The sequence below is a fragment of the Homalodisca vitripennis genome, chromosome 6 (assembly GCF_021130785.1).
Source record: "Homalodisca vitripennis isolate AUS2020 chromosome 6, UT_GWSS_2.1, whole genome shotgun sequence".
NCBI lineage: Eukaryota > Metazoa > Arthropoda > Insecta > Hemiptera > Cicadellidae > Homalodisca > Homalodisca vitripennis.
Genome location: NC_060212.1, coordinates 57,186,543 through 57,258,631, shown reverse-complemented (window position 1 = coordinate 57,258,631; position 72,089 = coordinate 57,186,543). Strand labels below are relative to the sequence as shown.

Genomic DNA, 72,089 nt, shown 5'->3' with positions numbered 1-72,089 from the left:
TCTAAACCAGCATAAAAAAACCATACCCTAACTGTTATCTTAACCATCACCCCACTTATATTTTATAGTTTGATTATTGAATTGTAATAAAACTAATTTCAATTTTTACAACAGATTCTTCTTTGCGCAGGTATTATTGGAAAAAAACAGATTTTAACTACAAAATTGCAATTAAAATCTAAGTACGTGATATACATTATTATCAACCGGCTGATTAGACAATGTATATCATCCCCTCCCCCCCCATTGTGTTCTATTCCAACAAATAAATTACATAGTAGTAATCACATTACACATTTATATGTAATTTGTTTGAGAAACAAAAAAAACTATTGTTATTTGACATACCAACCAACAGTATTTTAATTCTGTTACAATACAGTAAGCAGTTACCTGAGGAGTTGTATATCTCCTGATTGTCCTGACAGAACAATTTAGTTCTGCCACTCACTTAAAGGATCAATGAAGAATTCCTTGAAATAAAATATTATCAGTGGAAATCAAATAATGAAATGTTATAAAATATTCATGTAACTCCCCTAAAGACATTTAATTTACAATAACGCCATATGAAACCAGTCGTTTAATCAGGACTATTTGAATGGTAATATTACATCCTTTTGGGAAGATTAACTTTGTTCTTTAAAAACTATATCATGCAAATGTTCAATGTGGTGGCTAAAATAACTGTTGTAAACAAATATAAAAAAAACCAAGAAACAAAGGGAAAAACCAAACTAGACGTCCTCAACAGACAATAATTTATTTATGGGTCAATCAACGCAAGCTTCCTGTAACCGATGTGCAGTCGCATGTCACAGGCAAGGCATAAAAAATAAAAAAGGTGTTTTACTAAATTTAGGTATTTTTACTTAAACGTTGGGTCTTTGAATTGCTACTTGTTAAGTGTAGCATCTGATATTAAAAGCGGCCTTCTCATATGTTTTTTGAAGACGCCAAGGTTAAAGATTGAGAAACGTCAATAGCCCTAAGCCAATCTTCTGTGTCTGTTCAAGCAGCAGGAAACAATTTGGCAGCGCAGCCTATCTCTGGTTTGATGAGAGTAAGAGCCAGGGTGTTCAGGCCACGACCCTCTAAACGGCATTCTTTGGCCTGCACTCATGGGTATCGGTCAGTGGCCGACTGTTCCTCCGAGTGGGTCTTTTGTATGTTACCAATTCTCTAGCAAAATTTTAGCTCTTGCTGCCATTTTCGTCCGAAAATAGTATTCTGGCTACAAATTACCTCTTGCGTAGTTTGTTCTTCATTACAAGTATAAACAAAATTTTTAATTAATTGGTATTATCTAAAAACAAAAAAAATAGTTTTTGCAGCTTTTGAAGGGTAGTAGAATTTTTATCAACATTTTTAAAATCTTCAATATATGTGTATCTTTTATAAAAGTGAATCTTCATCACACCACTGTCATACTAACCTAAATTTTAATAAAGTTACTAATTTAATTTAATATAAAACTACGGAGAAGGAATTGTGTTTAATTCCGCTTATTGAGTGTCTAATACATGAGGCGAAATTGATATTTCATCAATTATTTTATTTTTTCAGGAAGCTGTTTTTATTGTTTTGTTAATTTAATATTTTTCCAAACTTTGGTCAGAGGATCGTGTGTAAATACAAAACCAAGAAATAGACCTTTGAATAATAACAAGTTTGTGCAAATGTTTTTAAACTGATGGTTTTTAGCTTATTACGAACACATAACCTTTTTGTAGATTTTCAATACATGTAAAATATAGAATTAAGTATTAATTACTACAGTTTACCACTTAAGAATACAATTTTTCTCTTAAACTCCAGAGTTTTTTAATCCAATAAACTATCGCACCAGTGGTGGTTGTCTGTCAATTATCTGTGGAGATTCATCGCATATCGTGTACTCACAAAAAAACCAATTCCGCAGTTCATCTGAGGGATTTACCTAGTTGTAAACAACAAAAATTGTTTTATTCTGTCAAGCATCTTTTGAGGTTTACTGTTGTCAGTACCTGAATGTAACTGTTGTGTGAGTGTGGTTTTGGCATTGGGCCAAGAAATATCCCAACCCTCGGGTCTCACCAGGCATCAACGATTGTGATTCCACGTTTCATATCGAATATATCACTTTATGTAAAACAGGACAATTTTTCTAAAAAAAAGTAGTTTAAGAGAAAAAAATAACCGTACTGTATTTAGGCATTTATTGTATCTGTTATCAGGTAAAAGGGGCATTTAACTAAAAAAAATTCAAGTATGAAATGTAACTAAAGATGGGAGAAAATAGTAGTATATATAATACTAAAATGTTTGAAAAATGGTAAATAATATTTATATATATAATATATATATAAACCTTATATCTAGATTATTTACAATATATTATACTCATAATTTCAAAATCCAAAAAGCCGTGATTTTAGGAATATCCATATTGATTCAAAAGTTTGAATTATGAACCATAATATATTTAATAATCTAGAAATGTGTTTTCCGGTATAAAGCGCAAATTATTCTGTTATTGAGAAACTGGGAGGTACATTGTTTGTAACATTAGGAGGTTATAAATGAATTGAATTCAAACAGTGATGAGTTAAACCTTGCTTTAGAAAAGGTAATACAATGATGTCAATGCCTGGTTAGTTATAAATTGGTATACATAATATTCATTAGTAGTATGACATATGATACTCTTTTAAAAATTACCATGGTTCATATTAATGAAAATTATAAATGTACTATGTTATATTGTTTTGCAAAATGTCAGTTAGAATCATCCCCCCCCCCCCCCCCCCCCTCAGGAATGTTATATACCATTGAGGTGACAACCGACTGATGGTTTGCGCCTCTGCCTTGTCCTTACTAACAAACATAGTGACACGTCACCAGGAGGATGTGGACAACAAACCAACCCTGTCCATTACACGACGCTCAACTCGGCATGTACTGTTGTGTCTTTCGCCACACTTTTTAACTCTTTTCAAACTTACTCCTCCTAGAAAACTTTGTAATTATTTCATTTCTTGTTAATTATGTGTGTATGAGTCCTAAGCCTACACTGTAATTTTTATTTATTTATGCGTCTGGCAATGGAATAATCGTGCGTAACGTCATCACATGTGAAATTTAAATGGAATTTTGCTTCAAAGCTGCAGGTTTATAATACAGAAATCCTCACAACGAGATCCGAAATAAGACAATATACCTTGTCTTGTCCCAGCCAGAGTGAATTTATGTTTAGTTAACCAAACGGAGGTCATCATCCTGTTACAAATCTTGATGATATATCTCTGTACCATATCCTTGTTTCACTACATCCCGCCTGGTTTAAAGTATGTTAAATTTAATATTTTATCAGCAAAATCACACTACGATATAGAAATATAAATATGCCTTATCTTGAGTGGATTTATATATCCTTTTTGTGTCTAACAAACGGATGGCATACTGTAACAAATCTTGATGATATATCTCTGAACCTATATCCGATGTTTTCAATCCACTACATCCAGCCTGTGAAGATATGTAATTTAATATTTTATCAGCAATCACACTACGGATTATATGAAATATAAAATATGGCCTTATCTTGAGTGGGATTATATATCCATATTTTTTGCGTCTACAAACGGATGTCAATCACTGTAACCAAAAAAATTTTCTTGAAGATTATATGCTCTGAACCATTATCCTGTTTCACTTAACATCCAGCTGTAAGTATCGTGTAATTTTAATATTTTATCAGCAATCACACTACGATATAAGAAAATAATAAATATGCCTTATCTTGTGAGTGATTTTTATATCCACTTTTTTGCGTCCTACCTACAAACGGATGCTCATTTTAAAAACTGTAACAAATCTTGAGATATATCTCCGAACCCCCATATCCTGTTTTCCACTAACATCCAGCTGTGAAAGTATGTAATTTAATATTGTATCCAGCAATCACTACTACGATATATAGAAATATAAATATCGCCTTTATCTTGAGTGGAATTTTTATATTCCCTTTTTTGTGTCCACAAACCGGATGTCCATAACTTGTAACAAAATCATTGAGATATATCTCTGAACCATATCCTGTTTCACCTACACTCCAGCTGTAAGGTATGTAATTTAATATTTTATCAGCCAATCCACCACTACGATATAGAAATATAAATATGCCATCATATCTTGAGTGGAATTTATATCACTTTTGACGGTCTATCTACAACACGGATGTACATTTACTGTAAACAAAAATCTTTAACCATAACATATACTTTAACATTCTATATCACATTACCAGCACAGGACGTATATACCATTTCCTATCTCAATGCCGCGAGGAAGGATTATACTGGACCGTAAAGTTGATGACAATTGTTTAAAGTATACTTAGAATATTTTTTACCTGAAAATGTATTTTTATATTTTGTCTAAGCCACGTACCAAAGATACAATTTTGTTTTATTGGGTCAAGATACTTTTCTATGATATAACTTCACACGTTTAGTCTAATGTATTCTTCTATTTTACCACATTACAAATAGTTGGTTTTCTTTCGGCGTATAAAGGAACAATATTACCTTAACCTTGTAGGGGGTAACTTTCATTGGAATACAAAACAATCTCGTTACATTTTTAATTACACAGGAACTAAGATAAGAAAATATATATTATTCTTATTACAAGATGTATATTAAAAGTCCGTAGTTATATGTTTTCTTTCTCTTGTCTCTCCAAAAAAATAAACCACTGTCACAGTTTTTCGCTATCTGAAGGATAATATTCGTTAAATATAAACCCCTCCATCAAATGTACCAGAATTAATTATCAAACTTTTTATCGCTTCATTGATAAAAGTTTGTATTAATTATATTTCACAACATAACGATCTCTTTCCGAAACCAAATTTGACAGGTGGATTTGGTTAATCCCGATATTTACTAGATCCATGATCGACTGTTGCACTTATACTAGTACAATGTGGATTATTGCACCTAGTTTTAATTTAGAAAGTTATGACGTTTTGTTATTGGTTTTGAACGCCTCGCTATTTCGTTGGCGGTGGGGACGCAGACCAGATTTTCTAAAAATGCGGATATTACCCGCCCACATTGACTAACAAATATCACAAGCCCCATTTCCGCTGTTGACGTTTTTAAATGTTTTTTGTTTCTGTACTCTCGTGTCACGTTATTTAAATAATCCTCTGAGTTTGCGTATATTTAAACAAATTGTCAAAGGTTTACTTGTATAATTATATAAATGCCTTCCAATTGGGGGAGTGTGCTATATAGTAGACTCCTCATTTCATAATTTTTTGGACAACTATCACGTTAAGCAAATTTCAGTTTGTATACAAAGAATTTAATCGAAGATAAAACAAAAGTCCCTCTTCAAATTTCTGCTTTTAGTTTCTGTACAGTGACGTTTTTGAGCTCAATCTGTAAATTAAAGTTAATTTTAAGATCACAATATCACGCAACGCGACGCACAATACACACATGTGCGCACACACGTGTGGGTGTTGTTTTATTTAAAAACACTCATATGTGACCAGATACAGCCTAAATACAAAATAATTGAATCGTAAAAAAGTAAGAGGCTTTGTGGTGCAGTGGCTAGGCACACTCACCCCGAAAAGTGAGACCGGGTTTCGAAAGTCTAGCGGAGCACTTACTTTTTTTATTTTATTGGTTTTTGAAATTATGATGCGAATGTTTCTATATGCAATATATGATGTGTTACATTGTCATTTTAACAGGAGATTTTGTATTCTTTTAAGGAAAATTAGCTTAAAGATTTGCACCTGGAGTCACCTACAAGGACTTTTGGCAACTGCTTTCCGAAGAGACAGAAATTCTGTGATGAGTTTTATGGAAGAGTTATGAGGATGGTTATGGTCAGGGGTCGCTTTATTGGCCCTCCTATTGTGATCCTGAGGAAGAATTTTAGGGCAACTAATCTCGAGTTCATTATCCCCTCGAATCAGCTTTGAAACCTGCCTCTCATAGTCAAAGCAGCCCAGGGGATTGGGCACAACCTTAAGTCTATCCGGACAAGAAACTTTGACTTTTAATGGAAAGAACTCCTCCGATTTTCAACAGTCCATTTCCTGCCAAGTACACCGATACCTCCAGAATCTCGACATTTGCGGATAGTGGATGTTGCCGCTCCTGGACAAAACTATAATGATTGTCCATATTTAAGTGACACATCGATAGATGATTTTTTGCTGTGCCCAGTGTAGGTTTAACTGGGAAAATATAGACCAAGCTGTGATACCTGCTGGGTAAAGGTTAAATAAGGAAAACTTAAAAAGAAAAACTGTTGTTATAGAAAACTTTTTAGCCTACATATAATGTTTATGAACGCTACTTCTGCTACCTACGATTAATCCATATCCAGCACAAATACAATGCAACACAGTAAGACGGTCAGCTCGCGGTATCCCTAGTAAGACCAGGTAGACGAGCACCACGGATTTTTCAGCACGGAAGATCACTTCACAACGGCAAGAGCGCCTTTTAGTCCGAGGACTGAGTTTACTACGGAATGTAAGACTTGTTTTTGGACACGTAAGTTAGCACAATTTGCCAAGCCTCTTAAAGAAGCGTTTATTTAAATTATATCTACTTATACATAGGGAACATGCCTACCTTCTTCAGTTAGCTGCCTTTCGAATTTTTAGGGAGTCCCTTACAAAATCTTGAATTTTTTATGACCATTAAAATCTCTCAGCTGACTTAAGACAATGTTGAAAACCTTTCAACCTAGAAGAAGCATTTTGTAAAAATTTAGGAAAATTATATTTATTATAGAACTAGGTTTTTCTGGAGAGTAATTACAATAAATTGACAGTTCAGAATTTTATTACAAACGATTACGAATAGAATGTTAGTTTGACATGTAAATTAAGGGGTATGTATAATAAATGATACTTTTGATGTTTGTTGACACCTTTTATTAAAATCTTTAAAAACCCTTCAATGAAATAAAACCTATTAGGTTTTCAGTCATTGAGACCAGCTAAGTTGATTGCCCTTTCGTACGGTTTAATGCCCATATTAGTCTGTATATTAAAGGGTTTAAGCCGTTTTATGCAATATCTCTTTTTGATCTGAAATATAAACACATTGAACATTATTTTCATTTGCTCAATTAAGGGAAACTAAAATCTAAAAGTATATGGTTTTTTCAAATTAAGAAAAAAAATCCATGAATATGCATGGACTAAACTAAATACTATAAAGGAAATGGAAAATACGATTTTCTCTTAACTTTATTGCAAAGATTTTACTGAAAAACAGTGTAGTTATACACAGTGAGGCGGAGTTATTATTAATTGTTTAAGTAAAGTTTCAACAAAATTTGAACCATAAAATTTGTTTTACATGAAGATTACAGTTACACGAACCATATCACGCCATTATATAATTATAACTGTATATAATCTATTACTCAGCACCAGAATTCATGAACTCAAAACAACAAGAAACCCAAGGAACGAGTCTGATTGAATTAGTTCAAATATTAACTCCAAGAAACTCAAGGGAGTCGCTCCATATCGACGTACGTCATTATTTCACTGTCACTTCTTGTCAACGTCTGACACAAGTACAACGCAAAAAATGCCGCTTATACTGTGAGTTCAAATATTTAGTGAAAATATTGACACCACAGGTTATAAAATCCTTGGAACTTCAATATGTGTAGGAAATAAGTTGTGACGTGTTATTTGTTTTATTTCCTAGCTATAATGTTCAAGTCGGCAACTAACACCTTAAACTCTCTTATAACGTCATCTTGTTTGCTACTTAGTTACGTTTGCTGCAAAATCAAACTGATGATGCCTAGAATCGCAGTTCAGCAGTGTAGCTCAGTGGTTATCACTTATCAACTTATCACTGATGATACCTGGAATGGCAGCTCATCAGTTCACGTCAGGTACACGCTATCGACATTAATACTAACATGTCAGCAGTATAGCTCAGGGGCTATCACTTATCACCTTATCACTGATGATACCTGGAATTGCAGCTCATCAGTTCACGTCAGGTACACGCTATCGACATTAATACTAACATGTTGAGCAGTGTAGCTCAGTGCTATCACTTATCACCTTATCACTGATGATACCTGGAATGACAGCTCATCAGTTCACGTCAGGTACACGCTATCGACATTTAATACTAACATGTGAGCAGTATAGCTCAGGGGCTATCACTTATCACCTTATCACTGATGATACCTGGAATTGCAGCTCATCAGTTCACGTCAGGTACACGCTATCGACATTTAATACTAACATGTGAGCAGTATAGCTCAGTGGCTATCACTTATCAACTTATCACTGATGATACCTGGAATGGCAGCTCATCAGTTCACGTCAGGTACACGCTATCGACATTAATACTAACATGTCAGCAGTGTAGCTCAGGGGCTATCACTTATCACCTTATCACTGATGATACCTGGAATGACAGCTCATCAGTTCACGTCAGGTACACGCTATCGACATTTAATACTAACATGTGAGCAGTATAGCTCTGGGGCTATCACTTAACATGATGATTCCTGGACAGCTCATCAGTTCACGTCAGGTACACGCTATCGACTCAACATGTATCACCTTATCACCTTATCACTGATGATACCTGGAATGGCAGCTCATCAGTTCACGTCAGGTACACGCTATCGACATTTAATACTAACGTGTGAGCAGTATAGCTCAGTGGCTATCACTTATCAACTTATCACTGATGATACCTGGAATGGCAGCTCATCAGTTCACGTCAGGTACACTCTATTGCCACCACACTGTGAATAAGTTTTGGCGCCCTGGGAACTTGAGGGAGTGCTCGATAAATATATGCACGAACTGTTACTGTTTCTGAGAACCATAAATACTTAATATGGTATATCACCGGGCACTTTCCAAGAATTACCATAACAAACATAAATTGAATTGTATTTTATTTACTCATAACGTTTGCATATTACTGATTAATGCACGTTTTAAAATCATATCTAACATGTTTAAAAGGTTATTTAGGGTTTATTTTATACCAATTAAAAATAAATAATTATTTTAAAGAAATATGTAATTGCTCCCTAGTTTCTTCCCTTATAACGATTTCTTCAATTCCATAAAATTAATATATCAAGTAAAGCGAACAAAATGCTTGATATATTTTCTTGCTCATTAAATTTTAAAATATTTTTGGGTTGAAATATTTTTTGTCTTTTCTTATGAATAGCTATAAAGAGTTATTGTAGGTCCAAAAGTTCTGCTGTAAAACATTATGGCTTTTAAAAAGAAAGTTTATATTGTAGGTGTCCCTCTATCGAGCTAGCTTTGTAATTTACCACAATTGTATTACCATTATTTCGTACTAAAATTAGTTAACCTGCGAACTAATTTGACAAAGACTACTTACTTAACCCAAATAGCCTACGAATTCAGACATTTCTCTCCCAATTTTGGATTAAGCCTTGCCCGTGTCTGTAAGGATTGCCCGTGTCTGTAAGGATTCACTGTGTCTGTAAGGATTGCCCGTGTCTGTAAAGATTGCCCGTGTCTGTAAGGATTCACTGTGTCTGTAAGGATTGCCCATGTCTGTAAGGATTGCCCGTGTCTGTAAGGATTGACTGTGTCTGTAAGGATTGACTGTGTCTGTAAGGATATTTATAAAATGTGTTCTACTAATCAACGGTTAGGTAAATATTACACATAAATGTAAGATGAGCTTACATCAGAAATATTTACACACTGTCATCTCATGTTAACTTCGTGGATCCCGAGAAATTTACTTGTGACATATTGGTTTAAGACTGGCAAATACACTTAGCGTATATCTAACGTTTATTTTACGTTTAATATGGATAAGGAATGGCGGTGAGAAGACTGTGATATCACTAAGCGGAACGAGCTGGTAATGTGTCATTATTTGTTAACTTGTCTGATCTATAATATATCATTCATGGGCTACTCTCAAGTTCAAATGTACCGACAAAGAATAGACTGTCAATCCCTGTGCGGACGCTCAACGGGGCACATAAAGGGTAAACAAAGTTTAACAAAATAGGCAAAACAATACAGGAGAAAGGGTAACTAGAGACGGTGAGATGGGATAATGAGCAGAGAAGTGTATGAGAGAGGAGAGACATAGACACAGGAGTAGTACAGTAGAGGTAGGTCTCAGCGACCATACCGGTACGAGAAACACAATCCCACTCCTAGCCGAGGGACGCAGGCGTATGACCAGGTGTTTGAACCGTGGTAAATTTATAATTGGGATTGGAGGGACTCCAGCTCGTCGCTCATTTATTAAACTTAGTGCCTAATTAAATAAAAAAAACATTACTAAATGTAATAAGAACTGAATAGATTATTTATCAAACAAGTTTATTTAGCAAAGTTTATTTTATTTAGCAAAAACTAATAATAAGAACAGGTGAAAGTGAGAAAAATATATCGAAGACAGGTCAGCTGTAAAACAATATTCATGACCTTCACCTAGATCAATGAACAGTTAGTAGTACTTCTGTGCCATGGCAAACCCATATGTCAGTGCGGGTACAACCTAAGAGTGTTTACCTGTAAACATGAGAGTTTTATTCATTGAAAGTTTTAGTGAAAGCACGTTCGTGTGTGTGAATATGGGTTTTTTTGGTTTTACAACCATTCTTCTTAAGCTTCGTATGACTGACTGAAGATGGGCTTTAATTATCCCAAAATATATGTCAAATTTATTAGTACAAGACTTTTATAGTGCACGTTAATATTGTGTTATTAAGACATAACAATGTGCCTGGGAAGATTGAACAGCAAACGTAAAAACTTTCTTTAAAATTATGTGCATTACATCGGTAATATAAGATCAATATGGTATGATAATAGTGAGTAGGTATTAAACCTTTGCTTGTAGAAAATAACATTCTATACAGAATACCTTCAGCAAACTCTTAATATATATGTTCATATATAAATTAATATTGATATATTTTTATTTACATACATTTAAGGTTATATTTAATTTCTTCTACGCAAACGAAGGATTCGTAATATTTTAGATCTTTTATATAATATAAATTATATTTGTAAAAGTTTAAGCTTAACTTTGATAGTAAACTTAGTTACTATCCTTTACTACCAGAACTCATTCGACGTATAAAAAAACCATAACGATGCCATCGTTAGAGGTCAATTTTTTTAAAATTTGTATTTACAAATTTAGTTTTTGATTTATATCTGTCGATTGCTCATTCTGTTTGTGAACATCTCTTGAAACACGAATATTTGCAACATTTATTTGGTGCTCATTATAAAATATTGTTCATTGTTATGTTTGAGTTGATAAAATGTTTAATATGTTACATTTGTCCCTGACAAAGTTTCCGACGCTCGGATATCGTTAGTTTACTCTGCAACTCCCCGGAGCCATTACCAGTTAGGTGCCCTTACTGGGGAAATGTTAAATTGGCTTATTCGTGACCAACTTATAAGAGAAGTTTTAGAAAATAATATAAAAATCAAGCCTCGCCCTATAACTTTTTTGCTACTCTGTGTCCACATTTGTGTGCACATTTCTTCAAGAAAAGTTGTTAAAGATTTGATATTAAGTGAGTGTCAGCAAAACGTCACTCGAGGGGATGGGGCAATTTCTCTTTTGACTTTCTATCTGTGCGCACGAGATCTCGTAAACAAACTGACCTGTAAATTAGAAAACTTGCTTCATGCTTCTTTCCTTTTTTGGCAACATCGTGTTTGGTGATGGTTCCTTTTCTTCCGATAAATGTCGCTGAGCACTAGGAAAGTCTATTACTCACAATGGTAGTTCGATAATTAATTAAAACTTGAACTTCAAATGTCGTCATTTGCTTAGCTTTCTATAGAGGTTCTAAAAGTTTCGTTTCTGCATGTGTGGCTGCCTCTATGGGATTTTTAAATAATGTTTATATATAAATTTTACATGAAACATCATTTCTACATAGACGAGATAGGAGAAGTGTTGCGTAACTAGCCTTACCGATTTCGTATGCAATTCTAAAGCTTATTTAATAAGGCTACATATGATACCGCGATAATATATCGCGGTACTCATCGTACTCTTAATGCTTTCTGGAATAATGAGCACTGCAATGTGCAAGTACTGTATGGTTAAACAACGATAGCCCAACTGAAAGGTAAGAGCTGGAACAATAGGACGTCGCGATACTGAAAATCATGTGTACTCTTGATGCTTGGCAGTATGAGTACCGCTATGTGTAGTACTGTATGGATAAACAATGATAGCCCTACTGAAAGGTAAGAGCTGGAACAATAGGACGTCGCGATACTGAAAATCATGTGTACTCTTGATGCTTGGCAGTATGAGTACCGCTATGTGTAGTACTGTATGGATAAACAATGATAGCCCTACTGAAAGGTAAGAGCTGGAACAATAGGACGTCGCGATACTGAAAATCATGTGTACTCTTGATGCTTGGCAGTATGAGTACCGCTATGTGTAGTACTGTATGGATAAACAATGATAGCCCTACTGAAAGGTAAGAGCTGGAACAATAGGACGTCGCGATACTGAAAATCATGTGTACTCTTGATGCTTGGCAGTATGAGTACCGCTATGTGTAGTACTGTATGGATAAACAATGATAGCCCTACTGAAAGGTAAGAGCTGGAACAATAGGACGTCGCGATACTGAAAATCATGTGTACTCTTGATGCTTGGCAGTATGAGTACCGCTATGTGAAGTACTGTATGGATAAACAATGATAGCCCTACTAAAAGGTAAGAGCTGGAACAATAGGACGTCGCGATACTGAAAATCATGTGTACTCTTGATGCTTGGCAGTATGAGTACCGCTATGTGTAGTACTGTATGGATAAACAATGATAGCCCTACTGAAAAGGTAAGAGCTGGAACAATAGGACGTCGCGATACTGAAAATCATGTGTACTCTTGATGCTTGGCAGTATGAGTACCGCTATGTGTAGTACTGTATGGATAAACAATGATAGCCCTACTGAAAAGTAAGAGCTGGAACAATAGGACGTCGCGATACTGAAAATCATGTGTACTCTTGATGCTTGGCAGTATGAGTACCGCTATGTGTAGTACTGTATGGATAAACAATGATAGCCCTACTGAAAGGTAAGAGCTGGAACAATAGGACGTCGCGATACTGAAAATCATGTGTACTCTTGATGCTTGGCAGTATGAGTACCGCTATGTGTAGTACTGTATGGATAAACAATGATAGCCCTACTGAAAGGTAAGAGCTGGAACAATAGGACGTCGCGATACTGAAAATCATGTGTACTCTTGATGCTTGGCAGTATGAGTACCGCTATGTGTAGTACTGTATGGATAAACAATGATAGCCCTACTAAAAGGTAAGAGCTGGAACAATAGGACGTCGCGATACTGAAAATCATGTGTACTCTTGATGCTTGGCAGTATGAGTACCGCTATGTGTAGTACTGTATGGATAAACAATGATAGCCCTACTGATAAGCCCAAATCTGGGAGAGTAGGACAAGATGAGGCGATTTTTAAATTTTCGAAAGGGGCTCGTACTTATCGTTTTATCATTATTAAATATATGTCTTAGTAATATTTTGTTGTTATCTTATTTTTACTTCGCAATAAAAAATTTTAATACCTAAGAATGACAAGTAACATAATGAGTATTTTAATTGCATTAATGTACTCCTCTCTCTGCCACCAAAGTTTTTTAAAAGTCGCTGAAAACCCACACGTTTAGAAGCCAGTATAATAATATAGTTATTATAACTATAACAACACTATAACAAACAATTCATAAACCATCTTTAGGGTATAAAAATAACCTCATAAAAACACAAATACGAATATAACACACAGCACATACTATATTTATAAACAGATTTCATGAGCTTTCTTTAATCTTAAGGAAATATTGTTTAAACTGCATTGCCTTTTTTACATATTTTAATAATAATAAAATGATCAGGTGGAATTTATTCCATGGGTCTAAAATAAATAAACGTAGATCATTGGGGTTTATATGGTAACATACTTTTAAAGTCAATAGTACATAAATACGTGTTTCCTATAATTATGTAAGTAAAACACTATGTTTTAATGTAATACTTTAAATATTTAAAACAAGTTAATAATAACAGTTTAGAATTAAAAAATCTCCTAGTAGACTCAAAGTAAAATGTAACATTTATAAACGGATGTCGTTAACTGTGAACTATAAGTCTACTAATTTAACTTTATTAAAATCTCTTAAACCATATCTAACTATACAATACATGGTAAGATATATCGGACAGATTATACGTGTGATTATAGATGAGCTGTTAGACTCGACCACAGTCTACTGTACACTCAACACAATAGATATCGCTCACGATGTCGTTCACCCGTTAAGTACTTTCGACACAAGTCGACGCTTCACACTTGAGTGTTCCTCTTTGTAATTGCCTTCTTTGTTACTCTGTCACATGTGTCGGTTTGACCTCATCCGTGTTTGTACTTGTGTGACTCTTAGGATTCAAGGTCAGTTGATCTTCATCAGCTCAGGCCGACACACAACATTCAGTGCAGAATACGTTTGTGTTCACTGTTGGTAACCCCCAGGGAGTAAGAAATAATCCTGGATTTATATGTAATAATCGGGTATTTCAGATCCCTTGAGAGATCGTGCTGGCTTAAATTGCACCTGTCATCCTACAGCTATATGTCTAAAGTTTTATTGTGGCACAAATATTCGCTGTCGAAGACCATAAGTATTAAATGATCTGATATAAAATAGCAATTATCTTATTTTACTGAAATTTAAAACTAAATATTTATTATGACATATCAGTTTTAGCACAACAATAATAAGGATCACCTTCAAATCTAGAATAGTAATGCCAATAATAGTAGTGAATTGTGTATTATAATTGTACTTAATTTTGTCTGTTTACACAGGTATTTTAGATGACATTTTAAGCCTAAGTTATGTTCTAGTTTCATCGATTCTACCACTGTACAGGTATGCCTAAAAGTATGTATTCTAGGAAGCTTTAGTCTTTTTAGTCTTTAATGATATTCTTGACCTGACTTATGTTTCTCCAAGGCATGTGATATGCTTTCTTTTTTTTCTCTTCTATCAAGGCATTCAAGTTTACGTGTTACCTAAAACAACTGTATTTAAATTTAACTTAAATATCACATACGAGTGCGTTATAAAAACAAGGGGTAGGGATTTGTAACCCCATTGTAAAGGTGTTATAAAAAGAAAAAGAATAACAAACTAGAGATCTCTAATGTTACTCTATACAATTTGGTTTATTGCAATTCTAAACTAAATTATAGAAACTAAAAAAATTTTATGTAGCAACATTAGAAACCTCTAATTTGTGCAATTCTTATCGATTTTATAATACATTTAAAATGAGGTATTACTTGCTAGATGCTCTTATTTCAATTTGTAAAATTACCCAAAACTACCCCATTTTTAAAGAAAATTGAAAAATTTGCATACATGTAAAACTCTTCAGTTGCTCATTTCAACATAGGTCAAAGTAAATTACGTCCTGTTTATTCATAAGAAGGTTATTATTTTGGAAATTTTGGCATACTTTGTAAATTTTTGTTAATGTAATAATTTTCATTTACTAACAAACAAAGGTCTCCTCATTAGGTATTAAAATAATAGCAGATAATATTAGTAGTGATATTTCTATAAACTGATCGTCCACAATACTTTTCAAATATATTTCACGCATAAATACGATAAAATATAACTATTCTAAGTCCTAAATTCATCTTTATATATATATATATATATATATATATATATATATATATATATATATATATAGAGAGAGAGAGAGAGAGAGTTAAACACATTTATTTCCTTACGCCTAAAGGAAGAATTATGTGTACATCTCTAACTTCGATTTTTCTTATTCAATTACTAGAACTAAAACCTCTATCTTTATCAAATGTTCTTGTTTCAACTCGAGAGTGTTGTTGCCTTACGATAAGCCTCACGGCAGATCGCGTGAGCTGTATACATTAGGAACCTGAGTTCTCATTCTTTGTAAGAGTTTCACTTCTTTTACACTCTAACATAAAGTTTTGTTTTCTATTTTCACTAAACTAATCATTGGTGTTAACAAAAATTAACACTCGGCCCCCATAAATCATCAACTCATTAAATTACCTTAGACACCAATAAACTTTTCAGACGGACTTTGATCTAGCTGATTTTGGCTTAATTTGAATATCTAATTATAAAAAAAATTGTTGCGACATTTCTAATATAGAAGGTATTACCAAAATTCATGTAAATTTTACAAACACTCAATAGTTCAAGTAACGTTTAATAAATATTGAAAATTACTTCATGATGGTCATTACTGCTCATATTTATAAATTAAATTATGGACGATTAAAATTTTTAGTATTCTAGGGTGCCTAGAAATCACAAACAAATTATAAAAAAATGCATGGTGCAAGTACATTTATTTTATTACAAAGTGGTTTAACACTTAAGCTATAAGTTCAACCAGATATGTATATTAAAGAAAAACATACATCATTACTTAGCGCCTTCAAATAGTGTTTGGCTATTCAGTACACGAAATTGTCTAGTAATTGCAGTTTATAATGTGCAGGAACTATCTTTTATATTCAAATAAATCATTCTCGAATATTTAATGAAAATCAGTCCAGCCGTTAAGGAGGAGTTCATTTTGTGAAATACACACTCACACAAGATTTATATATATATATATATATATATATATATATATATATTATATATATATATATACATATCATTATTTATTTATTGTGTATTATTTAAATATATAAAAGAGGTGCCGATCACCGTTTAAGCTGTATTCTGTTTGTGAAGAACTTATAAAGAATAATAAGGATGATAGACGATAGGGTACAAGAACGATGGAACCGATAAAATGGGATACGATCATAAACAGGATTAGAACCTGCCCTATCTCCAACTCAGACCCAAAGTCAAAAGTCTTAGACAGTAATTTGATATATTACAAAATCTTGGTTCTATTGAAATTGTATTAAATTATTTATAACTTGTACAAAACGTGGATTTGATTCATGTTGAAAATAATAGGGAATAATGCGTTTGCATGAATATAAACTAGTGCAATCTTAAAAAAGATTTATTGGTGGGGAAAAAGTTCAAAGCCACTGAAGGTGCCGAATCTGTATTTGTTATAAAGTTACATCGACGAAATACGTATTGTGATAGCAATGAAGTAACAGATTATAGCTCGGTATCGTTAGCAGCTGATTAGATATAGATACTCGTATCACAGTTGTCCACTATCTGAGCGATGGTTCTCGGCTACGTGTTGTGGCTCATCGTGTCCGTAGCTGCCTTCAAACTTGTCCTAGCAGGAACATTGCCTGGTGCACTGTTGTAGCAACGATCACAGGTAAATACTCATTAGTGAATATGTTTATTTTGTGTCGGTAAAACTGTTAGCCCTGACTACGTGTTATTAAAGTATATCGTTTCCGTAGCTGCCATAAATCTGGTCTTTAGAGGAACGCTGCATGGTACAGTTTTCTAGCAACATTCAGAGGTAAATAATAATTAATAAACAAGCTGATTTTGTGTTACTACATCTGTTAAGTTTTTTTCATTTATCTAAAGTTAATTTTTTATATCGTCTGAATAATTCCCTCTTATTGCTGAATGTCAGTGCAGAAGAGTTGCTATATAAAATAAATAGTACATACAGTATTTGTAGACTTTTATTCCTTTATTTACCAGGTATGTACTGCAATCTTTATGCAATATTGCTTATGTTTATGTAACCTTATGATACTTCACAATATTCATGATGTGCATCACAACTTCAAATATATTTTACAAATATTTATCACAGTTCAATTTTTACTCTCTCTTATAGAATAGAAAGATTTAACGAAAGAGAAATTAAAATATACATGATTTTCATAAATATGGCATTGAAAAGTTATTTGTCATAGTATAAATATTGACGTATATTTAGTCCGTTTGCATATGATTAATCATATCACTAACTAAGACGGTACCTTGCAGCATGCAGACTCTAGCGATGGTTTTGTGGACAGCAACAATCCTTCTGGAGGTCAAGGGTCAAGAAGATGAACTGTGGGATCCTTGGACAGACAACTGCGAGTCCATGGTCCCCTGTAACCTAACTGAACCCCAGACCGACACCATGCCCTACATAGTTACTCTCAACAGACCCTACATCAACAGCGATCAGGCGGTGTACGTCTATATAAGAGCACTACCTCCATTGAGTTTCCAGGGGTTTATGATTCAGGCTCGGGACGACAAGACCGGTCAGGCTGTCGGGGAGTTCGACACAGACAACAGGAAGATCAGCGTCATTAATTGCTTCGGCAGACCAGATGTAAGTGTTATGATCAGTATATGTGTGTGTAAGATCACTTCTAGTACTCAGTTTCCAGGGATTTATTATTCAGGCTCAGGACGACAAGTCCGGTCAGACATTCGGTGAGATCGAAACAGACAACAGGAATATCAGTATCATCCGTTACTCGCCCTGCCAGATGTACGTATTATGATCAGTGTTTGAAAGAATCGCCGTAAATATTTCATTCTTAACACAATTCTGAGAGTGTTAGGTAAATTATGACGATTAGTGATGTCAAAGGTTACACTCGAGAGCACAAAAATTTCAAAATGTCCACATCACAAGGTTTGCATGTATTTTATTTTGGCGTAGCCATAGACTTATGACGTTGGTGCATGTATAATACAGATTAATAGATTTTCATACTCTTTATAGATTTAAATTTCAATCGCATTTAATCGAAACGAAATATTTATACCATTTATATATCCCGTATTGCTTAAAAACTTTTTGTAATTTTCTTAATCTAATAGAAATCTTTAATTGTAAAAGCGTTTGAGAGTGTTGATACAAATGGATGTATACATTCTCTTGATCCTAGCCACAATGACTTATTATATATTCTAAGTTAGAGTTGCTACTAGATTCTTAAGTAACACAGCATGCTATATCCTTACAAGTTGTTGCGATAGTTCAATATATGGTGTGAATATATATTTATAATACGTAAAGTTTTGCGAACAAACATAATCCGGGAACGTTACGTTTACCTCCATTTCACCTCTTGGTGTTCAAGACACGTTATGTGTAGAAATGTGTTCGTTAAATTTTTAAATAATTGTAACAACTGAGGTGTCAATATATGGGCACGGGTCGCAGTTGTTCACATTGTTTCTTAATTTTTCGTATTTCAATTCTGAAGGACACAAGCCCCTTCAGGGTTTGGTGTTTCTATTTAAGGGCATTGCGCAGGTCGATTTTATTGTTAAACACCTGCTTATTGAGTAACATATAGTGAGCGTATTCAGTGGAATTTTAAAACAGCTGCTCATTCCATTATATAATGATAAACAATAACCACATAGTTTATTAGCTAAAACATAATAATAATCATGCTGTTTTTAATTTTTACACATTTAAATGTTAAATATTTATGTAATATTTTCTGTAATTTTAATTCATAACCTAGTTTTCATAGTTAAATTGCAACGTTTAAGCATCAAAATATAATATACAATAAAATTAGATTATTTTGTATTGATTTCATGTTGTATTATCAAACTTAAAGATTCGATCAACTTTTAGATAATGTTCCTTTAATCATACAAGCTTACTGGAAGTCTGAAAGTAATGACTTTCATTTATTAAATATTAAAAATTAATGACACTTTTTTAATCTACTAAGTATTTCAGCTGTGAAGAGAAATATAATTATATATTCATAATACCAAAATTAAAACATTATGAGCACCATTTCTTACAATTGAATTTGTTAAAGTTTTAATGATTCGCTTGTTAACAAAAATCTCTCGGTTAAATATAAAAAATTATTGGTTTTATTTGCAGTGGTAAGATTCAGTGCAAACATTAAGCCGAATACAAGATGTATACCTTACACATATGTAGACAGTGGCGAATATTATAACCAAATCTTTCCACCGTGCCATAACCCAAGTAGACGTCACATGAGCAAAGGTCGTACGAGTCTCGAGACGAGACAAGAGGCGGGTCGCAGTCGCGAGTAGAGCTCACGAGGACGTGCACCGGTAGAAGACGACGACGATCCCTGGCCGAGCAGTAGCAGCAGTGTGGGGAAGTACAATTATTATAACCAGTTATATTATTTTATTATAGCCTTTTCGCGATGTATGCCGTAATTTGTATATGCCTTAATTAAGTAATCCGGTGGGTTTTCGGAGGTTAGAGTGTGCCAACATGTCTTTTCGTTAGTTTGACTCACTCAATAGGAGAGGTTTGACCAAATTATTGCATATGTTAATAATATTATTATTATATCAGTAATATATAAATTTTTATTTAAGTTGTTAACTATAACAGTCTAGAATCTGTTCATCAAAGATGACGAGGGAATTAAACTATGTTCACCGAGTAGGCATAATATTGGTTGATTCGGATATTCGATTCATGACCAACAATATTAATTAATATACAATTAATAACATTCACCATTTCCTCGCGCCCTGAATTCTTTTAAGTGGTAGCAAATCTTGGTTATTTTATTCCTGTGCCAGCTTTAAAATTATTAATTATGAACAGGATTCAACAGTTGTAACATGCAAGTACATACGTGATAAGTCCCGAATAATAGTTGTTGGTATCCTGTTTAAATGTATAATGTGTATGGATAGAAAGAAAATAATAAAATTATTAAATTAAAGCTTGCTGATATAAAAAAAGTTTCTCTTAATTTATAGTTACAGAACTTTAGAAAAAAAGAAGAGATTGAATTTTATACCTGGTCTTTCCAACAAAGGTCTAATTTTTTCATAATTGACCAAAAGCTGTATCTGCAGGTTAGATTAAAATTCTAAAATTTAAAATGAAATACGTTTATCAGATTTCCACAATAGGGAATGCGCTTTTATTATATAATTGCTTTATTGAAATTAGATACGAATAAATGCGTATATTTTACAAGTGGATAAAACTGATTGTTTAGGTTGATTGTGATATCCTCTTTCTGGTAAAAAAATCTACAATATTCATCATTTTCAAAGATTTACATGTTAATTTATTGATTATATATTTTTAATTTTTTTGTTAGGAATGGGTGGTAATTAATTTTGAATCAAAGTTCCTTTATTTGTCAAACATTCCTGCAAATAATATGGTGACCGCTTAAAGAATTCTAGTTACAATAAATATATTGATGTGTATATAAGGGCCAGTAATAAACTTATAATGAATTGCTACTTTAACTGTAAATTACACTGCATGAAGTGAGTTACATGTTTTATTTTATATGTACTGAGATAGGTAGAATTTGGAAATGAATTGGATTTGTTTCTAATAATTTTATTGAAATATTATCCTTAAATCACAGTCTTGCTCTAAAGGTGAAATTAATTGAATAATTTGTAGACAGGCTGCTTAAATTTGTTAAAACTTGTTTTATCATAGGTTTAAAGTAATACAATTATCACGAGAAAATTACAATTAAAGTACATACAAATTAAATTTCTTTGTTTAAGGTTGTTTGTGTCGTACGGAAAAATTTAGCAAATCTTATCGAATTTATAAAGTATAACGGCAATAAGGAAAGGATCTTATCTATTCCTAATATGCTCTAAAATCTTGTTACGCTATTTGTAATATTATGCTTGACCCAAATTAAACATTTTATGATTTTTAACTTCTTATCGCAACAAACAAACTGATTGACAACTTAAGCCGGATGTGTTTTATTGAATTTTAAGTTTGATAGGCACTACGATAACAAGGGCACACGCAGGAATTGAAGACATGTAAACTTATAAAACTTTCCATTGGGTTTCCTTTAAAAACACAATAGCTACGTTTATTCTTCTATATTTAAAATTTTCACAACAAAATTAATAGTTATAGATTAGAAATACTTTAACTCTGATAAAAAATGTTATTGTTTTCTCACTTAAAATAAATTGTTATATATATATTTTTTTAAGATCATCACATCACAATATACATGTCGGAACATTGGTTTTACACATGTCTAAAAGGTGCAAAGAAGTACTAACTTAACTATTAGATAAGTAGTTATGTTTAATGTTATAAAAGCCTATGGGATTACCTGCAACTGTAGAAACTATGAGGTTCATTTTTTATATGTGTAAACAAATTGAATTAAAAGCAGCTCTACAAATATACTGTAAAACATATAATTCACCATTTGTACAGGGTGGTTTTGAATATAAATTGCGCCCTGACACTCATAAGTTTAAGGTTAATAGTGTTTAGAAGTCAGAGGTTTATTTAAAACTTTAATTTCTGTAAGCTCTTTATAATTCTTTGCCATTACCACGGTAAACTTAGAAACAAGGAAAGTAAAACGTATTACTAACACTATGCTTTTACCAAATCTTCCAATTTAACTATAAATTTGGGAGAACTGTTTTTAAACAATTGTAACGCATTGAAAATGTTAATATATTCCAGACGAATTTGCGAAGTTATTACAAACATAATTAATGTAGGAGAGTATTTACAGTCAGAAAAATTTTTCACAAGTATCTGCGTTCGGCAAGAATCGACCGGATTCACCTTAATAATAAGGCACAGTGTCCTGGTCAACTTATTGAAAATTAATATAAACACTCAAGGATCCATTTCAATACCGTAGCTGCATTAATTCACTCACAAATTTGGCACAAGCTTAAACACCCGCCCCCCAACCACCCCCCACCAATATTCAAATTTGTATATAAGGTATTACGTTCGTCGCGTTAGAAAATACCAATATTTGTTGCATATATTACAAAAAAAACACATAAACTGAATCAAAACTGAACGTTACTGAGAGGCTTTATCGCACACGTTATACAACACGATACACCTAGTACAAATATAGTAACACCACACTAGAGAAAAATACTCAACTTAATTCCCGAGAGGAATATAAAATTGATATCGTGCCACAAGGTGATACTAACTTACAGACTGATATTAGCACACCAAATATTCAAATTCCAACGATAACGACACCAAATGTGAAAAAATTAATACTGACAACTACAAGCTCGGTAGGTTCTCAAGTAGCGACCGCTCAGGTACACTACAGCGCCTCAAGGGTTTGCCCTTGAATAATAACAGTTATACACTAATGCCATTATGGTATGGTCTAAGCCTTTTGTTATAAAATGTTTTACTCCTCCAGTTGCATCTAAACTAATTAATCCAACAACTGGAAGTATGTATTCGCTCGGCCCCTGTATCACAGTTAAAAAGAATTTCCTTGCCAACATTTTATGCCCAGAGGCAGTCTTGGTTTGCTTTCCTTCATTTGTTGATATTAGTATTAAGTTTCTGTTTTCGTCTTCTCATTTTATTACACACATAATACGGACTAATTGCCGAACTGCCGGGGGCATCCACTGCTTGGTCTAAGGTGCGTATTTTCTATGGACTTACCTAGAGTGGTGGACACTCCGGGTTCGGTCAATGTCCGAAACTCTTTGTTGTAGATCACCGGGATTTATATGGGTGGAAGGAGTTTTAATTTTGTTTTCATTGGAATTTTTCATCAAAAGCAGTTAGTCCCCCTCTTTTGAACTCTTACTTATTTTTTTTTTATTATTATTATTTTTATTTGCTTTCATAGAGGAGGGCACCTTCCACTCTTATGAACCTTTGGCAGCTGTCTGTTACTAGACCAGACAGAGGAGTGTCCAACAACAAATCACACTACAATACCTAATTCTTACCAGTACTACTACTATCACTCTTTATCTGTCTAACAATATGTTGTTATTGGTATATTAAGAAGTTTATATTACCTTTATTTAGTAGAAAATTTGTAGTAGTATTATGTTTAAGGGTTTATAATATTGTTATTTATTTATTGTCATTGCTTTTAAGATTGTTCAGTAAATATCTAAAAATAGACCTAAAAGCGAAACCCGTTAAATAGTCTCGTCCTTCACCAATAAATATAGGCGCGCGTCTTAAAAAATTACTTGCAAACGGGTATTAAACTACGTTTTTTATTAGTAAATTAGTTTATTAGTACATAAACGAGTGATTGACCTTCCCCAACTCTCCTTCTTCTGTGCCAAATACTTGTTTTCATAGTTAGGTTAATGTTGTTGTTTGGTTTTGCATGTGCTTTCATTTGTTCGGTTGGCTTTAATTCCCATATATTAAAATGTAGCATGACAGATGCCGAAGGTGAGTAGGCTTTGAGATTGTGAAGAAAGTTAGAATTCTATTTAACGGATTACCAGCGTGCACCCGAAATAATTAAAACAAGTCTAATGCACTCAATTAAATTTAAAATTACAATTGGAGCAGATGTGAGTGCACCTTCGGTAAGCCCCATCCTTACCCAGTACCAATTCTCACAAATATAAAATACAGATTGATAATAAATTAATTAAATTTAATTCGACTGCAATGGGTAATTGGGTTACTTTCCCAAAACAATTACTTGCAGTTTAAGGTGAGTCCCAATAGTTTATTTGACATTGAAGACCGTAAATCATACATAATGTTTGGACTGTCTGGACTGGACTGTTATAACTGTCTGGAAAATTTTTAAACCTTATGAATTAATGGCAACTTGCCATTTGTGGCGCCTTGACTCACCTTTTGGTACCACCCAAATAAAACATCCCCTGCAATCGTGGGCCCAAAAATCTATTGTTGACTAATAGTATTACTTATCTAAGACTAACATCCTATTAAAACCTATACCAAAACACCCTGCCTTGGTTCACTACTCTCTGCTCTAAGAGGCCTCTTCCTTAATGAGTTTTCTGATTACATTTCGCCCCAGGGGGAGGTGGGAGTCCACGCTGGTAATCAGAATGTGTTAAATGTTATATAAAACTCGAGTCTGCTCTGTCCACGGCATCTGGTACTATGCTCCCCCAGTATTAGCAGGTACGTTTACCTACCAACTACTGATAACCTCACGACTGGTTGAGTCGGTCGCGTTGGTCGCCGGGAGTCTCCCCGAGGAGGTCCTGGAGCCTCGTCATGGCACGTCTTCTGTTATGTCAATATCGCGTCACCCCGTCGTAAATCCAACCAGAGGTTATCTGCTCCTCACTAGGAGAGGGGCCACCAAAATTCCGAATTGTCTGCTGCATAGGCATTTTATTTAGTTACTATGATGATCAAACTGACAAATACTGGTTTCTTAATCAAACCTTACCCTTAACCCCTTAAAGGTCAATCTACTCTCGTGTTTCGTCCCCGTAGAGAGGGAGGTTGTGGCGCTAGTCGCGATGTTTTCTTTTCACCCCGCCATAACCCAAGTAGACGTCACATGAGCAAAGGTCGTACGTGTCTCGAGACGAGACAAGAGGCGGGTCGTGAATAGTTATTCAGTATGGGGTTTGTTAAGATTATTGCATATTTAAATACTATTATTATTATATCAGTAATATATAAATTATTATTTAAGTTGTAATTTGTAACGGTACAGAATCAGTTCATCAAACCTGACGAGGGAAGTAAACTAAGTTCACCCTCTGGGCATAATACCGTTTGATTCGGATATTCCCTTCATGACCGACAATATCATATAAAATTAATAACTTGCATTATTTCGTCAAGTCCTGAACGCTTCATATGTAATAATTTATACACAAGTCACGAATAAAGTGATTAATTAATTGTGGAAAATATCAAAACTAAAATAATTATAACAAATTACAATTCTTAAAAATGAGTTTCATTCAGCAGAATAGTCGTATTGAATCGACTGTTATATAGAAAAATACAAATATAAAGTTCATGATCAATTAATTGATTACAAATTTAGATGTGCAATTTGCTATTAAGTAAATTGCGACTAACGACTGAAGCCCTCGCCATGTGTCAGATATTGAAGATTGACAATAACTCGAAATATGTTCTTTGTAAACGAACTTTTGATTAACAATCAAATTTCCTCCCACCACAACGCAATATAGTACTGTTTAGGTTCCAATATATACAAAACCTAGGGTCTGCCTTCAATACTTATACTCCCATCACAGGTGAGCACGCTTCATTTATATGTATAAACACTTAAAGAAACAGATATAATAATCATGAACAGAATAAATAAATAGACATGTATAACTAAAAAAATACATGCAGTAATACCTTTTATATTGTGGTTCTTATATATTCCAGCTGATTAAGTTTTATCAATCTTATTGAATGAGTAAAGTCTTTCAGATTATTATAAGAATGAGAATATTACATCTCCTCTATGTGATTAGTTAATTAGTTCCGTAGTAAAAAAAAGTTTTTTTCCGTAACGCAAACATTAAGAAATGGCTGAGATTTTCCATAAAGATCCAAGTTTATATTTATAATGTTTGTATTATATGCATTTTTATTTTTATTTTGTATTTCTTATTTTCCTAGATAAGAGAATAGTGAATAAGCTGCACACAATGTTCTATTCAAATATTTTACATAGAAACAAACTTAAAGAAATCTTGAGGTGTCTCGTAAGATAGGTATTATGAAATATGACAAATATGAGTATATTAAGTATGTTCTATGGTTAGAGCACGGCCATGCACGCTGACAATTCCCCCAAGACGGAGGTGACGGCCAGATGGGCGCCCGAGGATGACAATGACGCTACCGTCACATTTTAGTGAGTACATCACATGTGTGTATCCGCATGATAGGAGAAGATTCTAACATCGCTTTGTGACGTTAATGTCTTTTATATACCAAATTACAAGGATATAGTCTACTTTTGGTTCCATACTGATCGCTGGAATAAAACTTCCTAAACCTTGGAAATACCGTCGATACGTATATTATAGCTTTTATATCTTAATTTTCCTGTATATTAGTTCCATTTATTAGTTTTTTTTGTATGTTAAGAGTTATTTTGTTCACATGTGTCCTATTATAATTAGAACCATTTTATAAACACATTATAAGCAATTTGCGGGAAATCAAAAACACACACACACTTATCACCTCTAAAAACCTTGAGTGGTGGGGATTAAAGAAAAGAAATATAGTGTATACTCTAATACCAGGTTTGATAGAAACTGCACCTGAATATTGTAGAAGATTGGATAGATTTTCAAATATATCTTGTCTAATATCCATTTTTTTGCTGATTGTCATTGAACGATATACCACGTTCATGAAAAAGTAACTATTATAACTATGGTGACTGTTATATTTGTATGTATATATATATATATAAATTATTAAATAATAAATTACTATGATTATTTATTGAAATGTAATATTTTTCGTTTTGCAGTGTCACAATTGCTGAAACGGTTAACCCTCTAGGGAGGTTCTGGGCTTGCCAGCGTACGAAAACACTTCAAATTATCAAGTGACTTCTTGTAGCCCTTTCGTCCTTTCACATTTCAAGTACTTAGGAGAGTTCTGTACACTATGCCAACAATTGTTTATTTAACAGTAACCCTTCCACACTTTCCAAAAATATACAGTCTGCTTTATATACAATAAAACACATTTCTCATAAATAGCCACAAAATTGTATTTACAAACACCAAAATAATTAAGCAAGAGTGATTGAACCTAAAGGTAAAATTGTATATTTTTTAAATTTAATTATACATATACCAGTAAAGGTAATGCAATATAGATTAAGACATATTTTTCGAAAAATTGCGACAAATGGAATATTGCAGTTATTATTTTGAGAAAAATATCAATCCAGTTATATTTATTAAAATGTACATTTCATTAATTATATAATAATAAACAAATGAATCTCCTTCAAAAATTAAAAGTCAGCTACTATTACTTTTCAGGGATATTTTTGAAGGTGTATTGAAAAATAATCTTAACAGTAGTTTATAGCTAAATTGTAATTAATTAGCAAAGAAATAAGATGGGATTCTGAAGGATGATATTATTATTATTGTTAGTGATATTTAGAATGCTATGATTGTAACAAGAGGGGAAACAAATTAATATTGTAAATTTAATAACAAACAGAAAACAATCCATTCAATTATACAAATGCGAATAGCCAGTTGTAGACTTAATATTTCATGTACTTTTTACAGTGCGTCAATTATTATTAATATTAAACGCGATAAATTTTAAATCACCAGTGTATTTTCGTAGCAAAATCTCGATAGAGAAAGAGTTTGGCAGGTTTTTGGGAAAAAGAACTTTTATAAGTCAATTTACGGGAAGCGTCCCTTCCATTTTTATAATGCTACGCCTTTGCGGAAAGTACAAAAATAAAGTACGATACAGCATGTTAAGGAAACCTTTTCTTCGGTAACTTGCTTTCTATATGGCGTATTTCACCATATACTTGGGGTTTCTTTGGTACAAATAAACTTGCAATGAAAAATAGCACGTAGTTTTAACACAAAAAGTAGAAGATAAGATAAACAACCATTTTTGAAATATCCCATTGCAAGGTTTATTAAAATAAAAGTCAGACTTTTAAAATTTAAAATAAAAAAGTAAAGCTCAAAACGAACTTAAATCTTATTGCTGGATACCCTTTTTATTCCCTTTGGGCCAGCACCCAAAGTTTCAGGAAAGGCCCTCTCACTCATGGTTATTGACGACGAACCATAAATATAATAAAAGGTTGAGAGGAAAGGTTCAGCCAAATTCGATTGTCGTGGAGGCCGGTTCTGTCTAAGTCAACAGCCTTTGTTTTAATATCGCTCCCGGCCTGAACTCCGATCTTTGGTGTAGGAATCACACAACATGTTATAACCTGCCTATACAGTTATAATTTACGACCATAGAACCTTCTTCTAGATTCTAATATTTACTACGTTTTACCCATTTTTTCTTTTAATTTAGAAGACTAGTTAATTTTAAATAAACAGTGTAGCAGAATGCTGCGCCGCAGTACATACTGTGGGTTAAATTTACGCTGTCGTTCAAATTAACCTCATATTTTCATTAAAAATATAACTGTTCAGTATATATGTTCAGAATACTTTTTAATACACGGAAATTAAAGAATACTACGATCTAAGCTGGTGTACACACCCTTGCTTTTGTATCGAGTCTAAAACGTCTTAGTCCTCTCAATAAATTGTGCAATAAAAATGCCTTTTCTCCTACATTACACTATATTATGTTGAATAGGTGCCCGTCTTTGATGTCCAATCAATGCAAAGAGTTTGTTCTGATGGTTTTAAGTTTCAAAGCAGTACTTAAATGATAAAAGTTCTCATCACCGAATTTTCACTTTCACTTTAAACTCTATTATTTTCGTTTATTCAACGAATAAAAATATCACATATTAAAATATCAATGCACTTAGTGTGTATACTGTTTTTTTCATTCTGTTATATTCTCATGGTTAATAATAAAATCAGTGTAAAAATATTCACTAACGCTCATTGAAAACCACGGAGCGGCATGCTCAATCATCGATCTTATTGCTTCCTATTAAAATGAAGCTTTATAAAAATTTTCAAGTACTATAAATAGGTTAGTTTATTTTTGACATGTCATGTGCACATACAGACAGAAAAGAAATTGTTCCAGATCCATGAGGGTTCTAAATTTTATATAGGGTTATTGTTTTCTTACACATGTTGATAATTTGGCAGAACAGAGCCGGATTATGAGGAGATGCTGAAGCTATAAACACATTAGCGTAAATACATAACATTTATCATAATCTATCGAGGCGGGTTCTTTCAATGGAATCAATTCACTGATGTAAACCATTCTTCGTGCAATCAACTAAGAGGCGGGCCATTGTTTATTGAATGTTTTACTTAAGTAATAACGTTGATCGAGTGTAATATTAATTGATAATATTAATTCAAGTCAATTATCGAAAGAAATAAAAATTCTCATTATATTTGGACTGCTTTTTTTAGATGTTTAACAAATCAACATAAAATATCTTTGTTCAAATTGGAAGTTTATAAATGTATTATTCTCAACACAAAGAAGGAGAATTCAAATTTTTCCGATTTCATTTCTCTTAACTTACTGTCATAAAATATTTTTACTATCTTATTTTTATGTATAGTGAAAAATCCCATTAATGCATTGCTATACCCACTAAGAATCTGTAAAATATAAAATATATCTTAGGTGCATATAATTTTTAAATCACTCCATATCTAAATCGACTTTTGCGTTTATAATATTATTAATTAAAATTTTTAATATCAGCCATCATCGAGCCATATTGTAAATAATACAGTGGTATAGCAGTTTTATAGTATGACAATTGCAATGTATGACAGTTGTAAGACGTGACAGTTTTGTCAGTATGTCAGTTGTACCCAAACGGGTGTATTTCACTGTGAGTATTTAGCATCGTTTTGCAGGGTGTAATATTTGTGATTTACATAAATATAACTCTAAACAATAAAGTACTTACAACTCGCTTTGAGATATAAAATCTTTTAGACAATTTCTTGACAGCTATGGACGTATTTACAATGTGGTTATTGGTCAATGTGGCTACAAGTACTGAAAATTTAAATTAGTACTTCAAAAATATGAATATCTATAATCCTGATTTCGTACATATACTGTACGCCCTTGCTTATTAATCACGGGTTACTATATCATCATATTTTCTTAATTATATTCATATTTTCAAAGGAATGATTATATCAATTTTAGAATACTTCTTCCTATCCATATATTTTGTATCTTGTGTCTCTCCACGGTAAAAGGAACGAACGATCCTCTCAATAATTTTACCGCCATTAAAATTGACTTTGTTACGGGCTAACAGCTCTCTGATTGTAATTGCATTGACAGTATGGTTTGTTGAGTTTCGTATATGTATCTGGTCACTACTGGTTATACGCCATCGCACAGATCAAATAAAATTAATTTAAAGTATCCAATTATAATAACTATCCAAATAAAAACTAAATTATTTGAGTTCATCTCTGCTGCCATATATTTGAAAGTTATAAAAAAACTATTACCACAATTATTTGTAGCACACGACGACAGTTGGTATTTCTGCACTATAATATAAATTCAGAATTAAGTGTTTTAAATTAATTAAAATTTAATTTTAATATAAAAGTGTCTATACATTATTCCTATATTATCTAAGCTATATGAATGTAAACTTTTGTCTAAATCTATCTAATAGATTTTCTTTCATTGAGTATCAACTCTATAAACACCCAAAATCCAAGTGTCCTAACTTTTAAAGATCATTCTTTGCTAACGCTTGCATATTATTAATAAGATGTATCATTATAATCAACTTTTAAGCTAGTAATTTTCCGATATTGCTTGATTTTATTAAGATTTTAAGATAGCCGTTTTATGTTTGGATTATAAATCATTATTCTCTGTTATTATACATCGTAGATTAAAAGAAATCTTTTTTCTACAATTATTCGGTCATTTGTAGTCTTTATTCTTACACGTATTTTTATGCGTCGTGAAATTTTCAGAGAGAGGCAGTATACAGTTGTGAGCAGTATACAACAATATTATGAAATGTGAACATTATAATTATCTTAATTATTTCATGAACCATATTGTTGTTTATTAATAATGTTGAAAAATTGCATTACCATGGAAATAAATAATTGCAGACTTGTATTAGATAGAATAGAAACTTGTTTTATTAAACTACTTGCATGTTTCACAAAAATATACAGAAATGAACACTAGCCATGAACTAAGATCGTTGGTTGGTGTCTACATTAAATTGAAATTATAGTCTAACTTTATTTCCTACATTACAATAAATATAACAAATATAACATTCATAAAAATATTGCATTAACTAACAAAATTTATAACATATATACATATAACGTTGAATTGATAAAATATATTTAGCCCTATTTAAAATATACTTAACCTTCGTTAAGTAAGGATTGTATAATGTATTTGTCTAGTATTGCAATTGCAGTATATAATTTAACCTTTTTCATGATTGATAACAATAATTGTGCAGGCATTAGGCTCCTTTATTACTCCAAGTTTGGTTCAAGGGGACGACTACAGTTTTCTTTAAAGAAAAGTGGTTTGTGGTATTTTGTTAGATTTAGTGCAGGCCAACACGTAGGCAAGCCGTGGATAAGGCTTATGGCAAACACTAAAGATAAATATTTGCCCAGATAAGATTTGATAAAGAAAATATTTTGTTTATAGTCTCTATCCTGTAAGGTCTTGTTTTCCGGTTCGAAGTCTTATAACAGAGTTAAAAAATTTAATTAATTTATAAAATTAAAGATTGGAATCTAACAGGTTTGACGTAAGACCACGATATATTATGAGATATTACAGGAATTTAAATAGTTTGTGGATTAATATATACAGTGTTTCAAGTAAAATGTTGGAACACACGTTTATGGTTAATATAGTGGAAAGTGTTATAGTTAATTGTTTTTAGTTTTTTGGGCTCCTTACAACTGTTATCTCAAATATTTTCAAAGTTTTTATCACAAATACCCACAAAGTAAAAGACCGTCTGATATTCATTCCGGTTAGACAAAGAACAAAACGTGACTTTTATCAGGAAACCAAGGTTTGTAATTCTAATCAACCAAGCCTGCCCGTGCCTTAGTTGCTCAGGACGTAATATTCACGTTATAACAATCTTTCAGGAATGTTTTATCTTCAATTCCAAGTTGGATTGTTAAATAATGTGGATGATAGACAGACGTACACGCACGGTCTGTACGATCCACTCACCAGCCTGTTCAAGTCGGCTCGACCACTCTAGTCTACTGGCCCACAAACTTAACGCTGTTATCAATAGTAAAGTATACCTCGTTTCCACATTAATTCGTAAGCTCTTCCACACCCTGAACCAGAATATGTTTTTAATTGAAGATTTTATTGAAGGGTAAAGTAATACAACTTTTTCCGAGCCAGATTCAATGAAAAGTGCGTAATTTAGTGTGTTAGAGGGCAGCATAAAAAGTGTTTTCAAAATCATTCTTTAAACCTCTTTGCATTCTCTTATTTTGTGGACTTGCGTAGAATTTTATGAATTCTTATACTTGCAATAAAATAACAAGCACAAAATTTAATAGTAGTTGGAATCTCACTTATGAGCAGAGGGTTATAAAGTTATGATTATAAACACATATAATCATAGAAAAATCGTTTCCACCTATCGCAAAAACACAAGTTATCTTAAGTATAGAATTATGTGAAAACACAAGCACACATACGCGCGCACACACACACGCGCGCGCATAAACTTCTATCAATTTGTTCATAATTTTTGTTATTGCATATGAGTGGGTCAATACTGTAGCTGGATCTGGTCGCTACTTTTTCTTCACTAAACCCAGCTGCAGCAGCCCCTGACTCGCCACACTGTGGATGTGACGAAAGCGGTCTGGGCCAATGTTTACTCCTCCACGCCAGCGAGACACAACCACCGTTACGTTAGTGGCTCCCGTAGCCTGCTACAAACAACAAAACATTATAACGTAATATAAGAGTGGATTCTTGATTATTAGGCATGCACAGAAGTTTTCTGATTCACGCCCTCCCACACTTTGCTATGAAAATTGTAATCTCAAGATACTCTAGTCTAGCTGTGGACATGTACTTTTGTTTATGTTTAACGTTACGACCGAAGAGTTTCTGAAACTAAGAAAATTTTAATCCACAACATTGTATTATGTTTTATCGTAACAACACTCATGTATAAAATGTTTGGGTCTGCCTACCTGCAGTAAATGTAATGACCGCCCCCCTACAAACGTTCTCCCGGTCATTACAGCAGTGCTGGGCCGTGCGGACGGTACATCATGCTGGAGCACTCAGTATGCATAGATATTGTGTGGCGCTTTGCCAATCTATTGTCTGATATAAAATGTTTCAGTATGCCTACTTGCAGTAAATGTAACAACCGCCCCCCAGCAGTGACTCCCCGACATCTTCACAGTGCTGAGCAGTGCGGCCCGCCACGCCGTCCTTAAGCAAACGGTATGAGTAGAGATAGTATCTTGCTTTGTCAATCTACTGCCTAATATAAAATTTTTGAGTATGTCTAATTGCAGTAAATGTAACAACCGCCCCCCCCCCCCCAGTACTGGAGTAGTGACTCCCCGACATCTTTTCAGTGTGTGCCGAGCAGCCTGGCACACCGTCGTTAAGCACTCGGTATGCATATATATTGTGTGTTTTTGCCAATCTACTGTCTGATATAAATGTTTGGGTCTGCCTACCTGCAGTAAATATAACAACCCCCCCCCCCTTCAGCAGCGATCTCCCCGTCATCATCACAGTGTTGTTTGAGGTCCGGCACACCTTCCTACAGCATTCCGTATGCGTAGATATTGTGTGTTGCTTTGCTAATCTACTGTCTGATATAAAATGTTTGTGTCTGCCTACCTTTAGTAAATGAAAAACGGGCTCCCAGCAGCGTTCTGCCCGTCATATTTTGCTGAGCCTGAAACACCGTTTCTTGGTCTACTGGACGAAAGTTTAGCCTGATCAACTAAAGAAGGTTATATTTGCGTAGTGACGCGCCAACGCAAAATTCGTCAGTCACCAATGAAACGGTGTGTGTCAGCCCCGACCTTGAAAAGATAGATAACTTGGTAGTTGTTATATGTTACAATGAAGTAGGATACCAGATGACGAAAGCTGAAGTACAAGGTTCGTCCACCTAGCGCTGGGAGTGACGAGTCATGAACGGAACGTTGAGCTTAGGAGTTCCTGGTCTGTTTAGCTGAGTGCAGAGTTTAAGACAGATGACCGACCCTCTTCAGCTTCGTGGGAGGTTGTCCGTGATTTTTACATATTTTTAAGAGGTAAGGCAGACTGTACTTTTTAAGTATCTTCGTAATTTTGTTTCAAGGAAATTTAACTTTTTTTATTCAACTACACAGTTTGAACACAAAAATTCATTTAAACTTGGATCGAGCGGCAAATCCATTCCTGCATGAAAATGAAACATGTAACGGCCATTTGGCACATGTATAATGTTCATGTTAAGTAAGATATGATTTCATTTCTTTTAAAAATGTATGCTACGGCTTTTTTACTTTAAAGTGTAAATTAAACATGTAACGGCCTTTCGGCAAATATATAATGTTAACGTTAATTGAAACATAAATTCATTTTATTTAAAAGTGTATGCTACGGTTGTTTTACTTTACAGTGTAAAGTGAACCTGTAACGGCCTTTTGGAAAATGTATAATACTCACGTTAAGTAAAATATAAATTCATGTTATTTCAAATTTTGTGTTTTATTTTAAAGTTTATTTTGAACATGTAACGGCTTTTTGACAAATGTATAATGTTCACGTTAACTGAAATACAAATTCATTTTATTTCAAATTGTATAGTATGGCTTTTTTTACTTTAGAGTGTAAAAAAACTTTGAATTCAGGACAATTTTTATTTTTCTTAACGATTTGAACGTTATACTGTAATGCTTTGCGCTAAAACCCATTGTATGGTTTTAATTTATTTATTGGTGAAATATTGTACTTATTAAATTTGGAAGAGAGTAACGTAGTAGTTATGGAATACAAATGTCTAGGTAATTGTCAAACAACCAAATCATTATTGTTTTAATTGTTCATTTGTAATCATAAACTTAGATCACCCTAGTTACCAAGTTGTCTGATAGCGGTAATAAGTAAATAATACATTCAGACTTAAATCAATTTTGTTGTTATTGTTAAATTGTAAAACTCAGTCTATGTATTTATTTTATATCTGCTTAAAACCTAAACCTTATAATTACCATTTAATTTATGTTTATCAAACGAAGCGTTAGACTATATGTCAATAAATGTGAAAGTAGAGTAATAACATACAATTCAAACCAAATCAGAATAACAATCTTGTACAGTAATATCAAGTAGTTGTGGGCCTATTTAGTTAAAGTACAAAGTATTAAATTTCTGTCAGGTCAAATGTATGATTCTAAACTTTTGTAAGTCAGTTTTAACCTTGTGTTTTATTGTTCAATTTAATACTTTTAATGATAGTAAATATAATTGGTAATGTGTACGGTTAATAGTGTTTACTAAATGTATTGTAATACTAAGACCAAAATTAATTGGCGATCAGTTCATATAATATAAACTCTAAAGTCTTAATTGAGTGATAAAGATTAACACTCAAGATAAAAATAACTTGCTGGTTATAAACTTTGAACATTTTGGAGCATAAAATGATAAGGTATCTTGATAACTAATTTATTCTGCATTCTTAAATACTTAAATGCTTATCTTATTTTATCGACTTGTAGATTGGTCAGCATGATATTTTTGATTATTTTATTGGCACAATATAATTATAATTATGAAAACTGTATTGTATGACTGTATGTAAGCACTGTTATGCTGTTTTACTGTTTATAAGGAACTGTATAAGGTTCTGGATTTCATTCCGGACTGTACGTCAGGCAAACTGCACGCGCCAGGACATTGAGCGGCACAGACTGTACGCGGGGTCTACTGGGAGCTTCGCTGACTGTGAGGAGTATTCGCACCTAACTCCTTGCGTCACGACTTGACTGGTTGTGGAGTCACGGGCCTGAGAAGTGACTGCGACACGATAAGTCAAACTTTTTTAATTCTTGTATGGCCATACTCAAATATTGAACTTGTCTACACGTTAATTAAAAGCGGGCTATGGACTTTGTGGACAGTTGCAGGACTCGCTCGTCAGTGAGTGTCTTCACACCAGATAGAGATTTTTGCCTTCGTACCTTAGTTTAGTTTTGCCTTAAAATTTATGTGTAAAATTTGTACCTATATTTATTTGTGTATTGTCTATGTTTAATGGTAAGTCTAGCATGGTGGCCACCTACGTCTTAATTTTCATGCCTCTTATTTATAAAATATTTTACCAAGAATTGGATGGTTTAACTGAAACTTTAGTATTTACACAATTGTTCTGTGTTTATTGGTATAACAACTAAGTGAAGTTTGGCACTTCCAGAACATATCTGTTAAATATATTACTTGCGGCATTTCAGGTGAAATTTTGAACCTCAGATTCTCATTACTTAGTTTATATAAAAATAAAAATCGGCTCTTAAAATCGTGTTTTAAATTTATATCATAATCTTAATAGGATTAATAAATTAAAGTTCTTGATAATTGGAACTTGGTTGTCACTGAAGTTAACCTTTTCTTATAATTATCTAAAAAGTATAACTATAGTTGGCGCATGCCGAGAGTATTAAAGTACTGAGAATAGGTAATAACTACTCATAAATTGTGGTACAGTAACTGCCAGATACTTAGAAAATTTTCTTTATTTGTTATAAAAACCAAGCCTTTAATTTAATTTAAATTTTAAATTTTTTCAGGTCCATAACTTAAGTGATTTTGTTGTTGAGATTTGCATGCATGAATGGTTACTTGTTTAAAGTAAGTCTGCCTTACCAGTGAGAGCTATAACAACTACGGGAGGGACAGGTCCCCATATTGTCCCTAAAAGAAGGCCCCCCACGGGGCGGCGCCCTGATAAAAACCTACATTCAGCCTGCACTTGGTATTGCTAGTAACCATAACACTGCCTGCTGACTTTACTACTTCAACCCCGCCTATGCAACCGACTGGGACTCGGGACATTACAAGCCGTGCTGCCCGGCACACCGTCCTGGAGCATTCGGTATGTGTAGATATTGTGTGTTGCTTAGTCAATCTACTGTCTAATATAAAATGTTTGGGTCTGCCTACCTGGAATAAATGAAGCAGGTGACCCCCAGCAGCGTTCTCTCTTTCATTATTCCAGTGCTTAGCCATGTAGCCTGTAACATTGAAATCAAATCATTTATTGCCAAACAACTTTTCGGTACAGGTATCCGTGATGTTTTTTCTTATAGATAGTTACTTTTGTGTACTAAATCTATCATTTAACATTGGTAAAAGCAAAATAATACATTTATCGTACTAAATCTATCCTTTTAAGCACATACTAATGGTACAGTTTTTAATAGAAATAATTTTCTGTAATATGGAAAAAACTATTTATAGCATTTATATTGGTGAATGGAAATTAATAACAAAAAATTAACAATTAAATAATAACAATCGTCAAAACAATCTACAAATAACAACTAAAACTTTAATGTATAAAAGTCTGCTGCAGAGCATAAACAGTTTTCAGTTTTTGCGTTTTTAATGTTTCTTTTAAACGAATGAAGAGGAAGTTCTCATTTTCCTGCAGTAATCAGAACGCGAATATATATTTTGCTTGGCCAATCTTCTTGTTTTCCATCAACGTCGGTAATACATCCCCAGTAGTGGTTACTAAAGTAAATTATATATCATTTAGCTAAATAATTAAATTAATATATTAAGCATCGAAAATCATTAACTGAGAAGAGGAATAACGATGCTACCCATAATGTATATTGCAGAAGTGGTTAGTGAAACTGTTAGTAGATAAAAAAAATTATTAAAATATAGTAAAGTATTGTCTCAAAACTATAAAAAATGTAAAAAAACAATTTGGACTAAAATTTAAAGAAACCATTCCTAGTTCTGGCCTTAAAAGGTTTAACAGTGCAAACTTTTCGAGCTTCTGTGTGCCTCATCCAGCATTAAACAAATTAATAATACTCTATGATATCTTCCTGTCTTAGTATACTAATGCATAATAAAATATCCCCTTTTCTGGGCACTGAGTTTTTGTGTATTGAGCGTCCGGTATGTTTCCAACACCATTTATATTCTATTGAGAAGAGTGTCCACCGTGACATACGCTTAAATCACCTTATAAACTTAACCTTTTTTACAGTTTATGTTTGGTTTGCTGATATTGTCTATACTTTACAAAGTGCCCCCCGCCATAACTTTTAAATGGTTCAGAATATAAAATACCCTGAGGGTATGCGTAATACGATCACCTGAGATCGTTTTCGTAAATTTCTGGAATTAAACTGTAGATATGGGCAGTTATAAAGCCTATTAATAGCTGTAAAAAATAACACACAGTAAAAGTAATTCGGAGAATTAGTTAAGTAACCACACATATTAATAAAATTTCGCTGCCACTAACCACAATGGGTTCTGATTGTCCAAAATTAAAATTATAATTACAATATAACGCACGAAGTCAACTCAGAGACCGCCAGTGCCCCCTTGTTCTTTATTTATAAAACTCGTGAAATCTGAAGTAGAAACCGTCAATATTTGTCAGCTGAATATAGTTCGTGGAATGATAGTCGATAAATGCTGGAGCTAAAACGTTCTATCTAAGATTGGATGTCCAATACAATTAGAAACCAAAATAAGCGTATAAAATTTTAAAGATAAGATTCTAAGCGTTTATTTCCAGACATAAAATATTACTGATCTATACATTTTTATACTAGTGAAACACAAAAGAATATTATAAACATTTTAAAATTTCCCATTTCCACGCACTGTGATATCCAGACTCTAAAATCAACGTTTATAAACTATACTACTTTCAACCCGTACTCTAAATATAACATCCAGCCTCTAAAAACCAAACTCTCTGTTATGCTACTGAAATGATCTGCAAATTCTGCTTACTAATTAACATTAGCTTTGTTTAGACCGTCTAGTAATCTAGCTTCCACCCATTGGTAAATAATAATCTCACCAATGTGATTTTCAGGCTATTAGTATTGCTGAGTTGTTTGCTGCTGGAATCTTCAACGTCTTCCACTAATTTGAAGTTATTGCTGGATACATATTTATCTTGGAGAAACTCCCTTAGTGCCTCCACCCATTGGTAAATAACACTCTCACCAATGTTCTCCATAAAACATAGAACTAACATGTACTCCTTATAGTACTAATAACCATTATTCCAAGTGTGATATCCAGACTCTAAAATCAACGTTTATTAACTGTACTACTTTCAACCAGTACTTAAAGTATAACATCCTGACTCTGAAAACCAAACTCTCTGTTATGCTACTGAAATGATCTGCAAATTCTGCTTACTAATTAACATTAGCTTTGTTTAGACCGTCTCGTAATATATAAGAATTACAATAATTTAGATATTTGTCTGTAAACTATATTATAAATAATCAACACGGTGATGAAATACGTTATTAATATATTATTGATATGTAACTCATTCAATAAAAGTTTATTTACTTGACTTGCTCCACCGGGGTTATAAGAGCCGCATGAACCTAAAATATGCTCTTCCGGTCGATGACGACTTCACCATGGGTGATTTTTAGGCTTGTGTTGCTGGTTGTTTTGCGGTTTGAATGTTCATGTTGAACTAGGTCTTGCACTACGCAGTTTTGACTGGCTGAATATTTATTTTGGAGAAAATCCCTTAAAGCTTCCACCCATTGGTAAATAATACTCTCACCAATGTGATTTTCAGGCTATTAGTATTGCTGAGTTGTTTGCTGCTGGAATCTTCAACGTCTTCAACTAATTTGAAGTTATTGCTGGATAAATATTTATCTTGGAGAAACTCCCTTAGTGCCTCCACCTATTAGTAAATAACACTCTCACAAATGTTCTCCATAAAACATACAACTAACATGTACTCCCTATAGTACTAATAACCATTATTCCAAGTGTGATATCCAGACTCTCAAATCAACGTTTATTAACGGTACTACTTTCAACCAGTACTCTAAGTATAACATCCAGACTCTAAAAACCAAACTCTCTGTTATGCTACTGAAATGATCTGCCAATTCTGCTTACTAATTGACATTAGCTTTGTTTAGACTGTTTCGTAATCTATAAGAATTACAATAATTTAGATATTTGTCTGTAAACTAAATTATAAATAATCAGCACAGGAATGAAATACGTTATTAAAATATTATTGATATGTAACTCATTCAATAAAAGTTTATTTACTTGACTTGCTCCACCGGGGTTATAAGAGCCGCATGAACCTGAAATATGCTCTTCCGGTCGATGACGACTTCACCATGTGTGATTTTTAGGCTTCTGTTGCTCGTTGTTTTGCGGTTGGAATGTTCAAGTTGAACTAGGTCTTGCACTACGCAGTTTTGACTGGATGAATATTTATTTTGGAGAAAATCCCTTAAAGCTTCCACCCATTGGTAAATAATACTCTCACCAATGTGATTTTCAGGCTATTAGTATTGCTGAGTTGTTTGCTGCTGGAATCTTCAACGTCTTCCACTAATTTGAAGTTATTGCTGGATAAATATTTATCTTGGAGAAACTCCCTTAGTGCCTCCACCCATTGGTAAATAACACTCTCACCAATGTTCTCCATAAAACATACAACTAACATGTACTCCCTATAGTAATAATAACCATTATTCCAAGTGTGATATCCAGACTCTCAAATCAACGTTTATTAACTATACTACTTTCAACCAGTACTTAAAGTATAACATCCTGACTCTGAAAACCAAACTCTCTGTTATGCTACTGAAATGATCTGCAAATTCTGCTTACTAATTTACATTAGCTTTGTTTATACCGTCTCGTAATCTATAAGAATTACAGTAATTTAGATATTTTTCTGTAAACTATATTATAAATAATCAACACTGTAATGAAATACGTTATTAAAATATTATTGATATTTAACTCAATCAATAAAAGTTTTTTTAATTGACTTGCTCCACCGGGGTTATAAGAGCAGCATGAACCTGAAATATGCTCTTCCGGTCGATGACGAGTTCACCATGGGTGATTTTTAGGCTTCTGTTGCTGGTTGTTTTGCGGTTGGAAAGTTCATGTTGAACTAGGTCTTGCAAAACGCAGTTTTGACTGGATGAATATTTATATTGGAGAAAATCCCATAAGCTTCCAGCCATTGGTAAATAATAATCTCACCAATGTGATTTTCAGGCTATTAGTATTGCTGAGTTGTTTGCTGCTGGAAACTTCAACGTCTTCCACTAATTTGAAGTTATTGCTGGATAAATATTTATCTTGGAGAAACTCCCTTAGTGCCTCCATCCATTGGTAATTAACACTCTCACCAATGATCTCCTTAAAACATACAATTAACATGTACTCCCTATACTACTAATATCCATTATTCCAAGTGTGATATCCAGACTCTCAAATCGACCTTTATTAACTATACTACTTTCAACCAGTACTTAAAGTATAACATCCAGACTCTGATAGCCAAACTCTCTGTTATGCTACTGAAATGATCTGCAAATTCTGCTTACTAATTAACCCTTAAAGCGCCGTAAGCGCATATGCGCGCGAGGATCGACTTTGCTCTGAACGCCGTAAGCGCGTAGACGCGCAATATACTTGTTTTTACTATTTTGCACTGTTAGTTCAGAGTTTGTCCGCTAGACTGTGAGGGGTGTATGTTACAGTAGTGTAGCGGGGCTGTGCCACATCACGTGACAATCTTTGTGTTTAACGATCGATACTGAACCGGTTTTTGTTGAACAGCTGGCAATTTGGTAGTATTGCTCAACGCCGCAAGCGCATTTATGCGTACGTCACTGCCTCGCCGCGCGCCGGGCAGCTCTTGTGTTCTTCTTCATATCCTGTTGAAGCAGTGCGAATAGTTGATCGGTAAACTACTGTGTGGTTTTATGTGTTATATGATCATCTTTTTATGAAAGTTATATATTTATAAACTTTTGAAATAAACAGTTTCTTGAATGGCGATAAAAGTCTTTTTTTCCTCATAGAAATATTTTTACTCCTTATATTTATAATTATGTATTTTAGCTCTTGTTCCGAAATTCTACATTTATGTTTATTTTTTTTATTTAGGCTTGTTTTTACTCCAATAAGTGTTACAATATTTTATTTACTTCTATAAACATCTAAAAAACCATTTTGTAATTATTATAAAAATAACACCCGTTAGAGGACTAATAATTTGGAAAATATTTGGTTTTCAAATTTTTGGCATGTAAATTTAATTTTTTATTATAACTTTGTATTAAATATGTAATATACTTATTTTCTAGTTCTATTCTAGTACATATAAGCACGCAATGTCATCATTGATATACATAATAATAAAAGGAAACAGTAAGCATTGGGTAAAATTTATAAAGGAGCTGGAACGCTACGTATTAAATCATGTGTATTTTGAGCAATAAATATAATAAAAGATATTTTTTTGCAGTTTCTGTTTTATTTTGTTACCTAAAAAAAGAAATTAAAATTAGCGTTGAGAAAATCTAATTTTAATTTTTTATAATAAATGAGCGCTAATCCAGAGTTTAGCTGAAACTGTTTGGCGCTTTAAGGGTTAACATTAGCTTTGTTTAGTCCGTCTCGTAATCTATAAGAATTACAATAATTTAGATATTTGTCTGTAAACTATATTATAAATAATCAACACGGTGATGAAATACGTTATTAAAATATTATTGATATGTAACTCATTCAATAAAGGTTTATTTACTTGACTTGCTCCACCGGGGTTATAAGAGCCGCATGAGCCTGAAATATGCTCTTCCGGTCGATGACGACTTCATCATGTGTGATTTTTAGGCTTGTGTTGCTGGTTGTTTTGCAGTTGGAATGTTCATGTTGAACTAGGTCTTGCACTACGCAGTTTTGACTGGCTGAATATTTATTTTGGAGAAAATCCCTTAAAGCTTCCACCCATTGGTAAATAATACTCTCACCAATGTGATTTTCAGGCTATTAGTATTGCTGAGTTGTTTGCTGCTGGAATCTTCAACGTCTTCTACTAATTTGAAGTTATTGCTGGATACATATTTATCTTGGAGAAACTCCCTTAGTGCCTCCACCCATTGGTAAATGACACTATCACCAATGTTCTCCATAAAAACATACAACTAACAAGTACTCCCTGTACTACTAATATCCATTATTCCAAGTGTGATATTCATACTCTCAAATCAACGTTTATTAACTATACTACTTTCAACCAGTACTTAAAGTATAACATCCTGACTCTGAAAACCAAACTCTCTGTTATGCTACTGAAATGATCTGCAAATTCTGCTTACTAATTTACATTAGCTTTGTTTAGACCGTCTCGTAATCTATAAGAATTACAATAATTTAGATATTTGTCTGTAAACTATATTATAAATAATCAACACTGTAATGAAATACGTTATTAAAATATTATTGATATGTAACTCATTTAATAAAAGTTTTTTTTAATTGACTTGCTCCACCGGGGTTATAAGAGCAGCATGAACCTGAAATATGCTCTTCCGGTCGATGACGAGTTCACCATGGGTGATTTTTAGGCTTCTGTTGCTGGTTGTTTTGCGGTTGGAAAGTTCATGTTGAACTAGGTCTTGCAATACGCAGTTTTGACTGGATGAATATTTATTTTGGAGAAAATCCCTTAAAGCTTCCACCCATTGGTAAATAATACTCTCACCAATGTGATTTTCAGGCTATTAGTATTGCTGAGTTGTTTGCAGCTTGAATCTTCAACGTCTTCCACTAATTTGAATTTATTGATGGATACATATTTGTCTTGGAGAAACTCCCTTAGTGCCTCCACCCATTGGTAAATAACACTATCACCAATGTTCTCCATAAAACATACAACTAACATGTACTCCCTGTACTACTAATATCCATTATTCCAAGTGTGATATGCATAATCTCAAATCAACGTTTATTAACTATACTACTTTCAACCAGTACTTAAAGTATAACATCCTGACTCTGAAAACCAAACTCTCTGTTATGCTACTGAAATGATCTGCAAATTCTGCTTACTAATTTACATTAGCTTTGTTTAGACCGTCTCGTAATCTATAAGAATTACAATAATTTCGATATTTGTCTGTAAACTATATTATAAATAATCGACACTGTAATGAAATACGTTATTAAAATATTATTGATATGTAACTCATTCAATAAAAGTTTTTTTAATTGACTTGCTCCACCGGGGTTATAAGAGCAGCATGAACCTGAAATATGCTCTTCCGGTCGATGACGAGTTCACCATGGGTGATTTTTAGGCTTCTGTTGCTGGTTGTTTTGCGGTTGGAATGTTCATGTTGAACCAGGTCTTGCACTACGCAGTTGTGACTGGATGAATATTTATTTTGGAGAAAATCCCTTAAAGCTTCTACCCTTTGGTAAATAATAATCTCACCAATATGATTTTCAGGCTATTAGTATTGCTGAGTTGTTTGCTGCTGGAAACTTCAACGTCTTCCACTAATTTGAAGTTATTGCTGGATACATATTTATCTTGGAGAAACTCCCTCAGTGCCTCCACCCATTGGTAAATAACACTATCACCAATGTTCTCCATAAAACATACAACTAACATGTACTCCCTATACTACTAATAAGTTACTTTAACTAGAACCTCATTAGAGTATTGGAAATTGAATCTTACCAAAGCAAGAAATTGTTTTATGAAATTAAGGAATTTTTATTTGGTTAGGCTTAAAAGGGTTACTGTATTATGCCAAGTTTAATTTATTGTACTATTAAATAACGAATACTGTATAGTAATGCTTTTAATCATTGTGACTACTTTTGTGTACTTAATAAATTATGTATATTATTATAATAGGTAATATTAAAGGGTCATCTTTGTAAATTTTAGGTCTCCTGCAAAACACCTACGATCATACAAAAATACAATGCCTTAATGTGGTTTTATACGAAATTAATTAAAATTTAATCAGAATTTCATTTTTAGACCTAATAAACATATGTAAACTTCTCATTAATAACTGTTTTAGCATAATATTAGTCTAATCTTTTTTCTAAGTAAATAACACGATAAGCATAAATCTACAATTAGGGCAAGTAGTTTAGAGGTGGCGAATTTTAAAAGAAAGTTTGCAAAGTGTTAAAAAAGAAGTTAACAGCAAGAACATAACTTACTATTGCACATATTTTAGATTGAGTTGTGAAATCTTATTGTTACTAATGTGCTAATAGACTTGCAAATTTTTTGAAGTTGGCAGTTCTGTTTTAAGTTTTTCACTCGTATGTCATGTTATCTGATACATTAGAGTAAGTTATTGTATTTCATTCACAATCAAGTGTATTTTTGAAAAACTAAGAATAATCTTGTACGATTCTTTTTTATTTTTTTTACTCATATGTTTTGTTTATTTTTGCATTTTTCATTGTAATTTAAAATTATGTCTAACTGTTAATAAATAAATTACAATTATTTTGTAGTTTAAAGTGTCATAAAACAACTGTAATAGGTGTTCAATATGTAGGTAATAGGTGTACATAAAGCATATTTTCCAAACAGTACACTGGCATACATTAAATATATATTGTATAGGAATTTAAATACACCTTTTTTTGCGTATTAAACAATACGAGAACACATATGGTTACTTTCTTGTCTTTATGTGTTTTCCTTGATGAATTAGAACAACAGATGTACATTGATTCCTTAAACAGCGAATGAACGGCCTTCTCTTCCCTCAAAACGGAACGGTAACAGCGCAATAGCACTACTTCTGTAAGTAATAGCATCTGAAATTGGGGAGGGGATTGTGAGTGTGAAGGGGAAGATTTGGCGAGGGGCCGAATGTTGCCGAGTCCATCCGAGTATTACCGAAAACGTTAGATGGTAGTTAAAATGCTGCTTCGGCTTACTAGATTCAGACTCAACAGCTGAAACCAATGAATACTAATAGTAGTATTCGTGTTCAAACTGAACATTTAGTGAAACATAAAAAACGTTGATCAATGGTCTTTATGGATTAATAATAAAACGTATTAAATTAATTAATATATATATATATATATATGTTAATAAAGTGGTTTATTCTGATTTTCGCATTGCTATTAAGGTTATTAGCCAAATCTCATACAGTAACACACAAAATTATCAAAACTAAAATTACCTACATAAAATTTAAACTTTGCTAATGCTCAGGCAATATAGTTAAATCTTTAAGAGATTTTTTTATGATTGTTACGTCTTAATTTAGGTGTTAAAATCACTCAAAAAATGCGCTTACTCTATATAACTTGTCAAGACTAATATAAGATCTTTGTGCGGGACAAAATGTCATCACCAACACAATGGAATATATACTTGCTGAGAGGATATGATTTATTATCCCAACTTACTACTTCTTGGAATACTTTCTCGCCAAGTTGGTTACTTGTTTCTTCTTTGTTCACTAGAGTGTTAAGCACGTTGCTTTGTTCCATCTATAACGTGTTGATCTCACAGTATGAGCAACTTGATGACTGATAGTAGTTGAGCTTCTATAATAGAATTCGACTGTGTACGAAGGAACAAAGGTAGAATCATCCGCTTTGTTACACAATGTTGTAAACTAGAGTGTACAAAGTAAAAATAAAACTAACTGTGGAATGTGTATAACTGTTACGAAATGAGCAATATATTAAATTAATACAGCTTAATGCACTTGTTTGAACTTTAAAGTTTTGATACTTGACAAATACCACTATCCGTAAGTGTAAGTTAAACATCGCTTTAACTTGATCGAATGGAATAACTGAAGATAAATTGAAATCGACTTCCTGATAGTATAAGCAAACAAGATCAGCACAATTTAGCCTCAAACACCGTGGTGCAATTACCAATCGACGTAACCTATTTGGATTTGCGTTGTTACTGTAAACTCCTCTATACAGTGAATCTCTCTCAGGGCTTAGTAAAATAGGATTATTTTGTATACAAAACACTACCTAAAAAACCAATTTCCTTACAATGGAAATAAATCGTAATTTTGTCGTCAAGTCCGAGATAATTTGGACCTCTCAAGAACAATGTTACACACAAAATAATGTTAACAAAACACACTTGTTTAGGTATTAGTTTGAAGTCTTCACCTCAAATTTTTTGACTTTAAAACTCAGATATTGTGTAATAAATAATCTAATACTTTTCATCCTAATTTCAAAACTTTTCAAAACATATCTGTTACTTATTTTAAATAAATAACTTCAAAGAAAATAAAAAAATTTTTATTTCTACTACACATATTGAGCTCTTATGTAATTATAGTCGTATATATTAACTTTAGGTACATGTATTTATGTGTTTTATTAATGCCAGGTAAGTAATATAGGTTATCGAAGTGACCAGCCCATAACACACATTATATTTGTAAGGTTTGTAAGGTTGGTTTTGTTTAGATAAAGATTGTGAAATATATATGTATTATGAGAAGGGCTGTTGTGAGAGGATTTAAATAATAGGTTCGATTTGGCAATACAACACCCTGAAATGAACCAACACACATTTTATTAGTAATAGCATCTCATTACATTGATTAAAATTGTAATTAACAATGGATAACGTCAACTGACATATTGAGCACAAATTTTAATACCTTAATACTTTGAACACATGTTTAATATTCAATTATTCATTACAATTTATGTTTAATTTAATTCACTATATAATAACATTTACTAGTAATTTTTGTAGTGTTTCAATAAATATGTGTTCATGGACTAACGTGAGAAAACTTTCTTTTAAAATATCTAAACAATTACATAAATTTACATGATTAAACAAAATGAGTGACTTTTCAACATTTAAATAAAATATATGAAATAAGAAAATATAAATTTCAATATTAAACTATTCATTCGAATTATAATATTTTCTTTTCATTACTTTAGGTACAGGTACCTTGTAATTGTAAATGTATAATGAACCCTAATGTATAATACTACGTTCCTAAAAAAATTAAATACAAGATTATTTTAACTTACATTTTTATACGAGTAATTGACACTTATTACGGCTAAAAGAGACTTTTCCCGCACATGAACACAAGCACTGGCACTCCCGAACGTCGCTTTTCGAATCCCGTCCTCGACTTCCTCCTCTCCTCCTTCTTCTTCATTTTTGATGTTGTTCTCCCGCCAGCTCAGGACCACGCCTCTGCCAAATCTCTCCATCATAATTGGTGAGTACCAATTTTTCATATCAGCATGGCTGTCCCTTACATCGTCGCATGATTTTTAGAAATAAGCATTTTCTGTTTGTTCATCATTGGTGTCTGGGCGGATGTGCGTATCACTTACATCCGAAGGATGTTTGTCTAGAATTGTAATACAAGACTTCCTTTCCAGTAACTATCTGTACATTGATTCTATAAATGTTGTTATACTAATAATTACGTATGTCTTACATGTTGTTAACATTGAAAATGTTGACAGTGTTAGGTCTTCAGATTCACCACACAGCTCTTGCTTAATTTCCTTTTTGATGCAATTTTTACTTACGAGATCTGTTTTATGTACGCAAATTTTGATTCTTCTGTATAAGTGATAACCGGTTTCAAAAATAAAAATTGTTGGATGTACAGAGTGTCCCAGGAAGAGGTTTAAACGATTGATTTTATATTACTTTCCCATTTATTATGGACTGATTTTCAAACTCTACCCAGTTAATAAAGTAGGCTTTACAAATATTCTGTGAACATTAAGCTTTCTGAATATTGTAGAAACGAATGTTAACAGTTTTTGTTACAAAGTCTTAATTAATTTTTAATCCCTCACCCATTGATACTGAAATCATTTGTACCTGATATGACTGCTTCTGTTTGGAAAATATCATAGAGCTTTATCATATTACATTATAAATGCTTTCACTAAGAAGACTCTTTATTTTATAAAACTGCCTGTAATTTCTAGTTAAACAGATTAAATACTTTTTGCAATACTGGTATTTTATTCTCAAGTTTCTGCTTTCAATCGGCAGGTATGGTACTTTGTGAGGATAGTCACCTTTAAAACAAGCACATACTGCAGCTGCATATTAAGCCACGCTTAATTGCGCTTTAAATATAAATTTCTTTTACCTAAGTTATTTAATTCAATATTTCACTATGGTTATATAAAAAGATTTCAATATATCAATGTGTCACCACGGCTACTTAAGTAATTCTAAACAAATCTTAACAAAATTCAGTCTGCATAATTGAAAAATGTATGAGTAGACTGAGAGTTTTGGTAGGGTTTCAGACTGAAACCTATTTCAAACGGTAACTATAGACGCCTCTTTGGAGGGTATTAACCATAATTTGGCAATAATTCGGTGTGACAGGAGTATAAGGTCTAACCCATGTACTACCCAAAAGGTATAAGGATGCGTGGCTTAGTGAATAAGAAATTATATGCGGCCAATCTAGTGTTGGTTGGTATGTACAAACTGGTGTAGTTATGCCTGTGGCTGAATAGTTGTGCTTGAGGATATGTGTAATTAATGATGCGGTGACAACAGTTAACACACAGTGCGCTAGGGTCAGTCCCCGGGGTTACTTACAATTCCTGCGGCCAGTCTAGTGTTGGTTGGTATGTACAAACTGATGTAGAGAGTAGTTATGCCTATGGCTGAATAGTTGTGTTTAAGGATATGTGTAATTAATGATGCGGTGACAACAGTTAACACACAGTGCGCTAGGGTCAGTCCCCGGGGTTACTTACAATTCCTGCGGCCAGTCTAGTGTTGGTTGGTATGTACAAACTGATGTAGAGAGTAGTTATGCCTGTGGCTGAATAGTTGTGCTTGAGGATAGGTGTAATTAATGATGCGGTGACAACTGTTAACACACCGTGCGCTAGGGTCAGTCCCCGGGGTTACTTACAATTCCTGCGGCCAGTCTAGTGTTGGTTGGTATGTACAATCTGATGTAGAGAGTAGTTATGCCTGTGGCTGAATAGTTGTGCTTGAGGATATGTGTAATTAATGATGCGGTGACAACTGTTAACACACAGTGCGCTAGGGTCAGTCCCCGGGGTTACTTACAATTCCTGCGGCCAGTCTAGTGTTGGTTTGCATGTAAAAATTGAGCTACAGCCTTGCGATGCCTGTGACTGAATAGTTGCGCTTGAGGATATGTGTAAGTAATTAATGATACGGTGACAACTGTTGACACAGTGCGCTGTTAATCGGTCCACGGGGTTACTTACCTTTCCTGAGGTCAGTCTAGTGCTGGTTGGTGTGTACAAATTGAGCTACAGCCTGTGACTGAATAGTTGCGCTTTAGGATATGTGTAAGTAATTGATGATGCAGTGACAGAATCGCATGATTTTGTTTTTCCAGAACAATTGAGTAATTGCATATTTATATAAGCAGATTAATTTAAGTAAACCACTATGAAGAAAGTAAACTGGTTGAAGTAAAGTGCTGACAGAAAGAAACCAGGGACAAGCTACACTGTCCAAAGCACTTAGAGAAGGAAGATTTAATGTATTATTAACGCTCCACTTGGGAATTGTTCCACAGAATATCGACTGTATAAATCATCAGTTTTGCGGTGCAGACGCGGATATTTATGAATACTTTTAGGATTCAATTAGAGCATTAAATTATACATTATTAATATAATATTTTAAGAAATCTTTTTTTTGTGAACTGGGTCATGATTAAGAGCCGTTAAATTTTATTATAAGAGCAAGCTTGTAGGCACTACATTTATTTAGGGTTTTTAGATGATATAATTTATTGCATTTGATAATTTGTACTTTAATTGTGAAATTAACTAAGTAAACACTATGTATACACTAATTATATACTATACCTATGCATATAATTATTGTTACTTATAATAACTTAGTATTTTAATAGCAAATTATTTCTTTACGTAAATTATGGTGAGGTAAGTTGTCTTAGGCAAGCGCGGTATGGACTTCTTTCTAACTTTTAAGTACGGAGAGTCCTCACAAAGACGTGATACGTTGTTGTCTGCTGGTTGACTGCTAACACTATAAGTAGCCATTCCCTTATACTCGCAGCTGGACTTCACAATTATAACACAGAGGTGCGCAGTAGTCCAATATAACAAGAACAGTATTGGTGGACAGGTATAATGCATGGATTAAACAAACTCGTTTGTGTACAGTGTGTTACAAGATATTTCTATGTAATCATTGCGGATAGAGTTATAATTAAATTACCTGAAACCCCATCAAGTTAGGTGAACTTAATCAAGTTAAAAACTTAAAATTTCGTAAAGTATGTTTTATTTTAATAATCTGGATATTAAATCATTTATAAATAAACATTCCAATAATTTATTCATATTTTATTTATGTCAGGCCTTTCGTATTAAAAAATCATCGGACCCACACGTTTTAAATCAAAAAGGTTACATTGTGTGGTTGTGGTGTAAATTTTCACAGAATCAAAACTCAATGATTATTGTAATTTTTGTTTTTAATAATATATTAATAAAATCTAATAAAAAAAATCCATTTACATTCACACAAATCACTGCAGTAACGTAAACTCACCTGTGAATCCGTAAGTAAATTAGACCGGGAGTGAATTTAAACGGGTGGACTTAGCTCTTTTTGATCGTGGTAACTTTTCAGTCATACGTACGGTATATATTTCCTTCATCAGTCAAACAAGGCAAACTGTGATTATGTCACTATATATAACAATTAATAAACCATCGTGATATACAGTATATTAAGTATTGTATGTTTTCATCTGTCGTCTTCGTTACAATTGTTGGTGAAAATATCAAGATTTATTTTACTGGTTCCATTTAACGTGAAATAAAGCCACACAACCCCAAGCGGTACGAGATGGCAGATTGAGTGCAATCACCGGTGCTGCTCTGATTGTGTGGACCTGAGCTTTGCGTTTGTTTAGACTAGATTTTTCACGATTTTCAAATGTCTCTCCTATATTTATATACCATGTACTGATTCACAGATATGGAAAGCAGTAGTATTGTTGCCTTACATAGCATTATTTCTCTTTTATACGTTATATTTATGTTGATACAGATAATTGTTTGAAAATCTAAACTGATAGAATAGTTTCGATTTAGAGACATATACCGTATGCATCCTTTCGCTTATAGTTAATCTATTATTTACCTTTATTAAAACAAACTAAATTGGTAATTTCACCTTCTTTTCTATCACCTATCATTTCCAAATTGTTGAGTATCCTTATAAATATAACAATATCAGGACAACTATGTTATTATATCTTGGTTATATTCATATTTTGCTCCGCGGAAAACTTGTCTAAAACACTAAAGCATTAGTAATGTAAACATAAGTTAAACGATAAATTAAAACTTATGGTATATGCAAGTATAGGTCATATTATTTATAATTTTATATGTCTTGACAGACCAAAATAATATAAAAAAATATGAAATGGAGAGAAACTACAGTTTTAATTTTAATTTTTTTGAAGTGAAAACTTCTTTAGGCGCGTTGAGCGTTTTGGTAGAGGGTAAAATCCTCGGTTCGCGTCACCGACATGCTAAAGTGGTTTCCATGGAAACGTTAATAATCTTTGGAAAATTTGTTTATTCTATTTTAGTAACTTTGTGCTATTTATGATATATTAAACGCCTAATACTAAATCTACGCAATGTAATATGCTAATGATAATAGTATATCTATAGCTATGGAGAGCCAGACTTGCGCACGCGCAGTAGCCTGTGTACACGTATACACTAATACATCGACTATTTCTGACTGTATTATGTGCGCGTTGGACGCTTTTTTGATAAGTATAATTTTGTGAGTCACGTCAACAATACGTTATAGTAGCAGTACATCTGTAATTGTAAATGTGACGCGTTGTACATTAAGTATTAGAGTGTAGAATACATAAGTAAAGTTAAATTGACCACGTGGGAAGTTCAACTTGTGTGTACTGGATTTTGTTTATTTAACTGAATTTTTAATTTGACTATTATTGTAATTATTTAATTGAAGGATTACTGTTTATTTATTGAATTTAAATTCATTGACTTCAGTATAAAAGTGAGTATGAAACATATTAATATTTTTATACAGATAAATGAATAATGAAAACAACGAATATATTTTTAAACATTGATATTAAGCGGAGACTTTAATATTAACTTCGCAGATGACAAAAATTTATCATTAATTGAATTTTTGAATGAAACATTACGTTTGACTATGTCTAATGATCAAAAAGTCAGTACAACAAAGTATAAAACGACTATCGATGCTGTTTTTATACGATATTTAGATAAATTTCAATCAAATATTTTTATTTCTTATTTCAGTTACCATAAACCTATTGTATCTTTTTTAGAATACAATGAAATGATTGAACGAACAGATAATCTAAGTATTGTCGAAATTAATGATGACAATGATGTAAATAATGAAAATAATGTTCAAACTTGAATTCATTGAAATTCGTGTAAATATAAATACTATGTATAATTAAGATAATTGTATATTAATTATTTTTTCAACCACTTTTTATTTATATTTTGTTCATGATTTGTTTAACCCATCATATTTAACTAATAAATAAAACATAAAAAATTTCATATAATTTTTTTTCAACCACTTTGTATTTATATTTTGTTCATGATTTGTTTAACCCATCATATGTAACTAATAAATAAAACATAAAAAATTGCATATAATTTTTGCATATAGTTTTAATTACACTCAACTTAATAGTTCCGTTTTCACTTCTATTGGCAGTCCCACGACTGCTATTTTTTTTATAATAAAGGTTTTTAACAAGACAGCTTGTATAATTTTATGAATTAGGTTTATTAAAAAGTGAAATTATAAGAACAATTAAGATTAAGGATGGAGAAAAATATTGTTCTACAAATTGAATTCACATAAAGAGTAATGTTTAACCTTCAGATCTCCCTCGATGATATTGTTTTAGAGATCAGTCGTGAAACCTGCGTGAATGTTACAGTTTGTATTGTACTTCATTTATTCTTTGAATTCGCTAATTTATCAATATAATGTTTAGAATGTAGTTTGCAATGTTCAAAAACTTAAAATAACCGTAACTTTTTAATCCTCATCTGCATATAATGGTTTTGTTTACTGTAACCTTGAAAATATTTGTTAAATCACCTATGCTTACACCATGAGACTTCTCTGTGGTAAGTAGACTTCCTTTTAATTAATCAGGAACCGCGGAGAAAAGTACTTTTAAATCTTGTGTGTGCGGCTTAGAGTTTAATTTTTCTTAAAAAACTGTTGCAATATTTATCAGCCCTTTGGAAACACTATATAATGGTTGGTTATTTACGATGAGAAATTACTTAGGTTGATCACACGAGCCAGTTTTATCAGGAAGTCCACCAATAGTTTAAGCTTAGTATTAAATAAACAGGAAATTGTAACCAACAAGTAATTATGTAAATTTAACCGTTTAATTGTATAAACTTTGGCTACTATTAAAAATTTGTTATTATCTATTTACTTATATCTACTTACCTTTGTTATATTTCTCTCCGTAATCATTATAATCCTATTTTAAAATAAATATATTTTATGAAAAATAGCATATATTAAACTTGAAAATACAACTTATATAAAATAAAACATGTTTTAAGCTGTAAACTGTTAGAGTCAGCTCTAGCTATTACTATGAATGTTTCTAATTGATTCCGATTAATTCCAATAGACCTTTTAGTTCACGTCCGAAATACTCAAATCATGATCAGTATGTAACAATAGATGAAGGTTCATAAACATTTAAGACAAATGTTGAGAAAATTAGGATATACTGAGGGCAAGAATTATATTTAAGAAAAAACAATTGCTTTGCGAATCTTCTCCATCCATCTATTGTTAGTAAAACGAGTTTCTTTGATATCAAAAATTCCCCTCCCCAACCTCTTAGTGCAGTTTGTATTGTACTCCCGTCATCTTGTTAAACGACTAATTTATGTAGTTGCTTGGAACATGGCCAGATTAGAGATATAAATTAAACAGAGCTATAATCCAGAGCTAGTACAGACTGAGAATAGTTTGTTCTAAATCAGCAGATATGTTTGTTACACTATCACTCGTGGGGCTGGATAAATTTATTTCAGTCTGTCTGTTTGCCTGTCAGTCAGCACAATATATGTAAAAGAACTAACCTATAGACTTTATATTGGGCATAACATTTATTTTAGACGGCTTGAACCTAGATAATAGTACGATATGTCATTTTGCATGTTCAATCTTTTTCTGAGGTATAGAAAAATAAAATTTTTGTATGATTGTCTGTCGTATCAATTACAGCAATTATATCAATTACAGCAATTACTGTACAATTAAATTTTCCATCGAACCTCAAAGAAGTCTGTTACGCGCCACAGGATGTGGCGTACTCATACATTGTTAGCTGAGCGTTAGCTATCTAGCTATCTATCACTCTAGACACTGTAAAACTTTCATTTCTGTCGGTGTTTGTGTTTCTTTGTTAATCCGCACAATATCGCGAAATTAAATTGGCTTATATACTTTAGATTTTCCGCGAAGCTTCATATTATATATGAGTAACGATGAGCTCGATAAAGGTGCATGTCACTCTCTGGAATTTGGCTTTGTTCTTTGGGAAATATTTTTACATTGGTCTCAAGGGTAACCATAATTGCAACGAGAAAATCGTACGACGTTTCAAAATGCGGCATTTGTATTTACCTCTTTAGAGGTAAAAGAAAAACAATAAAGGAGATATTTTATGTTATAAATTGGAGACCAGATGTGATATCAGCACAAACTGACGTCTAGTATCCTCATTAACTCACTGTAACTTTAATTATTTCAACACTGTTTTGAACACATGACGTAGCTATTTCAGGACCTCAAATTCATAGTTCACCTTCCTCAAATTCAATTTATATTTGAAGGTATTTATTTATAGGTTTCTCTGATGTCAAAACAATGTAATTTTGTTTCGTCGTCGAATTTGTCTGGATTCATTCAGACGAACATAATTCCAAATTCCAGGAGGCAAATCTGAGACAGCGTCAGATACCATACACTGCAATAAAAGGAAGATGAACTGGAGCTAAACTCAAATTCAATTGAATCAACCCTTCGTACCATAGCTAAGTTATGTGTTGGATACTCGGTTGGCCCACCTTGCTTAAAGATCGTGTCTATCACATCGTAGTGACTGGTTTTTGTATGTCTAAAAATAGATATCTGTCCATAGGAAATCTCCTCAGACAAGCCTGTTGTATATGGTGTGACGTACTCCAGCCTTGTATGTAAAGAACTTTCTCTCTTAATTTTCAATACTGAGGTCGCATTTCTTCTTTTGGGCTGTTAAATTTACACGTTTTTTCCAGACTTCATTACCATAATAAATAAAACTCTATTACAGGAATACATATTTGCTGAATACTGTAAACTACCGACATAGACTACACAAAAAATCCAAGGTGGCCATTATTATGTATAACATTACGACCGAATTGTATCCTATATATACTACGCCACTACGTAGACATAAACCTACTTATATGGGAATGTATGCATACACCATGTAGGACATTTTGAATGAAAAACAAACAAAAGGGGGAGATTACAGTATCGATTACATGGTTCAATTTATACCAGTGAAAGGCCTTGCTTTTTTTCACTGAGTGAAGTCTTTGATTGGTAAATTTAAACATTTACTTCTGGCCTGATTCACTAACTGTTCAAAGCTTTGAGGTCCACTCAAATACATTAATACAGATTGTTAGATAACTGTATTTTACGCAGGTTTGTGTAATTAAACAACCGGCTTTACATTGACTGATAAAACCACGATTATCTAACACAATACATCCCTTTTACTTCGGAAAGAGCCTAAGTATATTGAGGAGATTTTCATTTTTAGAGTAACTTAGGGTAAAATTAGTGTAACCCTATACAATGATTTCAAATATACATATTTAAATTCGTTTTTTATTTTATATATTTGAGGGTTGTACTCCAATCTTAACTAGTCACGCGTTTGTTTAGCTCCCCTAAATTTGAGTTCGTGATTCGAAGTCGATTAAGGAACAAATAATTTATTTTATTATATATACATAGTATTGGGGATTTTTCAAACTCTAAACTATATTATCATGTTTCATTACACCTCTGAATGCCTGTGTACCACAGTGGAGACACACAAATCAACTTAGAGAAACCCAAAGCTTAAACTAATATTATCATATGGTTGTTCCTCTTAACGTCTCTAGCTTTTTTAGCAGCAACTTTTTTGAAATTAGAAGGCTCACATATTTATAAATTCAGTCTATGTATAAATGTTATAAATTATCAAAGTACATTCAATGAAATTTAACTGTCGGGTAAAGACACAAATCGATTTTTTTAATGTGTTGAAAGTAAAGGAAACCTACTTTAAAAATGCAGCAACATTTAAAATGCACCATCAACATAAAATTATCAAACATTATTATCAATTTGTATGTTAATTATTATTATAATAGTTTAACGTATGTAGCATACACGTAATTGTTGTGGATGTAGACACATGGCCAGATATTGCACTGGCTCACATAGGCAGCCACGCTATAATCTTTGGAGCCAAATAAAGTAATTTTGTTTTACGTAGTAGGATTGTATTGTAAAATATTTTATTTATATTTACTAAAATAATTAAGTATGAAGTAATCAAAGTTTTTATAAAAGTCATATTAAAGCTTTTTGTACAGTAAACATTGAGAGATCCAGTGAACAAGATGACTCCGAAATACTGTATAGCTATAGTCAAGTCAATAACACACACTTGTCCCGGTCTAACATGTGACTACTACCAATAACATGACCCTCTAGATGTAGGACACACATTTACAATTTCACTTTTACACTGCGAGCCGATATAGGTGGTAATATTGGTAATGTTGTCTGCGGCACTTGTCTACGGCAGTACAGAGTGTGTGCTACATACATTTATGTAACTAAATTACACTTGGTTTTAATGGTTTTAGAATGGCACCTACTAAAGTTCTTATTAAAATCGTTTATAGCGTTATACTAAGATAACAGCCACATACTTTAGTAAAATCTTAGGTTTCTTATTAAATAATACTATTACTTAAAACAATATTATATTAATCATCAACAGGCAACAAACACTCATGTAACATGCAACACTAAACAATATATTTTGGTGTAGCATGGTTTATTATAGTGCCTTGTTAAAAAACGGTAATATTTAGATTTAAAATAATGCTATTACAAATCTTAAATAACATGAAAATAATAACACACATTAAAAGTTTATTTACGGCAACATAAGTTTTTTCTACTAATCTATTATGAATTCTGAATTCATCATTTAATCTTAGAAGCTGTTTCTAAACAACTATCGGCAGAAACTGACTACAAAGTTATTATTATATTCAGTCTGCCATTATCCTAAGGGTCTTATTTATGATGATTATTTTCATAATTCTTTGTCTAAAGCTTTCTTAGATATAGATAAACAATTTTGGTAAATTTAAATTATGTATGATGATTAGTTTTTAGGAAAGGTAGCACACACTCTGTACTGCCGTAGACAAGTGTCGCACTCAACATTACCAGTATTACCACCTATATCGGCTCGTAGAGTAAACGTGAAATGGTAAACCTATGTCCCACATGTAGAGAGGGTCCTGTTATTGCTACTAGTCACATTTTGGACCGGGACAAGTGTGTGTCATGAACTCGAGTAACGCTACTATAATATATGCCAATTTAAACTGGGCGGTATAGGGACGTTGGGCTAACCTTAAAGTTCGGTTCTCCTGTAGTTCTCATGTTCCAGGCAGTAATCCGCCTATATTGAACCAGGGAAGCGGTTCATGTATATCAATATGAATTCAAACAGCACACTGTGTCAAAATTTGCTGTTCATTTTAAATTTGGAGGAGATATTAATGGGTTTTTACAAAGACATTAAGAAACTCATTCAATATTAAAAGAGGTCGTTTAATTATTTCATGAATAAGTAGGTATTCTGTTGTATTTGTTTTAAAACAATAACCATATAATATATAATATATATATAATATTTACAGATTTGTCTTTTTTGTTATAAAAATTTTTTTACTGTTTGGATCACCGAATCTTAGTAAATTTTCAAAATTAGGGATACTCTGTTTTAAGTTCTCGTAATGGTAAGTCTCTATTTTAAGCACTGATTACATTAGATTCATATACTTCATTCATTTTAGTTTAGATGAATATGTGATGAATATCTTCACTAGACTCTTTAGAAACTTAGTAAGGTTTATTAACTAACTTTTTACACTGTGCTTTGCAATTATTTCAGTTTTCTGTAATAATTGTAATGTAATGGTTTTCTCCAAAATGATTTTTGTTTGATCTTATAATTAGAGGATATATTCCATATTCACCAATAAACATAGTGTGTTAATGAATTGTTACAAGCATCCTATAACGCTATATTAATACACCCCTTATTATTTAATTCTAAATGCAAAATTTTACTACTGTTGTCAGCATTTAATTAAATTGTTTCTTTTCTTAATTTCGTCATTTATAAATTTTAATAACATCATGACTTTTGAACAAATATTCATTATTTCTCTCAACAATATTATTTTTGTTAATGAATGAATATTTGGATATATGTTATATTTGGATATGAAAGGTTTCACTAATCATTTTTCCTTTCCGTATAGTAACCAGATTCATTGTGACAGAAGATGCATTATGAAGGAAATAATGATTTTTTTGTTATTTATAGTGATTACCCAAAATTATTATTTAAATCAAAGAAATTATATTTTGACCCTTCTTAAATAAAGAGTTATTTTAATTATTTTTTGTTACAAATTTCCTTTAAGACCCGTTATAGATAAACAACTTTTTGAATTAATAAATAAAAATTCTAATAGAAATATAAACAATTTGATTTAGGTTTTCAATAATTTTGATCAAAAAGCAAGGTTTAGTAAGATCATATATAATATTTCAAATGTATTCTGTAGGGTAGTATGGACAGATTGATTTTCAAAACTAGGTTCTGCAAGATTAAAATAAATTTCAATACCAAAAGTTTTACATTTTGAGTTTCTGAAATGTATTTCGGATTTAAACATCTTCCTTTTTATAATAATATAGTTATCCTTTTTAATCCTATAAATCTATAGTATTTTCTATTATAGTTAAAGACCAATAACCGTACCTTCATAAATGTTTATTACAAATGTATCAGATTATAAACCACTCAATACAATAAAATAATTAGAGTCAATTATTGTGACGTGTTTATTATTGGCATTGAGTTACGAAACTGCTTTATACACTATATAACATTAGTGGTCTGATATAATAGTAAAAAAACAATTATATCTTGTTCCATAATTAGTAATATTGCCTTGATCTAGTGTGAAATTATTATTTAGAATTTTAGACGAAAATGTACTTTATTTGCGTTGACACACAATAATGTAACGTAGTTAATGGAAATGTCACGTATATTACAGACGCATTTGGTTACATTTACAATTAATTGCACAAAGCGTCTCGGTGACGTTCTGCTGGTAAATGTCACATTTTTCCAGCAACACGTGCAGTTTGGTCACTGCACATTATGTGTAATATGCAAACAGTATTAGGGAAACACTCGTATATTGCATTTTCAATGTGACGTTACATTTTTAACACATTTCCCTTTTAAAAATTATAAATTTAACACTGTGTACAGGTTTGGTTTACTATTTCTGTACGTTTTAACGGTTTTTATTTTTTATTAAAAGGTTTCACTCGATTAGGATATCTGTTCTAACAGCCCTTGTATTTAATATTGTAAACAAACTGTTCTGAGAAGTAAAATTTGCCTTATTTAAACAAATCACACTTTTAAGTTTTGTATGGCATATCACATTATTAGTTGACTTTGAGTGGGTAATCGTGAGTATAACTGTTGCACATTAATACCTAAAATGATTGAAATTTCATTACACATAAGTCATTATTATTAAACATATTTTGTATGATCTTAAAATATAAAATTTGGAAAATAACATTTATTAAAGACATTTATAAATTAGATTGCTAGAAGCATTTCATTATATGCAAACTTCTCATGTAGGTTTTTAACAATTTTCAATGTATTTTAATCTAAATAAATTGAAATTTTAGTTTTTAGCGAAAATGCTTAGAAAAACGTGGTGTATGGTATTTTTAAAGTACATAAAGGGGTATTACTTTTTTTTTAAGTAATAATTTTGCAATTGACAAATAGACAACTATTGAAGTTGAGAGTTTATATTTGGGATATTTTATTAAACTAAAATGTCTAAATTCTAAAATAATAACTGATGCAAAATGTACTGAAAATTATACTAAAATAACACTAAGAATATTTGTAATTGTAATAAGTATACTATCAAATAATTATTTTTCTACAAGCAAAATATTATACTTGAAATAAGTTGTGTATCTTACTCATAAAAATGCCATTTTAGACTACCCTTTATTAATTAATGTATGACTCATCATTTTCCGTCACTTGTTTATTCCGCACTGTATTATAAACTCGGTGAAAAACTTACTTAACCAGCCAAAATTAATTATTTAATGTGTCTTTCCTTAAAAGTACGAATCTGTTGCCTTTTTTACGAAAAACTACAAAACACTAGGGGTATTGTTTAGAAGAATTTTAGTCATATTGGAAACTTATTTATTATTCATTGAAAAATAAACTTTGTACAGTAAATAACTTTTACACAGCACTCGGGGAACTACAGCAAGACGGTTTTGCTTCAACACTCATTTAGTCTCATTACACTGCGATAAATAAGTTTGATAATTTTTGTAAATGCAGTTCTAAATGTTTTCTATCCAGCAATACAGTCTAGAATTAGGTAATTAAAACAACTTTGTTACAGATGTGGAAATAATTTACTTTTAGTAGATTTCTTCCTTGTGTATTGTGTGTGAACTGATTTTGCCTACGTGAAAAAGGGTTAGAAATAATAATACAGTACGACTAACAGTAAAGAAAATATACAAACATACAATATCAATATGTAAATTTCTACCACGGGTTGTATACAGAGATTGAATCTCCCTTCTCTCTCAGCCAGAAAATCTCTCCGGACTGGACTATTGTTGCCCTAAAACAGGAAATAATACAAAACTAAAGTACAATGTATTAATTACTGGCTAATAGAAGTTAAAAATCAGAAAAATTCAGTATATATATATATATATATATATATATATATATATATATATATATATATATATATATGGAGACTACACGATTAATGTTACTTACAAGAATTGAATGTTGTAATAATATTGATTTGTGTTTATTATTTACATGCCTTAAAACCTGAAGTTGCTATATGTACGTTATGTGGTTCTATAAATCTGCTGCCGTTAGCGTACACGGTTATAGCTATATAGCGCTGGTATGGACAAATATTAATACAAAATGTAAATAATGCAATACATATAATGCATTGCAATACATATATGTCAGTGTTTACATATAATTACGTTATTTAATAAAGAGAAGCATTTAATGATTGTCATAGATTCAATGAGAGATGGTGAATTTCTGAAAACTATAATATTAGTTTCTTACATTATAGTTATATTGATAATAGCAAACTTAAGTGGAATGTAATGAGTTCTCCATAACTAGAACATGGATTCAGTCAACAGCCTTGAGCAGTGATTGATCACCCAGCCTGGCGGTAGTTTATCACATTTCATTTTGTAGTCCCAACTTTCGAACTTTTACAAAACTCCGGTTCCTTGTGTAGGAAAGAGGAACTCAAATGCTATGAAATTGAATGCATACTTTGTCTGTCTATTTGTCTGTCTGTCCTTCGTCTGTGTGATCTGCAACATGATACAGGGTCTCTTGTTCCAAAGAATAACTCTATTGATTAAAAGACCAACGAAGTAAAAGTGGACACTATTTGCCCATATGTTTATATGTTATACATTTTTCCTTACATTACGTATGGTATTTCGACAACCTACAACAATTGCTCTTATATAATCGCACCTTTTAATCGCAATCCATGCTTCGAGACATCTTATTATGAATGGCTCTTACAAAAGAGGATCAATGTCGCAAACTAGAGGTCGTTACCCCAATCCAGTTTAAAATCACTGCTTTTCAAAGTTTTAATTTAAGAAACACTAAAAATCAATACTTTTGTTAACAATTGTTGAATATTTAGTAAGTTTAAAATTACTTCAAAATAAATAATCGTAATAAAATAAAAAATATTTCCTGAACCTTTTTTGAACTCAAAATAAATTATATTTACCCTATTTATTTCCTAACAGAAATGAAAACTTGACTCAGAAGCTCCAACATTTCTGCCGTTATTTATAGACCGAAGTGTTCAGTCGGCATTCTTAAATCATTAAGTTTTGGTAGTCTGGTTTAGTTCACTTTTCTAAAACCCCATAAAGAAAAATCTATGGGTAAGATCAAGGGAGCGAGCTGGTTAGTCCACAGCACCATGTCGACCTATCTACATGCCCGGTATAAGAATGATGTCGTAGTGAGGTTTAGCACTGGCTTGGAAGTAAAGATTGTAATGGTCCCGAGTTATTACTTGTACTGCAGAGGCAATGTTGCGTTCCAACATTCGTAAGTATTGTAATCAATTCTAACTCCAACCAAGAATATAATCGAGCAATAGAATCTATTAAAATTCCTGCCACGGTTTTCAATTCCTGAGAATGTCGGGTATGCTTACAATCACCTAATGGGGGTTTCCGAAATTGAAAACACGTAGTAAATAAATATGTACTTAAAATATATAAAGTGCATACATAGACTGTAAATCAAAAGGTTTAATATCATAACTGAATTTGAACATCATCAGCTTAGAAGTCCAGACTAGGAAAAATGAACCCAAATGATGTCACTATACAAGAACACTAATCAAGAGCATAAACAATACGTCACATACGCACCAGCATAAGTGGAACACTGCAGTATCCACGATATTACACTTTCTCTGGTGAGAGTCACACAGAGTTGTGTTTGAGATAAAAGTTAATTGGCGATATTCTCACTAATTAAAATGAAACATAAGTGAACCGATTTTAGTAAAACGACCCTGAGCTTTACCCCGTAAAACAATGTAAAACTTTAAGCACTTTAACACCCTATTTTTGGTCGTAGAATTAGTACAGGAAGTGATTGGTACGTAGCCAAAAGCTTTTTTTTATTGTAAAGTTTATACTTTTAAAATATTTAACCGATAGGTTCAAAAGATAAGAATTTTGCCTAAATAACTCATAAAACCCTGGTAAAAATAACTCAGCATTCAGATAGATATTAATTTTTTTTTTTAACGAGACATGTCTCATACGTATAAGATAGAAAATAAATCTTTAAAAGTGTTTAGAACTTTGAAATTGAAAATAGTTCTTATTGGCCTCCCCGGGCTTGGTTTTATTATGATATGGACCACAATAACACTTTTGATTGTTTAAATCTCTAATATATTACATGGAATCGCTTACAAGAATGTGATATTGCCTGCGTAGTCAAAGTCAGGCATCCATCTCATGCGAGCTTCTGTCTTCGGCTCTGTATCGAACTCTATCGCAGTGTTCTGTAACACAATACCACTTAAAACATTTATCACTTTAATACTGTTTTACATACAGGGGGATTTTAATTCATGATACAACATCTAGCTTAATACTATTTATATACAGGTACCATATACACCTCACACTTAATACTGCTCAGCCAACATAAGCACATAGTTTTATCCAGAAACAATGTGGAAATATTATACTATTTTGTTCTTTTGTGTTTATTTATACAATCTACGTTCACTGCCAATGCTTTGTGTTGTAACTACTTATATCTATACTGTTTGCATGCATTATTTCGTGTCTTTTTATATTGCTAGAATTGCAGTAAAGATGAATATTTACATTAAAATATAGGTAAGAAAATAATTTAGAAGACTAACACTAACTATAAACTATAACTTTTCAGGTTATACCAACCCCAGCTGTAGCTCTATACGCCTTACATGCAATGGTCATTAATCACAGATCATATACCTGCCCCTGTGTTAAATGTTCAGCTCTGGTAGTTATCATATGGTCAGTATACCACACAGCTGTCTCACGAAACTCTTTGTTGTAGTTATAACCGTGATGTGAGAATAAAACTAACACACAAAACTCGCTCTGAACCACTAAATTTCCTAATAGGTTTCAGCGTCCCAATTCCTACTAGTGAGGATTTCCCCATAAGTCCAACCGACATCTTATGTAGCAGCCAGTATATCGTGTACTGGCTCAGCATCGTAAAACTTAAACAAGACTTCTTTAATCTAAAACGGAGAAGATAAAAGAATTATTGCTGAGGCAATTAGGTTGAGTTATAGACCAGTATTCTTCTCCGAAGTATATTATACATATGTGTTCCAGTACAATGTTCTACTACACTGCCATATGCTCTATAATTAAAACCTTGGAAATTTGTTTCATTAACTGAATGAGCTAGTGTATCTTTCTTTGGTTTATTCGGGTTAAATTTAAAATCCCAAAGGAATTTCTTAGTGCTATATCAAGGATTAATATTATAACAGCTGTAATATAGATGTGATCGTTAACTGTTATAATATTTTAAGCCATAAGTTATTGCTAAACACTTGGTTGGTATCCTCAGTCAAATCTATTATTTGTATTTCAATACAGCGTACAAAATCAGGTATAAATTACCTCAGAACGACCAAAACAGTTGACGACGGTGATGTCGGCGTCTCCTGTGTCCACGAACATGCCCACGGCCACACCGCTCACGCGGTCCAGTGCCTGCACCACGAACCGTCGGAAGTCGACCCGTGGTCGCGAGGACTTGATGGTGAAGATAATGGAGTCCTGGTTCGTGATCTTCCCAGTCTTGCTACAAGAGAGGGTGTAGGGCGAGGGTGTTGTCTGGGGCAGCGCGCTGTCGAATGGGTCGAGGGTGAGGCAGGTGCTGGAGTCCAGGTCCTCGGCAGCTAGCAGCAGTGCTGGAAGCGCTAACCAGACAGTCACTCCTACTCCTGGCAGCATCTACGTCACGTTTGTCTGACTCCTGCTCGGCTGTCTTATGCCTATCTTGAATTGTCTGGTAAAATAATATACTCAATTGATTTAATGGCAAATTTAATTAATTCAAAACTACGTTTCATTTACGTTTCAATACGCAACCAATATAACTTATGAATTTCCCTTAAATAGATCGAAACATTGTCACGGCACATTGAAATTATTTTACAAAAATAATGTTTTTAATATTAAGGAGTTTTTGGTAGATTTTTTGTTGAATATTTTCGGACCTTTAAACTATTTAACAGATGAACAGTGTGCGATACAAAACAATGCACAGAGTTTAAAAAAAATATTGGCATAAAGTATTTTAATATTAATTATACAAAATTAATGTAAATATTTATTTCTGGACTCGCCTGGTAACTTTTGTTTCGAATGGCCTCGTCCAAAAAATAAACTGTTTGGAAAAGTATTGTTTTATTAACATTTAGTACTACTATATTGGTGTGTCAGGTATTATTTTGGTTTAGCACGTATTATATTATCGGTATGAATTCAGCAGTTAACGAACGCAAGAGAAAGGCCAATGAACTGAAACGTTTTTTTATACTCCATGACCTTGAAAATTGTATACTGTATGTGAAAGCTCTGTGATTTGTGTAAAATCTCCATATTCATTCAACCATATAATTTTTATTACCGTTAAATGTTATTATTGTAACAAGTTTCTACTTTCTCAGTTTATAGGTGTTTTTGTCCATTTCAAATGTTATATTGCAATGAAGCTTCAAATGTATTCATTATAAACTGATGAGACAAGCCTTACCCTATGTGCAGTAGACCACCTTTTATGAATAATAATAATGCGTTATTTTGATAAATATAGCTTTTATATGAAATATAAAGAAATATATATCACGTCTTTGTATAATTTACGAAAATTTATGAACTCAAGAAATATAAATTTTATTAAATTAAAATTTATTTTCATTAGTTCTATTAAATATTGGTCTGAAGTTAGTACCTTACAGGAATTTACAATTTTATTATAAACAAAAATTCTTGGCCAGATCCATCATGAGAACTATAATATTACAAAAACTTTCGACGCAGTAAAATGTATTAGTAAAACCTATTACTGTTTATGAATTCAACCTGATTACAATTGATACAAATAAAGTATTATTGCAAGAAATGCAAAATAGCTATCATATTAATGTTTTATTTATTATTAGATAACGTTTAGAATTATTTACAATTATTAAATTTCTTATATGGTAGTACGATGTGCAATATTTACTTTGCCTCAATTAAAACAATAAGAAATTTCAAACCAAAATTCAATTTCTATTTTGTAATACAAAAATTAAAACCGGCTTAAATCATGACCAGCATAATATATCTAACCTGATATTAGGCAGAATATTTAGTAACCACTTTACAATGAAAACTAAAAGTCAAGTTAGCATACAACTGATAGTTAATCAAAACATATTATTGTTGTACCACAAAATGTTAGTGAACCGATATAGTTATAAATATCAAGTTCACAATCACTTTCCTGTTTATTGTAAGTTTTCACATTAACCTGTGTAACCCACTTTGTGATGATCGCAACAGATCAGCACTACTACAAAGTATAATACAATTATTACATGGTAGTGACTGGTGTTGGCTTACCTGTATTATTTAGGGACACTGTAACTTAAGAAGAAACTTTGAAGTTCATTTTAAACCAACACAACGATACACAAGAATGCCCACGTAAATGTATAATGTTAGTTTTATCAGACCTCTCCATCTGATATCAATGTCACTTGTCTCACTTCTGCCATAACTGACCGATGTCGCTGATTGTGTATACTTTTATGCATTTTTTCGGTCGTTACACATTCATACAGAACTATTAAAAAAGTTTCTTAATAAAAAAAAATATATTAGCTCTATCACAGCTATAATCTTTCTATGATAAACTGAGGCAATTTTTCTAAACAGACTCCTCTATTATTTTGATTAATAAATATATGGTTTTGACGATTGAGGAGTATAAAGAAAATGTGTAGTTCTTATTTTATTTCTAAAAAATACAAGTCAGCTTTAAAATTTAGATTTTACCTATAATGATTACATATATATAATTTGTATTCTAAAACGGCTATATATTCAGTACAATGCAAGCGACAAGCAAATGAATAAATTTTAATTCAGTTACTACCTTATACAGCTGTATTTCAGTACTAAACAACTCAACAATAAGCAAATAATTTATTACTTGATACAATATCAGAAAGTATATGGTAGGAAGCCGTAGCTTCGAACACAGTTTCCTGCTGAACAACTGACATCATAAGTTTATCATTTTTAAACGACACACCAAACACCCGTATGATAAGTAATGGCCAATGGAAGATATTCTAATCTCCTGATCCATTTTCCAAATTTAGACTTTAGCAAGTAGTAAATGCTTGATTCTTTGTTCATATGACAGGATTTTTAGGGCCTGAAGGTACCAGTGGAATAAATAGAATGTCTCTGCAACATTCCATGGTCTTTTATAGATTACTTGAGTTGAAATATACAGGCCAGTGTGGAGGCAAAACAAAGTGGGTAGTGTTTTAATGGGTGCACTTACAATATATTATGAAAGGGTCATATATCGATTTTAAAACAAATTTTTCCACGGTTGATTCTGTTTAAAATAAATGTACTCCGTCTCTAACGACTTACAGAGTGTTTAGAAAAGGTTGCCACAAACCTCTGTGATCATATTACGCATGATTCCAAAAAGAAGATTATTCAAACAAAGGTCGGAAAGTGTGTAGTTTAGGTGACCATTTTGTGTTTTATTGAAACAAATTATTATTTATCGAAGTAGTAAAGTTGCATTAAGTTAGTTAGTTATTAAAATTTATAATATACCAACTACTTTGAAATTTGTATTATCATCATCATTCCATCTGTACTTTTTAACGGAATTCGTCAACGCATAAGCAAACACAATAACTTTAGAAGTATGCTTCCACAATCCCGGAATCAACCTAAATTTTGTCAGTTGAAAGGCTTAAGCTGTTTTGCATCCGTTATAAGAAACATAAAACATATCAGCTATGTTGAAATTCTAATAACAATTTAAATGGTACTTTTTTCAACGAAATCCGTCAACACATGACTCTAAATTTTTACAACTCCTTTCAAATTATAAAATCTATAAACTACTATGTTATTTTAGTTAGTGGTCATTTATATGTACAAACTGGCAGAACTCCTCGAAGGAAATACCTACATCCATCGATTAATGAGAGTACATTTTGCGACAACAAATCTAAACAAATAGATTATACTACACTGCGTAATACCACAATAAAAATTTGGATTAAAGATCATTAACGAATTTTATGAAATATTTAAGAACTGAAAATATTTCAATAGAAATAGAACGTTCACATGTAAGAAACTGTAATATTCATTTGCAACTACCTGTTAGTGTTTATGACAATATTAGGCGTAATATAAAATGCATACTTCCCACATTGAGTATGAAGTCAGGTTCCCCTCACAATAAAGATTAACTCTATACGCTTATGAACTATTGCAGCATTTAAAGCAATGCCTAGATTAACTTTATTGTAATTCAAGAGGCAGTAAAACTTTACTTGGAAGATAAAATTGAAACGTGTGTCCTAACTGCAAGGCAGGTTCAGTATATCCAATATATTTAACAGACTAATTCATCTGCTCAAGCCCAATCTGTTTGTGAAGAAGCAAAAAAAAACATTTACCTAAACATCTTCAAAATAACTGCTCAGTAACGACAAAAGATCTAAAAAATCGTCCTAGATGATGTTTTTGCTGTACTTGACGCTGAGAACTTGTGGACTAAATGCAATAAAAAATAATTTATCATATAATTTTAGCACTAGAAATATAGCTACTCAATGTTCAGAATTTTAGACCCAATGCCGTCGTATACTCCGTATTAACTTTAAGAAGGATTAGGATTGTTTCTGTAATTTTAAAGTTAATTAGCATATTGGATAACATTAAAATTTACTGTAAATTTAGTCGTTAAATATCAGTTGTGCCATAAACAAAAAGGACAACCTTAACTTTAGATTTAGTACATTTCTTATTATTCTTTATTTATTAAAAATTATATTTTTAATTTATTTAGCTTATTATATAAAATAAATTATACCTGTAACTCTCTATTGTGAAAATTGGAACTCTTATTCAGGTATACCTACATACATACATACATACACATATTGATTTTAAAACCTGTTGCTTGCTTAACTAACCAATAAACCATTCCTTGAAATAATTAAAGGATTAGAACAATTCCAAAAAAGTAAAAAGGACAAAGATTAATTTCTCACTTTATTTTTTGTAAAGACTACAAGCATTCTTAATACGAAAATGTGTATTCTTCGATCGTGAAATAACTTAATGTTCTTGTTAATAAAATACTTAAAGTAAGACAAATTTATTTGAAATATTAAATTTCACTTAACAGTGATGAGTTAGTATTTTGAAGCTTACGGAAACTTAGTGTTTACACATCACGTGTACACAAAAGTATTGCTGACAGAATAGAACCAAGTTTTCTCAAAAAGATGGGGATATGTTTCTGGATACCCATTTCTTATCAAAAAATCAAAATCAAATGCATTACAAATTCGCTAATTGAACATGTTTTTATCCAAATAAACTATACTAAAATGTATTTCTATCCCCAGGAACTGAAGGTAATGACACTTGGAAACAGCAATAAAACAGTCATAAAAACTCACTCAAGCTACCGTTTTAAATTACTGCCCCGCAGGCTGATCGTAAAATAAATATTTGGTATTCTATTTCTTTCTATATTGTTAAGTATGTTTATATTTAAGCATTTTGTTTCAGACACATTTATTTATTATACAGTCATATTTACTATATTAAAGAATATTTCATCCAATCACTTAGTATCGTAAAAACATGGGATATATATCCAGGAAAAGTTACTATCAAAATTTCGTCACAGTTTTAACAACTTTTATAAAACAAATATTTGTAGTTTTTTTTAGTGAAGTAGGCCTTTTGAATAAAGTCACCTATAGTACCAGAAACACCCTAGACCGGATAAACTACAACGGACAAAGTTATACATTGTTTTACTAAAATAGACTTCTCTAACCTATGTACGTGTATGTATTGTAGATAGAGGCATCAACGCAAAATCAATTTCCGTTTCAAAATGACATAGAGCCCCATTATTCATTATGTCATGAGTGTGTTAACTGAAAAGATAAGAACTTCGACTTTAGCATCTGCAAAATCTCAACGATGACATAAATTGTTTGAATAATTTAATTGTTACTCAAGTAACAAGTACTCATGAAATATCTTGCCTACATTCGAGCTATTTTTTGTACTTATAACAATCG

At 32.3% G+C, this 72,089-nt stretch overlaps 3 protein-coding genes and 1 long non-coding RNA gene across 6 annotated transcripts; 2 read left to right on the top strand and 2 right to left on the bottom strand.

Annotated features, from left to right (window-relative positions):
* The first annotated feature begins 17,318 nt into the window (after positions 1–17,318).
* LOC124364347 (putative ferric-chelate reductase 1 homolog) lies at positions 17,319–27,473 on the top strand. Of its 2 annotated transcripts, XM_046819735.1 has the most exons (5): positions 17,325–17,450; positions 17,539–17,600; positions 18,083–18,422; positions 26,609–26,700; positions 27,331–27,473. In XM_046819735.1, exons 2-5 carry the CDS (start codon positions 17,572–17,574, stop codon positions 27,410–27,412), a joined length of 543 nt encoding a protein of 180 aa, XP_046675691.1. In that variant the 5' UTR covers positions 17,325–17,450; positions 17,539–17,571; the 3' UTR covers positions 27,413–27,473. The 2 variants fall into 2 exon arrangements, with proteins under 2 accessions (XP_046675692.1, XP_046675691.1); XM_046819736.1 differs by lacking the exon at positions 17,539–17,600 and having other exon boundaries at positions 17,319–17,450.
* Positions 27,474–33,187: 5,714 nt separating this feature from the next.
* LOC124365391 (protein IMPACT homolog) lies at positions 33,188–41,963 on the bottom strand. The gene is made up of 4 exons (XM_046821367.1): positions 41,933–41,963; positions 40,827–40,971; positions 37,491–37,614; positions 33,188–33,445 (listed from the first exon to the last, which is right to left on the bottom strand). The coding sequence occupies exons 1-4, from the start codon at positions 41,961–41,963 to the stop codon at positions 33,305–33,307; spliced, it is 441 nt and encodes a 146-aa protein (XP_046677323.1). The 3' UTR covers positions 33,188–33,304.
* Positions 41,964–43,199: 1,236 nt separating this feature from the next.
* Positions 43,200–46,236, top strand: LOC124364346. 2 transcript variants are annotated; one of them, XR_006922599.1, is made up of 3 exons: positions 43,200–43,696; positions 44,314–44,430; positions 45,046–46,236. It is a non-coding gene; the product is annotated as an uncharacterized LOC124364346 (long non-coding RNA). The 2 variants fall into 2 exon arrangements; XR_006922598.1 differs by lacking the exon at positions 43,200–43,696 and having other exon boundaries at positions 43,753–44,430.
* Positions 46,237–62,288: 16,052 nt separating this feature from the next.
* Positions 62,289–68,511, bottom strand: LOC124364345 (putative defense protein 3). Its single transcript, XM_046819734.1, has 4 exons — positions 68,344–68,511; positions 66,349–66,739; positions 65,128–65,219; positions 62,289–62,741 (listed from the first exon to the last, which is right to left on the bottom strand). The coding sequence occupies exons 2-4, from the start codon at positions 66,682–66,684 to the stop codon at positions 62,663–62,665; spliced, it is 507 nt and encodes a 168-aa protein (XP_046675690.1). The 5' UTR covers positions 66,685–66,739; positions 68,344–68,511; the 3' UTR covers positions 62,289–62,662.
* Between the last annotated feature and the right edge of the window lie 3,578 nt (positions 68,512–72,089).

Coding starts and splice junctions, on each gene's coding strand:
- LOC124364347 (XM_046819735.1), top strand. CDS start 17,572: ATGGTACAGTTTTCTAGCAACATTCAGAG. Junction 17,601..18,082: donor TTTTCTAGCAACATTCAGAG/GTAAATAATAAT, acceptor GGTACCTTGCAG/CATGCAGACTCTAGCGATGG. Junction 18,423..26,608: donor ATTGCTTCGGCAGACCAGAT/GTAAGTGTTATG, acceptor TTCTATGGTTAG/AGCACGGCCATGCACGCTGA.
- LOC124365391 (XM_046821367.1), bottom strand. CDS start 41,963: ATGTTAATTGTATGTTTTAAGGAGATCATTG. Junction 40,972..41,932: donor ATGTTTTAAGGAGATCATTG/GTGAGAGTGTTA, acceptor AAAACTGCGTAG/TGCAAGACCTAGTTCAACTT. Junction 33,446..37,490: donor ATACCAAGTGCAGGCTGAAT/GTAGGTTTTTAT, acceptor TGTTGTTTGTAG/CAGGCTACGGGAGCCACTAA.
- LOC124364345 (XM_046819734.1), bottom strand. CDS start 66,684: ATGCTGCCAGGAGTAGGAGTGACTGTCTGGTTAGCGCTTCCAGCACTG. Junction 65,220..66,348: donor ACTGTTTTGGTCGTTCTGAG/GTAATTTATACC, acceptor ATTGTGTTACAG/AACACTGCGATAGAGTTCGA. Junction 62,742..65,127: donor GCAGGCAATATCACATTCTT/GTAAGCGATTCC, acceptor TTCCTGTTTTAG/GGCAACAATAGTCCAGTCCG.